Here is a 72,089-nt window from a genome sequence, read left to right as displayed (position 1 = left end):
AATTTGGTAAAAAATAAAAAAAAATGGAAGAAATAAAAGAAAAGAAACTGCTATCTAATCTCAACTATTTACTCAGAAATCTCAAGGGTCACAGTCAGGGAATGGTAGTTAGAGTAATACTTGTGAAAGACTGAGATGATGAAATCTCAACTAGAAGTACTTCTCTCTCCCAGATGTCAGTGTCAGACTCAAACTGCCCTATAGGGATCATAATCCTGGAGGAGTTTACTCTGAGCTGAAGACAAGATACTTGCCCATCCCATCTTCCTTAGGACATTTTTCTTCTTGACAAAAAGAATAAAGGCCATGGGCTCTCAGGAAACAACTGTGTCCTTTCCAACACTTTGCTTTTGGAATAATGAAATGAATGATATAAACTCTCTGATTTCCAGGAGCCATAAGAACAGGGAAGTCCAGATGCTTCTGAGAGGCTCCCAGCTCCTGATTCCCATATTTGTAAGACTCAGATCAAGGCTGTCTCTTCAAGGAACCCACTAAAAACCTACCCAGGACTAATTTAGCTCTCCAATGGACCACATATTTTTTCCTTTTTTTACACCAAGATAGAAGGGCATCTTCCTTCTCTCCATCTCTGACCTCTTCATCCTCCTTTTCTCCCTCAAAAATGGCTGTTCACTCTGAATTAAAGGCCAATTAGTAAGCCTTAGAGGTACTGAAGGAATATCTGAGAGGCAGATGCAGTTACAACAACACTTGTGACCTCACAGAAGGAGCTAGGGCTCTCCAGGATACAAGAGATTTTACAGCCAGGGCCTAATGATGATGACTGAGAAATGCCATGGCCTACCTGCTGAACAGCCTTCCTTACATTGACCAGATTCGAGAGGGCCTTTTCCAGGAGTGTCTCTTGTGACACAGTGGTAACCTTCACATACTCCATCTCTCTAAATCTAGAGAATTCTCTTTGCTTCCTTAGTGGTTACATGCTCTGAATGGACAAAGATGGTCAGGGGCTCGGCATGGGTAGAAAGATTTAGAAACATGGAGTATATGAGATTCTTCTAGATAATATTTTTCTTCCCAGGTTCATTGCTGTGACATATAGTTCAATTTTCGAGGTTTTCTCTGTTTCCCAAAAGGCAATATTTTCCTTCTAGACCATTAATTTATTGAATATTGTATTACACAAATGTGGTCATGTTCTTGTTTTCTTCTCTAGCTTAGTGCTGAAATAAGGTGATACCCAATAATGTATTAGAACAAATATTTTATAGTACACCTAAAGAAAAGAAATTATTCTCAAGGCCAACGTAACTTCAAAAGTAAGCAATTTGAATTTACAGAGAAATGGCTAAGTATTGTATTATTTATCTTTAAGAGTAGTCTTATAATAGTCTTAAAAAATAGAAATCTAAACATCTGCATAAAAATGTCATATCTGCTTTTAATGATCAGAATGCACATCTGTGGCAATCTATTAAATCAATCAGGAAGCTGAGGGTAAAACTCAATCAGAAATCAGTTATCAACAGTCCAGCCCTTGTGACAGTCACACCATTAGCCTATCCCGCCATTGTTCTTGATCCCTGACCTTAAAAGGTCCCAGTCTTTCCAAACATCAAATTGTTACATAAATTGTGTTTTACATCAGAGTCAGTAGGGACAACATCTTAACCAGCTTCACAAACTATTTACTTATCCAAATGCGTTTTAAGGTTGGTGGTCGTCGCTGACCATACTACATTTCCTCGGGCAATGATGGAAGCACTGATCTGCCCCAGAGGCAATTCCTAAAAGACCTTGACCACTGTTATTGCAAATTCCAATGGCGCTGCCCTCTGAGTGGTGGGAAACTCCATGAGGATTTTCATGCACTTCTTAGATTAAGAGAGATATGAGTACAATAACTGACCGACACTCTGCATGAAGTCCTCCTTGGGTTCCTGCCTCACCAAGGTCCAACGAGACTGTGCTGAAGAGTGTGCCATACCCCAGGAGTTCTAAAGCTCTGTGTCATTCGTCCTTCACAGGCCTTGGCCATACTCCATGTCAGAACCAAATTTGAACCATGCTTTCACCCTGGATAGTATTTCAAATACTATACAGAGTAGGGAGTGTGGGCATCCTTACATGGTCCTTGACTTTAATGGAATTGCTTTATGTTTCTTTCCATTTAAGTTGATGTTGGGTACCGGCTTGCTGTCTGTTGCCTTTATTATGTTTCTGCATAGAACTAGTATCCCTGGTCGCTCTCATTTTTTAACATGAAGGGGGTTTGGAATATTTTTGCAAGCTTTTTCAGCATCTAACGAGATTATTATGTGATTTTTTTTCTTTCAGTTTCATTATATCCTGGATTATATTGATGCATTTTCAGAAATTGAACCATCACTGCCTCCCACTAGATATTAATAATTTCACAGCATAACCTACAGAAGGGATCTCATATTCACATGAATACTCTAACATCTACCAAAAAACAAAACAAAAAACAAAAAACATGCAAACAAAAAACATGCAAACAAAAAAACCATGCACCCTACAGAACATATCTAATACTCACATACACACTCAAACATCCCAATCAAGAAAACAAAAAATAAAAAGGATGCAAGCAAAAAAACCCTGCTTCCACAACATCAAAATTGCATGAAATAAATATCACTTCTCATTAACACCTTTAAGCATTAATGGCCTCTACTCAACAGTAAAAGGACACAGGCTAACACAATAGATTTAAAAACAGGACCATCCTTCTGTTGCACTCAAGAAACACAATCCAACAACCGAGATAGACTCAACCTCAGACTAAGTAGTTGGAAAAAGTTTTCCAAGCAAATGGACATAAGAAAAAAGATGATGTAACCATTCTAACATGCAGCAAATCAGACTTTCAACCAAAAGTTATCAAAAGAGATGTGGAAGGACACTTCATATGCATCAGAGGAATAATCCACCAAAATGGCATCTCGATTTTAGACATCTATATGCCAAAGAAAAAGCAGCAATATTGGTGAGAGAAATATTGCTGAAACTTAAATATCACATCGAACCTCACATATTAATAGTGGGGAACATCAATGTCCCACTCTCACCAAGGGCAGGCCTTTGAAACAGAAATTTAAAAAAATAAATAATATAACTGACACGGGGTTCAATTAAACTGACCTCACTGATATCTACAGAATAGTTCACACGAACACAAAAGTACACACTCTCTTTTCAGTACCTCATGGAACTTTATCCTAAACTGACCTAAACTCTCCCTCGCTAAACAACCCATAACAGATACAGAAAGACTGTGCTAACCATTGGATCTTCTCAGATCACCATGGATTAAAACTGGACTTCAACAATAAGAAAAAATGTATAAACTCATTGAAATTCAATAGCTCGCAACTGAAGAATCTCCAGGTCAGAGAAGACATGAAAAACAAAAAGGGTTCCTAGAATTTAATGAAAATGAAGGCACAGCTTCTCCAAACTTAAGGGACATAAAAGCAGTGCTAAGAGGAACATGCATATGCAGCACAGGGCACTTTCATAAAGAAACCAGAGATTTGACACAAGCAACTTCTCAGCACACACTAAATCTCTAAAATAAAAGAAGCAAATACATATTAAAGAAGGAGACAGCAAGAAATGATCAGACTCGGGGTGAAAGTGATCCATCAGAAACAAAGTGAATACAAAGATCAAAAAAAATTAGAGCTTGTTCCTTGGGAACATCGACCCGGCAGACAAATCCTCAGACAGATAATGTAATAGGTGGAGAGACAGCATCCAAATAACAAAATCAGAAATGAACAGGGAGCTGTATCAATGGACACTGATGAATGTCACAGAATCATTAGGTCTCACTTCAAAAACCCTCTGTCTCCAAATTAGAAGCTCTGAATGAAGTAGATGATTGTGTAGACTGATTACACTGACCACAGGTGAATTCAGGTAAGATAAACTATGCAAATAGCTCTACAACACCTAAAGGGACACAAACATTAATTAAGTCCCCCCCCCCCAAGCAAGAGCCCCAGGTCCCGATTGCTTGAGTGCAGACTCCTACAAAATTTTCCAAGAATTCTCAACCTACTCCAAAAAAACAGAAACAGGAGGAAAATGCCAAACTGATTCCATGACACCACTGTCGCCCTGACACCTAAATCGACTCAACAAAGATAGAATTTCAGATGAATTGCCCTTATGAACATTGGTGGAAAAAATACTAGGGAAAATGCTCGAAAATGATATGCAAGGGCATATCAAAACCGCCATTTACTGCGATCATGTAAGCTTTCTCCTGAGGCTTCAGGAGTGGATCAAACTATGAAAACCCATCAAAGTGATCGAACATGTAAGCAAACCGAACTGAAAAAAAATATTCTGCCCTCAGCATTTCCCATTAATGTGTGAGGTCCACTAGGAGTTAACTTAGTGGAATTACAGATCATTCATATATATATATATATATATATATATATATATATATATATATATATATATATATATATATATATGTGTGTATATATATATATGTGTGTGTGTGTGTGTGTGTGTGTATGTACATATATAAAATATTATAATAAGTTAATATTAAATTATTATATACTAACATTATAATAATATAATTAATATTAATATACTATATTAACATATTAAATTGTTATGTATCAACATTATGATAATATAAAATAAATATTAATATATTATATTAATATATTAAATTATTATATATAAATATCATGATAAAATATAAATAACATTAATATATTAGGTTAGTATATTATATTATTGTACGGTAATAATACTACCTAACCCCACCCTCAACCCTCTAGTATCAACTTTCCCCTCTTGCCCCCGTCATAGGCTCTAGCATTTACGGAACAATTAAAATGTACAGAAGGTTCATATGTGATCTCCTTATTCCATGACAGAGGTCTAGTCAGTGGTAACATCCTTTTAGGAAGCAGATAAAAATCAGGATACAAATAACATTTGCTGTGGGAAGATCAAATCCGAATAATGACTTTGCAAATCTATCCAGTGGATTCTGAGAAAATGATGATATTCTTTCTAAAGACCCAGCTATACTACTCCTGGCCTTATATCTGAAAAGACGTCTGCCATACCGCAAGGACATGTGCTCCATAAGATTTCTAACTGCTTTCTTCATAATGAGCAGAAAATAGAAATAACCCAGAAGCACCTCAACCAAAGAATGGCTACGGAAAATGTGGTTCATTTACTCTATGGAGTACTATGAATCTTTGAAAATAAGGACATTGTGAAGATGTGGTCAAATACATGGAATTAGAAAGTATTGTTCTGAATGAGGTAACTGAGACCCAAAATAACATGTACATGCTCACTTAAAAGAGGGTATTAGCCATGAAGTACAGAATTCACACACTACAATCTATGGAACCAAAAAAGGCTAAACATGAAGAAAAAACCAAGAAAAATGCTTGAATTTCACTCAGATGGAGGAATAAAATAATGAGAGGAGGCAGATGGAAGGAAAGGATTGGGTGGATGTGGGGATGGGAAGGGAAATGGGGTTTGAGAATCATTTCTTGGGAGAGACAGGCAAGAGGGACAGAGGGCCAAGAGAATAAACTGAAATCAGTGACTGTCCAGGGTGGGTGCTATGTCTTTGATTTGCCTGCAATCTGGGATCGGTGAGGCTACCCTGGGGTCCATGAGGTTGACTTTAGCTGAGACATGTAGCAGTGGGGATACGGATACTGAAATGGTCTCTTTCCGTAGCCACGGAGGACCCAAGGTGAAAGGATAAGGACACAAACCCACCCCCAAAATTTTGACCCAAAAATTGCCCTCTCTATTATAGACACAGGGACAGAGATCGAAGAGGAAATGAGCGAATAGCCAAAGGATTAGTGGCCGGATCAGAGACTTATCCTACGGGCAAACGGGAAACACTTACATTATTAATGGTCCTTTCTTGTGTCTGCAGACGGGAAGTATCATTATTGTTCTCTGCAAGGCTCCACCGAGCAGCCGACTGACAAAGAAGCAGAGGCTCATGGACAAATATCAGATGGAGCTCAGTGAGTCTCACTGAAGAGCTGAGGGAAGGACTGAGAGAGGCAGAGGAGCACAATGGTCTTCACGTGGGTTCACTAAACCCGTCGCCTGTCTGTGGATCCTGTCCTCCTACCCGGGCTGGGTTTTCAGGACCTGGTGGGAGATGATGAACCATGTCGTGCAGAGACTTGATGTGCCAGGGGAGAGGGTGCACTGAGAGGGGTCCTCCACTCTCTCAGAGAAGAAGGGGAGAGGATAGAAAGAGGGACTGTAAATGCTGGGAGCGGGGAGGAGTGTGGTGACAGGGCAGCATTCAGAATGTTACCTGGTGAATAGATGCAACCATTCTAGCAAGGGGCACAGGCATGACATCATGGAGGTGGGGCATTACATCGTACGGGTGGGACATGACATCATGGAGAGGGGCATGACATCATGGGGGTGGGGGAATGATATCATAGGGATGGGGCATGATATCATCAAGCTTCAGGGAAAATAGATGAAACTAGAAAAAAAAAATAGCCCGAGACGGAGCTGAGACATAGAGACACAAACATGGCTGGCGTTTACCTACGGATGGTATCAGTATCAGCTGTGAGTTAAATCGTACTTTATCTACAATCCTTAAATGCAGAGAGGACATAGGAAAGGAGAAGGCCGGTGAGGGGGAAAGCATCGACCTCTCTGAAAGGAAAACTCGAACAGATTCTGTGGGTGAGTGAGGGCGTCTGAGGACAGAAGCAGAGGTTCGGTGGGGAAGATGGAGGGATAGCGCTTTGCAGAGAGAACCTGCTAAAATTAGGGGACATACGGGTTAATGCAGAAACTCGATGCACTGGTTAATTCATGGCATCTAGAAGGCCACCTTCCTGAGGATGTAATCTGATGGAGAATGCATAGTCGGAACCTGAAATCCTTTGATATCGAGAAAGCAAGACCTCAGGGGTGGGGATGGGGCACATTCAGTGGAGTCTGTGTCTGAGGAGGTCAAATGGAGATCCCTGAACAACAGACTGAGGATGGGACAGAGATTAAAAAGCTCAACCAAATGAGGCCTCCATCAATGTAAATGCACCCGAATACCCCTTCATGCTCTCAAAGGTTTGTGTAGCCCTTGTTCACCCTGAGTAAAATATATGCACACAGCGCTTCCCCGAATAACTTCTAAAAGAGCTGTGACACTGAATTCCTTGGAGGAACCCTAACTTACTTGCAGGCAGACCTAGATTCTGCTGACCGACTGGTTCCTGGGACCACTTCATCCTTTTATACATGGTGTGCACCTGGACACTCTAAGAAGCTTACATCAGAGATATGTGTGTGTGTGTATATGTGTGTTTGTGTGTGTGTGTGCATGTGTGTTTGTGTGCATGTGTGTGTGTGCATGTGTGTGTGTGCATGTGTGTGTGGGGGGGATGTGTGTGTGTGTGTGTGTGTGTGTGTGTGTGTGGTGTGTGTGTGTGTGTGTGTGTGTGTGTGTGTGTTAGTCATGCATAAGCTAACCATCCTCACACAGACTGTCTGGATTGGTTTTCCATTTGGAAGGTTGGCGAAGATTCTCTTGTCCTAAGAAAAGACCACTCTGGTTCCCAACTCTCTCTGTGAACCCGTGACAGGGTGCGTGATTTTCATGTGTGAGGAAATTTGCTTTCATGGATACAATATGCCTAGAAAAACACGGCTCAACATGATATTTCCTTAGTCCGTGATCCCTCAGGGCATTATTCCATTATTATTATTATTATTATTATTATTATTATTATTATTATTATTATTGTTACTATTATTATTATTATTATTATTATTATTATTATTATTATTATTACAGGATTATTCCTTTATATTATAATCTGCGTTGTTACCAGTGTGCTAAAGTTCACTGATGGCAGAAAGAAAGATTTTGGTTAACGGGGGTCCCATTGGATGGCCATGTTTTCTTCTTGGAACTGAAAGTTTTATTTGCATGCGCCCAAGAGCAAATACATGCAAGTACAGACAGTTTCTTGGTCTTCTACATGAGAGTGACATCCTCACGTAGTCCTCTGATTTACTTGATCTACAGAGAATTTAGATGGGCAATGAAAAGGATGGTGACCAAAGACCCACGGTAGGGAGAAATACGAAACTTTTTCACAACGTTTCAGGCTTTGGGGATTGATAGACATTATACAACCATATTTTCATTCATAGCACGAATAGTCAGAATTATTAGATAACAGAAGGGAGAAAATTTTAACAACATATTTATGCCGGCTAATTTAAATTCCTGTATTTTATCTCTGGAACATTATATATTCTCTTTAAGGTTCTTCTTGAAATTATGAAGAACTGAAAACCGGTATCTGTTTATCTGTTCACATTAATTTTTTTATCTTTATTAACTTGAGTATTTCTTATTTACATTTTGAATGTTATTCCCCTACCCGGTTTCCAGGCCAACATCCCCCTAACCCCCCTCTTCTATATGGGTGTTCCCCGCCCCATCCCCCCCAATTTCAGCTCCCGCCCCAACAATCATGTTCACTGGGGGTTCAACCTTGACAGGACCAAGCGCTTCCCCTTATACTAGTGCTCTTAATAGGATATTCATTGCTACCTATGAGGTCAGAGTCTAGGGTCAGTCCATGTATAGTCCTTAGGGGTAGTGGCTTAGTCCCTGGAAGCTCTGGTTGCTTGACATGTTCTTATGTGGTCTCGAGCCCCTTCAAGCTCTTCCAGTTCTTTCTCTGATTCCTTCATCGTGGGTCCTGATCTCAGGTCAGTGGTTTGCTGCTGGCATTCACCTCTGTATTTGCTGTATTCTGGCTCTGTCAATCAGGAGAGATCTACATCCAGCTCCTGTCGGCCTGCACTTCTTTGCTTCATCCATCTTGTCTAAATAGGTGGCTGTATATGTATGGGCCACATGTGGGGTAGGCTCTGATTGGGTGTTCCATCTGTCTCTGTTTTAATCTTAGCCTCTATTCCCTGCCAAGGGTATTCTTGTACCCAATTAAAGAAGGAGTGAAGCATTCGCATTTTGGTCATCCTTCTTGAGTTTCATGTGTTCTGTGCATCTAGTGTAATTCAAGCATTTGGGCTAATAGCCACTTATCTATGAGTTCATACCTTTTGTGTATTTCTGTGATTGGTTTACCTCACTCAGCATGATATTTTCCAGTCCATCCATTTGCTTAAGAACTTCATAAAGTCATTGCTTTTGGTAGCTGAGTAATATTCCATTGTGTAGATGTACCACATTTTCTGCATTCATTCCTCAGTTGAAGGGCATTTGGTTTTTTCAAGCTTCTGGCTATTATAAATAAGGAATTCTTCACTAAACACATCTCGACCCAGACTCTTTTCGGTTGGGAGACCTCTAATGACTGCTTGTATTTCCTTAGGAGTTATGGGGTTGTTTAAATAGTTTACCTGTTCCTGATTTAACTTTGTCAACTGGTATCTGTCTAGAAATTGTCATTTCCTGCAGATTTTTAAGTATTGTTGAATATAGACTTTTGTAGTAGGATCTGAGGGTTTTTTTGAATTTCCTCTGATTTTGTAGTTATGTCTCCATTTTCATTTCTGAGTTTGTTAATTTGGACACACTCCCTGTGTCCTCTCGTTATCCTACCCAAGGGTTTATCTATCTTGTTGATTTTTCAAAGAACCACCTTTTGGTTCTTTTGATTCTTTCTATGGTCTTCTTTGATTCTACTTGGTTGATTTCAGTTCTGAGTTTGATCATTTCTTGCCTTCTACTCTTCCTGGGTGTATTACCTTCCTTTTTGTTGTAGAACTTTTAGGTGTGCTGTCAAGCTCCTGATTTATGCTCTCTCCTGTTTCTTTCTGCAGGCACTCAGAGCTATGTGTTTTCCTCTTAGCACAGCTTTCATTGTGTCCCATAAGTTTGGGTATGTTGTAACTTCATTTTCATTAAATTCTAAGAAGTCTTTCATTTCTTTCCTTATTTCTTCCTTAACCCGGTTATCATTGAGTAAAGCATTGTTTAACTTCCACGTATATGTGGGCATTCTTTCCTTATTGTCATTAAAGACAAGCTTTAGCCAGTGGTGGACTGATATGATGCATGGAATTATTTCTACCTCTCTGATCTGTTGAGGCCTTTTATATGACCAATTATGGTCAATTTTGGAGAAAGTGCAATGAGGTGGTGAGTACCTTTTGCTTTAGGATAAAATTTTCTGTAATTATCTGTTAAGTCCATTTGATTCATGACTTCTCTTAGTTTGTCTATGTCTCTGTTTAATTTCTGTTTCCATGATCTGTCCATTGATGACAGTGGGCTGTAGAAATCTCCTACTCTTATTGTGTGAGGTGCAATGTATGCTTTGAGATTTAGTAAGGTTTCTTTTATTTATGCTGATGCCCTTTTATTTGGAGCATAGATATTTATGATTTAGAGTTCATCTTGGTGAATTATTGCTTTGATGAATATGAGGTCTCCTTCCTTATCTTTTTAGATCACTTTTGGCTGAAAGTCGATTTTATTTGATATTAGAAAGACTACTCCAGTTTGCTTCTTCACACAATTTGCTTGGAAAGTTGTTTTCCAGCTTTTCACTCTGAGGTAATGTCTGTCTTTTTCTCTGAGCAGTGTTCCCTGTAGTGCAAAATGCTGGGTCCTCATTCAATATCCAGTTTGTTATCTGTGTCCTTTTATTGGGGAATAGAGTTCCTTGATATTTAGAGTTATTTAGGAATAGTGATGGTTGCTTTCTGTTATTTTCGTAATTTGAGGTTAGTTTGTGTTTGTGTGCTTCTCTTCTCTGTTTTGGTGCGAAAAGTTTAATTTCTTTCCTTATCTATGGTTTTACTTGCCCCCATGTGTTGGACTTTGCCATTTATTATCCTTTGTAGGACTGGATATGTAGAACAATATTGTATATATTTGGTTTTGTCTTGGAATATCTTGGTTTCTCTATCTATGTTAATTGACAGTTTTTCAGGACACATTAACATGGGCTGGCATTTGTTTCTTTTAGGATATGTGTGACATCTGTCAAGGCTGTTCTAGCTTTAATAGACTCTGATGAGAAGTCTGGTGTAATTCTGATAGGTTTGCCTTTATATGTTATTTGACCTTTTCCCTTACTGCTTTTAAGATTTTTGTTTGTTTTTTGCATTTGGTTTTTTTTTTTCTCAATTATGTGAGGGGAGGATTTTATTTTCTGGTCCAATCTATTTAGAGTTCTTTAGGCTTCTTATCTGTTCATGGGCATCTCTTTCTTTAGGTTACGGAGTTTTCTACTATGATTTTGTTGAAGATATTACTGTCCCTAGATGCTAGCAGTCTTCACTCTCTTCTATACCTGTGATCCTTAGCTTTGAGCTTCTTATTGTTTCCTGGATTTCCTGTATGTTTTGGGCTAGGAGCTTTTTCTGTTTTACATTTTCTTTGACAGTTGTGTGAATGTTTTCTATGGAATCTTCTGCTCCTGAGATTCTGTCCTCTATCTCTTGTATCCTGTTTGTGATTCATGCATCTATGACTACTGGTCTCTACCCTTGGTTTTCATTCTCAGGGTTGTCTCCCTTCCTGCTTTCTTTATTGTTTCTATTTCGATTTTTACTCCTGGATGGTTTTGTTTAATTCCTTCTCCTGTTTTGTTGTTTTTCCAGTAGTTCTTTAAGGTATTTTTGTATTTCCTCTTTAAGGGATTCTAGTCGTTTACTTCTGTTGTCCTGTATTTTATTAAAGGATTTATTTATGACCTTCTTAACATCCTAAATTTTCATGATAAAATGTGATTTTAAATCTAGATCTTCATTTTCTGGTGTGTTTGAATATCCAGTGTTTGCTTTGGTGGGAGAATTGGTCTCTGATGAGCCAAAGCATTCTTCATTTCTGTTGCTTGCTTTCCTGTGCTCTCCTCTCACCATCAGGTTGTCTCTGGAGTTAGCTTGCCTAATTCTTTCTGACAGGGTCTTGACCATCCTGTAGTCTCATTTGTCACGACTGCTGTAGACTTGTTTTCCTGTTTTCTTTTAGCCAGTTACGGGAACAGAGTATTCTGCTCTCAGTCGAGTAGTTTCTCCTGTCCACTGGCTTTCAGTCCTGTGGTTAGGAACAAGCAGGACCTTCACCTATTTCTCCTAGATTCCTCTGTGGGAGTGTTGTACAGATGGCCCAAGGGGTTTTCCTGTTGAGTCAGGAATCTGGGCAGAGAATAGTCTCCTCTGGTTTACCAGGAGTGTCTGCTCCTCTGAAATTCTAGTTCCCCTACCCTCAGGATTTGGATGAAAGAGCTGTTTGAACAGTTCAGTTCAGATCCAGGCACAGTCTGTAACATGGTGGTCCTGCAGCTTTACTCCTCCTATATTCTGGTGTCCAGGTGTCCAGAGGCACTATGAAGGATCCTCTTGGGCCAGAGATGTGGGCAACGTTGGTCAAAAGTTTCAGTCTCTCCTGCCCTGTAGTATCAGTATAGCCTGCAGTCCTGGGTGATCAGCTCTCTCTCCCACAGCATCTAGGAGCAGGGAGTTCTGGGTTAGGATCAACAAGGTTCAGGTGCAAACTGGAAACTGAACTGCCTGGTCCCAATGGAAATACGGTCTTTTTGTGTCCTGAGTCCATCAGGCAGGACAGTTGGAGCACAAATGTTGGTTTCTCCTCTCGACTCAGGCCTGAAGTCACTCCTAGGGCATTTTCAGCTCTCCATGAGGGCAGCAACCATAACTGTCCTGGCCCTACTACTACTAGGTCCCTATGCACAGGAGGCCCAGATGGAGCTTGGTGGTTTTATTTCTTGAGTCAGGAATGTGAGCAGAGTTCTCAGGGGTTTATGTTCCTCTGATGGTCTAAGTATTTTCCACCCCACAGGAGATTTGGGTGTAGGATGAGGTTTGGACCAGTTCAGGTCAAAGTGCAGTTTGGACTGCAGGGCTCCTGCAGCATGACTGCTCCTATATTCATGTGTCCAAAGACACTCTGCAGTTTTCCTCTTTGGCTAGGAATGTGGGCACAATTGGGCAGAAGTGGCAGTCTCTGCTTCACTGAGGTGTCATATTGCCCACAATTCTGGGTGATCAGCTCTCTGTCCAAAAGTGTTTCCAAATGATTTTCAAATGTTCATTCCCTATCCTACAGGTCTCCAATCTTTCCAATTCTCCTCCAAAGTGTATCTTTGGAGGCCCTCCTGGTCAAGGGGAGGTACAACAGGACCCATCAGACAAAGAGGGCTGTAAAACTTCTTCTCTTAAAGGTAATCTCAGTGATTTCTCATATTCCACAAATGGAATAAGTCCTGCCCCCTCTCCATGGGAGACTTAAATACCTTCCACAGCTTCTAAAGCAGGGCAGAGAGCTATGTCCACTCATAACGACAGTCAAAGATGTCCCCCATCTTCAAGAAAGTTCTTTATGATCTGCTTCGGGTAAAGAGAGTTTGAAACCTGATCCTGCTGACAAAGGGGATTTCACTACTTCCCTATTAAACAAAGAGGATCTTTAAAATCCTCCACTATTAAAAAAATGGGCTTAAATCAGCTCTTATGTTCCAAGGGCGACAAAATGCAGTCACAATTCCCCAAGTGAACCTCATAATAAACATACCAGCCCAAGCAGAGACAAAGCATTCTGCATGTACACCATTAGATCAAGGATCATTGCCAGTTTCAGAAGGGACTTTTGAGAGTTCCACACCCACGCAAGATGTGGTAAAAAATTTTGAGTCCACCCAAGGGACTCGAATGCCTTTGGCATATAAAAAATGTGACCTAGCACCCTCACCATCACCCCCAGAACTTCCAATGTCCCTATACAACAGAGAATTATTCAAATACCGTTTACCACCCAAAACAAGCCTACTGACTTTTCATCAGGCACAAAAGAGCCAAGTTTATCACAACACACAGTCAATGAGCCATACAAACTCCATATTAATACAATGTGCAGAGGAGATAAATCATCTCCTACCTACGCAAGGTACTCTAGGTCATTCTTTCAAAAAAGGAGAGGCTCCAAAATTTTCCCGATATACATCAGAGATGCTAGAATTTCCCAAAACTGAGCAGGAGTCTCTGAGTAGTACTCTATCTCATAAAGAGTCTGTGGAATGAAAATATCTACTAAAGGAGTTCTACCCACAGCCTCATCTAGAGAAACGTCTTGTGGATGTGACACATGTACAAAAGATGTTCTAGGACATATTCCTTCTGTAGAGAAGGTTATGGATCAAGCATATGTGAACGTGGAGTAGGGGAACATGATAGGCAAACACCAGTGTCTGTACCATCCTCGACATCTGAGGAAAGTGATTCCTTGGATTCCATTTGTGTAAAAGAATGCATACAACCTCCGCAAACTTCACAGGAGGCTATGGGAACTTCCTTATCGACTCAAGATCAGCCATCTTCCCCAACTACAGAAGATGGTACACTCTTCCAAGTATGCATAAAGGGTTTCCAGTCCTACTTTATACCCACAATCAGTCCCAGGCTCTGATTTTACCTAATACCTCAAAGGCTCTGGATTTTACCTAAACTTCTAAAGGGGCCTTCGAACCTGTTTTGCCTGTCAAGGAGGCTAGGGTACCTGACACTTCTATATGAAAGTCTGTTTCTTCTTCTCCAGCAGAAGAAATTTTTTCTTGGAACTTCCTCAATTACACAACAATATCTAGAAACATCTTTATCTGTTCATGAGGCTCTCAGCCACCTCACATATGTCCATGATGCTCTAGGAGAGGTCACATCTTCAGAGGTAGCTCTAATACCTAAACCCCATTCTGACGTCAGTCAGGATTTCTAAACATATACATGGTACATTAAGACCTTCCTCACCTGAGAAGGATATCTTAGGATCTACTACATCTGAACAGCATGCTTTACAACTACCTCATGTACCCAAGTAGATTTTTTTCACATGTCCTCTCTGGAGAGAAATAGTCGACATTCTCCCTCTACAAAAATGTGCTACAGGCATCCAGTTTCTAGAAACAAAGGGTTAAGATTTGTTCCTTCTGATGGAGTCTTGAGAAATTTCTCCTCTAAGGAAGACAGTTTCAACCTTCCCCCTTCTGCCAAAAGGGATCTTGTGACTTCTCCTGCAAAAGAGACACCAAAATCTACAACTACTCCTTAGGTGAGTCCCACACCTTCTCTGTCCAAAGGGCCTTGGAATATTCAAAAAATGACGGAGGAAATGTGTAAAGTTACCAATGCTTTCAAGGGAATGCTGGACATCCCATGTCGTCCAAAGATGCTCAAAGTGATTTTTCATTGTGCAAATTAGACTTAAAAAATGCAAAACTTTTTTTTTTTATATTTCCAAAGGTCTGAGGGAAAGTCCACATCGAAAAAAAATCATTCGGACCTTATGCAATCATTAGGCCAAGTATATCAGAAAAATTCCATGTCTTCTAAAACATCTAAAAATCAATCTGGCTCTAGCACTCTTCCTGGGAAACATGTACCATAAGCCATACAATCCCCAGGACAATTGAATCTAAAAAGGGGTACCTAGAAACTTTACCATCTGCCCAAATTTCTTTAGGATTTTAAGCAACTTCTCCAAGAGCTCGGTGCACCTAGAAAACAAAAGAACTAAAGTCATCTTCCCAGGGAATTTTCCCAAGAACCACATATTTCTTCTTTTATGTTATACCAAGAAAGAGGGCCAGGTTCCTTTTCCCCATCTCTGATGTCTTCATCCTATTCTTTCTCCCTCCCAAATGGATCTTTACTCTGAAAAGAGGCCAATTAGTAAACCATAGATATAAGGAAGGAATATCTGAGAGGCAGTGGCTGTCAAGACAACACTTATGACATCACAGAAGAAGCTACGCCTCTCCAGGATACAAGAGATTTTTCAGAGAGGGCCTAATGATGATGTCACTGAGAACTGCCATGGCCTACCTGCTGAACAGATCTCCTTACAATGACAAGATTCAGGGGTGCCGTGTCCAGGAGTGTCTCCTGTGATACAGTAGAAACCTTTTTATCCTACATCTCTCTAAAGCTACAGACTTCTCTCTGCTTCATTAGTGATTACATTCTCTGAATGAACAAAGTCAGTCAGGGGCTGGGCATGGGTAGAAAAGATCTAGGAACATGGAGAGTAGGAGATCCTTTTGGAGATTAATTTTATTCCCAGGTACAATCCTCTGACATAAAGTTCAATTCCCTAAGTGTCCTCGTTTTCCAAGTTCCAGTATTTTCCCTACAGACCTTTAATTGAATGAATATTGTACTACATTTCCTGATTGTACATTCATTGATAGGGGACATTACATATGATCCTGCATGTGTACTAAAAATTTTAATTATTCCAATTCCATTTTATGCAATAAATTTGGATACACAAGGGGACCAGCTATTGAGTGAATATAATAGTGTAAATATTGTGTATGTCCTTCAAATGATGAACTCCCAAATCCTTATTTTATCCATAAATAACCAGACATTAGTTAAGCAAAGGACAACATGGACTATATAATGCGGTTTTGTAGTTCTATTAGATATCAGTTCTCTAATATCAACCTTCCTGTGTTCCCAGGGAAAGACTTGTGGTTTTTGGATGTTTTACCATGAATCTTTACCAGGATAAACATCAGTTTCTGGGTGATGGTCAGCTAGAAGAATGGCTTGAGGTCCAGTGAAACCTCAACTTCCATAGTTTATAAGAACAGGATGGAGTCTATTTGGCCTTGTCATTTGTGGATCCTATATTCTTGACCTAGTTACACAGAATCCAAGTAAATATTCCATCAAAATTCTTAGTAGTAGGAGCTTCCAAAGAATATATATATAATCAAGCACCAAAACTAGATAGGATTGTTGAAGCTAAGAAGCTCATGCTGCCAGGAACTGGACATAGATCTTTCATGAGAGCCACAGCCAGAGCATGTCAAATACAGAAGTGAATGCTAGTGGCAAACCAGGGAACTGAAAATGAACCTCATGTTTGTAGATGTTTAGAAAAGATTACAAGAGCTGAATGGACTTTCAACCCCCATACGAACAACAATTCAACTAAGCAGAGCTTTCTGGTACTAAACCAATATTCAAAGACTGTGTATGAACAGGCCTATGGCTCCAAATGCATAGGTAGAAGAGGATGGCCTTTTTGGGCCCCAATGGAAGGAGAAACCCTTGCTCCTCCTTAGGTTTGCCTCCCATTTCACGGGAATGTCAAAGGGCAGTAAGAGGGGTTATGGAAGAAGGTTAGTGGGACTGTTTAGGGATCTCATGGACAGGAACCAGGGAAATAATATTTGAAATGTAAATATAAAAATATCCAATTAGAAAAAGCAATAAACATTGCTAAAAAAATGAGAGAAAAAAAAAGTTAACTGCCTGCTAATCACACCTATTGACTCAGAAATCTATAGGTGTAATTGTCAGGGAATATTGTCTGAATAATACTAGTGGAAAGACTGAGATGATGAAGACTCAACTAGAAACAATTCTCTCTCCCAGATATCAGTGACGGACCCAAACTGCACTACAGGAATCAAAAAAAGGAGGTGTGTACTCTGAGCTGAGGACACCATACTTGTCTTTCCCTTCTTCCTTAGGACCTTGCTCTTCTCAGAAAAATTATAAAACCCATGAGCTCTCAGGAAACAACTGGGCCTTTTCCAATACCTGGCTTTTGGAATAAAGAAATTAATGATTTAAACTCTCTGAATTCAAGGAACCATAGCAAGCAGGGATGTCCAGATGCTTCTGGGAGGCTCTCAGTTCCTGATTCCCATGTGTAGAGAGCTCAGATAAAGGCTATCTTTTCAGTAAACCCACTCAACCCTAATCAGGGCTCACTCAGTTTTCCAATGGACCAAGTATTTCTATCTTTTTTATACAAATACAGAAGACCAACTTTTTTCTCCCCATCACTGTTCTTTTTACCCTCTTTCTTCTCACTCCCAAATGGCTATTTACTTTGTATTAGAGGCCAATTAGTAAACCATAGAGTTACTGAAAGAATATCTGAGAGGCAGTTGCTGTCAGGACAAAACTTGTGACATCACAGATGAGGCTAGGGCTCTCCAGGTTACAAGAGATTTTTCAGGCATGGGCTAATGATGATGTAACTGAGAGCAACCATGTCCTAACTTCTGAGCACCTTTCCTTACATTGACCAGATTCGAGAGTGCCTTTTCCAGGAGTGTCTCCTGTGATACAGTGGAAAAATTTATGTACTCCATTTCTCTAAATCTAGAGACTTCTCTCTGCTTCACTTGTGGTTACATGTTCTGAATGGAGAAATTTAGACAGGGGCTTGGCATGGGTAGTAAAGATTTAGGAACATGGAGTGTAGTAGATTCCTCTAGAGAATATTTTTATTCTCTATGTCACAGTTTTTTTCCTGTGACATACAGTTCAATTTTCTAGGTTTTCTCTGTTTCCCAAACTCTAGTATTTTCCCTACAGACCTTTAATTTAATGAATATTGTATTTCCATTTCTTATTGTAAATTCCTTGAAAAGCGACTGTAGGCAGCTGCGACGTGCCCAGCCTCAAAGTTGGCAGTTGTTTCTGCATTCCACCCTCCTAATGGTGAGCTCTCCTTTCACTAAACTATTCCTTATTTGGCTATATGCCTGCCTGGCCTGCTGGCTTCTGCATAGTGACAGCATATCTGCATGACCCACGTGGCTTATTAGGATTGGGCAGTGCTAGCTATTTAAGTGTGGTGTGTGGGTTCCCTGGGGTCAGAAGATTGTATCAAAGTTCCTAAGTAAAACTGCATGAAGAAGATCTTCACTATTTGTGTCTTCCTTGCTGGTCAAGGTTGGACATGGCAAGTGGTGGCCTGTACGGGACCTCCTGATATCAGAACTTCATGCAGTCAGGGCAGCGCTGGAAAGTTCCCAAGGTAAGATGGGACCATAACGACCCTGGGATATAAGTGGCTATAAATATTCAGTGTAGTTACAAAGAAAGTACTCGGTAGCAGCGAACCGAAATTAGGAAGACGCTTGGTGAATTTATCCATAGCAGGGTAGAAAGATTTTGTCATGAGGACCTCACAGTCTCATCCAATTTTTCTGGCTCTTCAAGAGCTGTTTGAGCATAAGAAACTAAAAATAAAAAGGAGCATTAATAGAGAGATTTTTGCGTGAATGGGATGTCATCACCCCCTGGTTCTCAGTCTCTGGTAATCTTACTATGGAAGTTGGGAAAAATTAGGGAAAGACCTTGATTTTGCATGGGAACAGGGGACGCAAAGACCTGGGGTCCATCCAGTGTGGCCCTTAGTGCGTAGTTGTCTTGAGGATCAAAAATGTTGTCAGGCAACTATGGAGAAGGGGCAAGCTGCCCAAGAAATGCATCAAAATGAGAGGACAGAAAAGCAGGGAAGCGTAAAGGAGACCGACTCAGAAAAGACAGATACAGAGGAAGAAACAAACGAAACAGATTCAGAAAAAGAGTTACAAGAGTTGAGAGATCAAATGCGGAAACAGTCTCTAAGGAATAGACAGAACAAGAAAAGGAAAAAGCCTAAAATGGTGGAGGAACTTCCTGTGTGGTTCCCCTCAGGTGCTCCTCCCTGCAATGTTGTAGAGGGAGGAAGTAGAGTTTTGCGTGCAGGGAGCCCTCCTGTGGTGAACAACAGTACTGTGCATGTGCAGGCTTTGCCCCAGGCATCAGTTGGCCAGTAATATGCTAATGAGGGAGCAGCACCATGCTAATGAGGTATTCATGCTCCGCCAATCCCCGAAGTACAATTAGCAAAGTCTCAGCTGCTGTCTATATAAGGCGAGCATTCTTGCTGCTTGAGGTCTCCCTGTCCCTGTTCAAGAGAGCTGTACAGTAAAGGCTTGTTCGCAGAAGAATCCTGTTGCCACACGTCGTTCTTGCTGGTGAGAAATTGGGCGCGTGACAAATGGGTAGTAAATTCTGCCCAGAAGAGTGGAAGCCAATCCACACAGAACTGCATCTGGTCTATCCAGTTTATGTGGATGATAATCAACAAAGGTATCATGAGCCTTTAGACTTTAAGGTGATCAAGTCCCTGTAAAATCAGTCAGGACATATCGCATTATGGCCTCATTTACCATAACTCAGGTTGAGGCCTTACACAGATTTTGCATGACTCCTAGTGATTGGAGTAAACTTCCTCTGGCCTGTCTTAGTCTGGGATAGTATTTGGACTGGAGAGCTTTTCTTATTGAGTTTGCCAATGAACAGGCTGCCGCTAACTTGGTATCGAGGGGGTGGGGGGAGGCTGCCTGGGATAGAGATATGCTGCTAGGTCAGGGACACTCTGCCAATGCTTAGACAGGGTATCCAGGACAGGTTTACCAGCAGATTAATGAGTTTTCAACAAATGCATGGAAATCCTTACCTAGAAAGGGAGAAGTGAGTAGAAACCTCATCAAGATCCTTCAAGGACCTATGGAGCCATTCTCTGACTTTGTAGCCCAATTAGTGGTAGCAGCAGGCAGAGACTTTGGCGACCCCATTATGATTATGCCCTTAATTAAACACTTGGCCTATGAGCTTTGCACAAAGGAATGTCGAGCCGCTATCACTCCTTACAAGAATAAGGGACTTGAAGCTTGGATCAAGGTCTGTAGAGATATAGGGGGATCTTTGACTAATGCTGGACTTGGAGCTGCTGTTATGCAGATGATGCAGAGAAAAGGAGGAAGCTCAGGAATGTGTGTTAAGTGTGATCAACAGGGGCACCTCAAAAGGCAATGTCCAGAAAGGAGAAGTCTTTTCAGTACAAGAAGTGGCCAATGACCAAGGCAAAAAGGTTGTGCCCCAAGTGCAAAACGGGGAACCATTGCACTCATGAGTGCCACTCGGTAAAAGACATCAATGGGCAGCCTCTTAGCTCGGGTTTTGGTGGAGCAGGTCCAAAAAATGGACAGCCACGTCCACGACCCTAAGGCCCACAAATATATGTGCCAGTCAAGAATTAGGATGTAGAACAGAGTCACGAGAGATGGCCATCCCTTCGCCATCTGAGGGGCCAAGGAGAGCCACTAAAGGCTCTGCAGGACTAGACATCTGGTCCACTGCCAGACTCGTACTAACTCCTTGGATGGGTGTACAGTTGATAGAAACTGATTTTAAACGTCCCCTTGAACTTGGCACAGTACGGTTACTTATAGGAAAATCATCTACAGCTTTAAGAGGACTACATGTCCATCCAGGAGTTATTGACCCAGATTATACTGGGGTAGTCAAGAACATGGTAGAATCACTGAAAGGGATTACTGCCATTTCCCTTGGGGACAGAATAGCCCAACTATTACTTTGCCTAGGCTTCATGGAAGATTTGCAGCCCAGTCTAGAGGGAGAGGAGAGAATGGTTTCAGCTCCAACCTTACATTTCTAGCCTTGGGTTTAAACCAACACCCAGTAATGGAGCTAAGGGTAGAAGGAAAAAGGATCCTAGGACTGTTGGATACAGTGCCCAATAAAAGTATAATAGCTAAAAAGATTGGCCCTCTGGATGGCCAGTACAGGCCTCATATCAAAATGTCTCCATTAAGCATGAGCTCCTGATATGAGTGCAAGACAATTGAGTTGGAGAGATCAGGAAGGGCATTCGGGAGTTATGCAACCCTGTATGTTGGATTTGCCCATTTCCCTTTGAGGGAGAGATTTGGTGAAATATATGGGTTTCAAATTGAACACTAAGTATTCTGAAACTTCACAAAAAATTATGAAACATATGGGTTATATTCCCAGTAAGGGAATAGGGAAATACCTGCAGGGTAGGACTAACCCTATAACTGCCCAAAAGAGAGAAAAGGATCAGGACTTGGGTTTTTCCTTGGGGCTGCTGAGTAAGGGTTCCCATTACCTGGAAAACAGAGGAGCCATTGAGGGTTCTTCAGTGACTGCTTTCTTCTGAGAAGCTTGCCACAGCTAAAGCTGACTATGAAGCATATAAAACCATCAGTATCATATTGGAATACCCCAATATATGTGATATAAGAAGTCAGGGAATGATGATGCATAATTTACAATTTAATAATCAACAGTTGCAAATCATGAGCCCAGTGCAACGTGGGCTTCCTCTTTTATCCTCTCTGCCAGCCTGTTGACCTGCTGTACTGATTGATATAAAAGATTGCTTTTTCTTCATACCTCTTTGTCCAAGGGATAGTGAAAGATTTGCTTTTACTGTTCCATCATGCAAACATGAAGAACCTGATCAAAAATATGAGTGGGTAGTTATTCTACAGGGTATGCCAAATAGCCCTTCTATATGTCAATTTTTGTTGGCAACACCATCACCCCAATAAGACAGAAGTTTCATGCACCTCATATTATGGATGATATCCTTTTAACTGCAAAGAATGAAGAGATTTTAGATTTATCATGTGGAAATTTAGTTAAATTGCTAGAAGGTAGGGGATTATTGCCCCAGAAAAGGTACAAAAGGGCAATCTTGTAAATTATTTAAGAGCAAAATTAAGTCATTTATCATTATTCCCCAGGAGGATGAATGGAGGAAAGATAATCTTAATACTTAATGATTTTAAAAAATTATTAGGAGGTATTATTTGGGTCAGATGTTATTTAAATTTACCAAATTATGAATTAAAACCATTTTATAATACTTTAGTTGGGGATTCGGCCTTGGATTCTCATAGACAATTGACAGATGAAGCAAGGAGAGCTTTAAAGAAGGTTGAAAAAGGATTACAAGGCACAATTTTACATCGATGGAAGGAGGGTGCAGACATTGTGCTATGAATTCTAGCCACCTACATGCAGCCCACAGAATTGTTGTGCCAAGATGGCCCTCTGCTTTGTTTTTATCCCAAGGCTTCTCCAGCTAGATCAGTAGAGTATTATCCTACAGGAGTTACAGAATTAGGCCTGTATGGGACCAAAAGTGCATACAATTTTTTGGTGTTTCCCTAATCTCGATCATAGTGCCCTATACAGGTCAGCAGATGAAGATCTTGTGTGGCACTGTGGGTGATTGTGCTATATTATGCTGTGGATTCCATGGAGAGATAGATAATCATTATCCAAAACATTCTTTGCTATCCTTCTTTAAAGAACATCCCATATTCTTTCTAAGGTTACTTCCAGTACTTCTATACAGGGGGCGCCAAACATTTTTACAGATGGATCCAAAAATGGCTGTGGAGCTTATATGATTAACCATCAAGAGCCAATTTTGTGTCAATATCATCCCAGCTCTCCACAAATAATTTAACTCAAGATTGTGCAGGAAGTGTATAAAAATTGTTCCTTTGCCTTTAATTTGCTCTCTGATTCATCATATTTGTTAATGCAGTTAAGATTTTAGAAGTGGTTAGCCCTATTAAAATTAGCAGCACGGTATGCCAGCTGCTGAGGGAACTTCAGGAATTGATCTGAAAAGAGGTCAAGATTTTTGTCTAACAATGAAATGATCTTGTGTATAGATGGACCCAAATGGAGTTCATCTTCTTAAGCTCATCATTGGATCAAGCTGGACAGTTTCATCAACAATTTCATGTGCCTACTAAGACCTTAGAACAGAAGTTTCATCTGTCTTGAGCAGGTGCTCGACAGATAGTTTTAGGATGTCAACAGTGTATCACTTTTCACGATTCCCCAGGTGTAGGGGTTAATCCTAGAGGCCTTTTGCCCCTAAAGATTTGGCAAATGGATGTAACTCACATATCTGGATTTGGGACTCTAAAATGCATTCATGTTTCTGTGGATACTTGTTCAGGTGTCATTCATGCTACCCCTATGAGTAGAGAAAAGCCACGCAATGTTATTGGACACTTCCTATAAGCCTGGGCTGTTTGGAAAAAGCCTTAACACTTAAAAACTGATAATGACCCAGCTTAAACTGCTCTATCTTTCAAATCCTTTTGTAAACAGATGGATATGCAGTTGACCCATGGCCTGCCTTATAATCTCCAATGTCAAGGTATTGTTGAGCAAGCATATCGTACCTTGAAGGAATGCGTGATTAAACAAATAGGGGGAATAGGCCATGGTAGAACCACCAGGGAACAGATATCCTTAGCCCCTTTTACTCTTAATTTTTTAATATTGGATTATGATGGCCTATCTGCCACTGACAGACATCAGTGTCGGGTGGGCATGTTGAAAGGTTACGTGAAATGGAAAGACGTGATCACTGGCTTATGACATTGGCCAGATCCCGTGGTGTCATGGGCAAGAGGGTCTCTTTGTGTGTTTCCTCAGGACCGGCAAGATCCGTTGTGGGTCGCTGAAAGATTGACCAGGAGGTACAACAAGAATGAAGATCCTGCTGCTGCTGACACTTCTTGGTGTGACCCAAATGGTGGTCCAAATGGAACCCCTGTGGGGGATACTATTGGTGTTCCGGAGACTCATGCCGATACGTCATGACTTTTAAATCCACTCATCTAATTTTTCTAAAAAGTTGTCAAGTTATCTTCTAGGAAATTGGACAGGAGAATTCGATTTCTTAATGGTTCAGCTATGTGCAGCCATCGTGACGGTGAACTCCACACGTGCATATGCTAGACTGGCTACGGGATTGTCATTTTGGATTGAGGCTGCTATGAATCATCTGAGGGAGTGGGAGGGTATGGGAACCCTAGTTAGATTCTTGCTGCTGGTCTGCCTAGTGTGCCTGTGTTGTCTCTGTAGAATGAGGTTTGTTCAGAGGCGGCACGCTGTTATGGCGGTACAGGTATTTGCAGCAATTGAAGCAGGACAGTCCCCTCAAGCCTGGCTTAAGGTTATTCAGAAGACCTTGTTGTACCTCAGGCATGAGTATGTGTGAGTGACCCTCCCCAGTTATGGGCAACCTCTCTTCTAGCTAAGGAACTTGGTGGGCAAAGAGGTGTCATAAGACTGGTTTAATGAAGGAATGATCCTAAGACAGTGGGGGTCACCACACTCAGTGGTGCCTTTGCCTGCTTGGTTAATTAAACAAAAAGGTGGAACTATAGGCGGCTGTGACGTGACGCGCGTCAAAGATCGTGCTGGTTCCACTTTCCACCCTCCGAACAGTGTGCGCTCCTTGTAGTAAGGACTCCTTATTTGGCTATACCTGCCTGGCTTGCTAGCTTCCGCATAGTGATAGCCTGTCTGCATGACCCAGATAGCTTGCTGGGATTAGCCAGCACTAGCTATTTAAGTGTTCTCCGGGGGTTCCCCGGGGTCAGAAGATTGTTTCAAGGTTCTTGAGTAAAACTGCTTGAAGAAGATCTTCATTGGTCATATCTTTTTTGCTGGTCGAGGTTGGGCATGACAAGGGACTTGGTAAATATTCCTCAATGTGTACTCAAAAATTTTGTTTTCCAATTCCATTCTCTGCAATGATTTTGGTCACAAAATGGGCCCAGGTATAGAGTGAGTATAAAAAGTGTAAAACTGTGTACCTACTTCAAGTGATAAATTCCTAAATTCTTATTTTATTGAAAAATTAACAGACATCAGGAAAGCAAAGGACAACATGGACTATTGATTTCGGTTTCTTGTACAATTTGATATCATAACTACACTATTGAGCTTCCAGTATTCCAATGGCCAGACGTGAGGTTTTAGGATGTTTTAACATGATTCTATCTTAAGGCCAAACATAAGATACTGGATGATGGGAAAGGAGAAGAATGGCTTGAGGACCAGTTAAACATCTACTTCATTAGGTTTATAAAAATAGGAAGGAGTATTTTTGAAATGGTCATTTGTGAGTTCTACATTCTTGACATAGTTGGGTAAAATCCATGTTATCATTCCACTTCACCACATAAGTGTAGGAGCCACCAAAAGTATATATGTATACATCAGCCATCAAAACTATATAAGATTGATGAAGGTAAGAAATGCATTTTGCCAGGAACCGGATATCAATATTACCTGAGATACTCAGATACAGCATGTCAAATACAGAAGTGAATGCTAGTAGTAAACCATTGAACTGAAAACGGACCTATTGTTCGTAAATTTTGAAAAAGGATAGAGGAGCTGAGGGTGTTTTCAAACCCATACAAACAACAATGCCAATGAAGCAGAACTTTCTCATACTATACCAACATACAAAATAGTACATGGACAGACCTATGGCTCCAAATGCATATGTGGCAGAGGATGGCCTTTTTTAGGCAACATTGGAAAGAGAGGCCTTGTCCTCCACAGTTTGTCTCTCAGTTCAAGGGAATGTCATGCAGCAGAAAGGCTGGTTAGAGAAGAAGGAAATGAAACTGGTAGGGATCTTATGGGCAGGAAACTGGGAAAGGAAATCATATTTTCAATGTATATATAGAAACATGTAGTTTGAAAAAAAAACAAATTGCTAAAAAATAAAAAAAAATGATATAAAAGAGAAGAAAGCTGCCAAGTAATCTAACATATTGACTCAGAAATCTGAAGTGGTAGTCAGGTTAATATTAGTTTAAAGACTGAGATGATGAAGTCTCAACTAGAAGCTCTTCTCTCTCCTAGATATCAGTGTCAGACACAAACTGCACTATAGGGATTCAAAGCCTTGAGGAGTTTAACTTGAGTTAGGGACACAATACTTGTTTTTCCCTTCTTCCTTAGGACCTTTTCTTCTTGACAAAAAGAGTAAAGGTCATGAGCTCTCAGGAATTCAACTGTGCCGTTCATAACACTTGGTATTGGAATAAAGAAATAAATGATATAAACCCTCTGACATCCAGGAACCATAAGAACACGGAAGTCCAGATGCTCCAGCTCTTCATTCCCATATGTGGAAGGCTCAGATCAAGTCTATTTCTTCATCAATACCACTCAACCCCTACCAAGGGCTCTCTGAGCTTTTCCAAATACCACTTATTTTTTTCTTTTTTTTAATACTAAGACAGAAGGCCAGCTTACTTCTGCCCATTTCTGATCTCTTCATCCTGTTTGTTCTCACTCCCACATGGCTGTTTACTCTGAATTAGTGGCCAATTAGTAAACCAGAGAGGTACTGAAGAAATATCGGAGAGGCAGTTCCTGTCAGGACAATACTTGTTACATCACAGAAGAAGCTAGGGATCTCCAGGATACAAAAGATTTTTCAGTGAGGCCTAATGATGATGTCACTGAGAACTGCCATGTCCTTTGCTGCTGAGCAGCGTTCCTTTCATTGACCAGATTCGAGGGTGTCCTTTCCAGGAGAGTCTCCTATTGCACAGTTGAAACCTTTACATACTCCATCTCTCTAAACCTAGAGACTTCTCTCTGCTTCACTAGTAGTTAAAAGCTCTGAATGGAGAAAGTTAGTCAGGGTCTTGGCATGGGTAGAAAACATTTAGGAACATGGAATATAGGAGATCTTCTAGATAATGCTTATATCCCCAGGTTCATACCTGTGACTCAGTTCAACATTCTAAGTATTCTGTTTCCCAAAGGCCATTATTTTCCATACAGACGTTTAATTGAATTAATATTGTATTTCAATTTCTTATTGAAAATTCGTTGATAGGGGACTTTGAAAATATTCCTCAATGTGTACTCAAAAATTCTGTTTTCCAATTCCATTTTCTGCAAAGGTTTTGGCAACGAAGGAGGCCCAACTATAGAGTAAGCATAACAGTGTAAATACTGTATACCTAATTCAAATTATAAATTCCCAAATCCTTATTTTAACAAAAAATTACCAGATATCAGAAAAGCAAAGCACAACATGGACTATTGAATTTGGTTCTCTAGTCACATTTGATATCAGTTCTGCAATATCTACCTTCCTGAGTTTCATTCCCATACTTGAGGGTTTTGAGTATTTTACCATGACTAATTATTAAGGCCAAACATAAGATATAGGATATAGGAGGTTGGGCATCTAGAGGAATGACTTGAGGACCAGTGATACCTCAATTTCAGAAGTTTCAAAAAACAGGATGGAGTCTATTTGGTGTTGTCATTTGTGGATTCTACAGTCTTGACCTAGATATGCAGAACCCATGTCAAAATTCCAGCTAAACTCAGAGCTGTAGGAGCCCCCAAAAGTACATACATATACATCAGCCACCAAAACTAGACAAGATTGATGAAGGTAAGTGCATTCTTCCAGGAATCAGATATAGATATTTCCTGAGAGACACAACTGGATTATGCCAAATACAGAAGTGAATGCTAGTGGCAAACCAGTGAACTGAAAATGGACTTCTTGTTTGTAGATTTTCAGGAAAGATTACAAGAGCTGAAGGGGCTTTAACACCATAAGAACGACAATGCTAATGAACCAGAGCTTTCTGATACTAGACCTATGTTCAAGAATGTACATGGACAGAGTTATGGCTCCAACTGCATATGTGGAAGAGGATGGACTTGGTGAGTACTAATGGAAGGAGAAGTCCTTGGTCCTCCCTAGGTTTAACTCCAAGTTCCAGGGAATGTTAAGGGGTAGTAAGAAGGGTTATAGAATACGGGCAGGGGGACCAGATAGGGATGTTATGGGCCAGAAAATTGGAAAGGACATAACAATTTAAATGTAAATAAAGGAACATCCAGTTAAAAAAAAAACAATACAATTTGCTAAAAAATGAGAGATATAAAAGAAAAAAAAACCTGCCAACTAATCATAACTATTGACTTGGAAATCTAAAATGATAGAGAGAGTAATACTAGTGGAAAGACTGAGATGATGAAGTCTGAAATAGAGCACTTCTCTCTCCAAGGTAGAAGTCTCAGACAGAGAGAAACTAGACAATAGGTATCCAAAACACTGTAGAGTTTACTCTGAGCTGAGGACACAATACTTGTCCATCCCATCTTCCTTAGTAACTTTCTCTTTTTGACAAAATGTATAAAGTCCATGATCTGTCAGGAATACAACTGTGTCCTTTACAACACATGACTTTTGGAATATAGAAATGAATGATATAAAGTCTCTGACTACCAGGAAGCAAAAGATCAGGGAAGTGCAGATGCATCTGAGAGTCTCCCAGTTCCTGTTTCCCTTATGTGGAAGGCACAGAAAAAGGCTATCTCTTCAGTGATCCCACTCAACCCCTAACAAGGACACACTAAGCTTTCCCAAGCACCTCATATTTCTTCCTTGTTTTTTATACCAAGACATAAGTCCAGCTTCCTTCTCCCCATATCATATCTCTTCATCCTCTTTGTTCTAACTCCCAAATTGTCTCTGAATTAGAGGCCAATTTGTAAACCCTAGAGTTATTGAAGGAAAATCTGAGAGGCAGTGGCAGTCATGACAACAGAAGGAGGTAGGGCTCACCAGGTTATAAGAGAGTTTTCATGGAGGTCCTAATGATGCTGTCACTGAGAACTACCGTGGTCTACTTGCTGAACACTTTTCCTTACATTGACCAGATTCGAGAGTGCCCTTACCAGTTATGTCTCATGTGGCACAGGACACCTGTATGTACTACATCACTCTAAAATAGAGACTTCTCTATGCTTCACCAGTGGTTACATGCTCATAATGCAGAAAGTTATTAAGGGGCATAGCATGGGTAAAAACGGTTTAGGAACATGGAGTGTAGGAGATTATTGCAGATATTAGTTTTATTGACAGGTAATTCCTGTGACATACAGTTCAATTTTCTGGGTTTTCTCTCTTTCCCAAAGGCCATATTTTCTCTAAAACCTTTAATTGAATGAATATTGTATTTCAATTTCTTACTGTAATTCCTTGATAGGGGATTTTGTAAATGTTCCTCAATGTGGAATCAAAAATTCCATTTGCCAATTACATTTTCTGAAATGATTTTGGTCAGAGAGGGGGCCCAGCTATAGAGTGAGTATAAGAGTGTGAATACTGTGTACCTACTTCAAATGATGAATTCCCAAATCCTTATTTTATCAAAAAATTACCAGTCATCAGGAAAGCAAAGGACAATATGAAGTTTGAATTCAGTCCTCTAGTTCCATTTGATATCAGTACAACCCTTTGTACCTTCCAGTGTTCCCATGGCCAGACTTGATTGTTCAGGACTTTTTACCATAATTCTTTCTTAAGGACAAATGTAATCTACCAGATGATGGGTGGGGAGAAGAATGTCTTGAGGACCAATGAAACATCTTCTTCAATAGGTTCATAAAAACAGGAAGGAGTCTATTTGCATTGGCATTTGTGAATTCTACATTCTTGACATAGTTGGGCAGAATCCATGTTAACTTTCCATTGAACCATTTAGGTGTAGGAGCCACCAAATGTATATATGTATACATCAGCCAACAAAACTCGATAAAATTGATGAAGGTAAGATATACATCCTGCCAGTAATTGGATATAGATATTTAGTGAGAGACACAGATACAGCATGTCGAATACAGAAGTGAGTGCTGGTAGCAAACCATTGAACTGAAAACATACCTCTTTTTGGTAAATTTAGAAAAAGGATTAGAAGATCTGAGGGTGCTTTCAACCCCATAAGTACAACTAAGCCAGTGAACCAGAGCTTTTGCTTACAAGACCAATATACAAAGAAAGTACATGGACTGACCTATGGTTCCAAATGCATACGTTGCTGAGGACGGCCTTTTTGGGCAACAATGGACATGAAGCCCTTGGTCCTCCCTAGTTTGTCTCCCAGTTCAAGGGAATGTCAACAAACAGAAAGACTGGTTAGAGAAGTAGGAAAAGAGAACAAGTGGGATCTGAAGGGCAAGAAACTTGGAAAGAAAATTATATTTTAAATATAAATATAGAAACATCCAGTTATTAAAAGCAATAAAATTTGCTAAAATGAGAAACATATCAAAGAGAAGAAAGTTGCCAAGTAATCGCACATATTGACTCAGAAATCTGAAGTGGTATTCAGAGTAATATAATTGGAGAGACTGAGATGATGAAGTCTCAACTACAAGTACTTCTCTCTCTGAGATATCAGTGTCAGACACAAACTGCAGTATAGATATGCAAAACATGGAGGAGTTTACTCGGAGCTCAGTACTCAATACTTGTTTTTCACTACTTCCTTAGGACCTTTTCTTCTGACAAAAAGAGTAAAGGTCATAACCTCTCAGGAAAACAAATATGCCCTTCACAACACTTGCCTTTTGGAATAGAGAAATGAATGATATAATCCTACTGATTTCCAGAAACCATAAGAACAGGGAAGCACAGATGTATCTGACAGGCTCCCAGCTTCTGATTCCCATATCTGAAAGGCTCAGATAAGGCTATCTCTTCAGTGATATCACTCAACACCTACCAAAGTCTCACTGGGCTTTCCTAAAAACCACATATTTCTTCCTTGTTTTTTATACCAAGACAGAAGACCAGCTTCCTTCTCTCCATTTCCAATCTCTTCATCCTCTTTGTTTTCACTCCCCTATTTGCTCTAAATTAGAGGCCAATTAGTAAACCCTAGAAATACTGAAGTATTTCTGAGAGGTAGTTGCAGTCAGGACAACAGTTGTGACATCACAGAAGAAGTTATGGCTCTCCAGGTTACAAGAGAATTTTCAGGGAGGGCCTAATGGTGATGTTAGTGAGAAATGCCATGGCCTACCTGCTAAACAATTTTCCTTACACTGACCAAATTCGAGGGTGCCCTTTCCAGGTCCATCTCCTGTAACACAGTGGTATCCTTTAGGTACTCCATCTCTCAGAAGCTCGAGACTTCTCTCTGCTTGACTAGTGGTTACATGCTCTGAATGGAGAAAGTTAGTCAGGGTATTGGCATGGGTGGAAAATATTTATGAGCATGGAGTGTAGGGGATACTTCTAGATAATATTTTTATTGACAGGTCATTCCTGTGACATACAGTTCAATTTTTTAGGTTTTCTATGTTTCCCAAAGACCAGTATTTTCACTACACACATTTAATTGAATGAATACTGTATTTCAATTTCTTATTGTAAATTCCTTGATAGCGGATTTTGTAAATATTCCTCAATGTGTACTCAATAATTCGGTTTTCCAATTCCATTTTCTGCAATGATTTTGGTCACAAACCGTGCCCAGCTTCAGAGTGAGTATAACAGTGTGAATACTGTAATCCTACTTCAAATGATAAACTCCCAAATCCTTATTTAACAAAAAATTATGAGACATCAGGAAAGCAAAAAACAACACGGACTATTGAATTAAGTTCACTAGTCCCATTTGATAACAATACACTCTATCTAACATCCAGTGTTTGCATGCCCAGACTTGAGTATAGGATAATTTACCATGATTATTCTTAAGGCCAAACATAAAATACCCGATGATCGGTAGGGCAAAAAAGGTCTTGAGGACCAGTTAAACATCTACTTCAATAGGTTCATAAAAACAGGAGAGTCTATTTGAAATAGTCATTTGTGAATTCTACATTATTGACATATTTAGGCAGAATCCATGATAACATTCCACTTAACCACTTAGGTGTAGGAGACACCAAATGTATATATGTATACATCTGTCAAAAAAACTAGATAAAATTGATGAAGGTAAGAGGTGCATTCTGCCAGGAACCAGATATAAATATTTACTGAGATACACAGATATAGCATGTCTAATACAGAAGTGAGTGCTGGTAACAAACCAGTGAACTTAAAATGGACCTCTTGTTGGTAAATTTTGAAAAAAGAATTAGAAGAGCTGTAGGTGCTAACAAACCCATAAGAACAACGTTGCCAATGAACCAGAGACTTTTTATACTAGACCAATATAAAACGAAAGTACATGGACTGACCTATGGCTCCAAATGCATATGTTGCTGAGGATAGCCTTTTTGGGCAACATTGGAAAGAGAAGTCCTTGTCTTCCCTAGTTTGTCTCCCAGTTCAAGGGAATGTCATGCGGCAGAAAGGCTGGTTAGAAAAGAAAGAAATGGAACTGGTAGGGAACTTATGGTCAGGAAACTGGGAAAGGAAATAATATTTTAAATGTATATATAAAACATCTAGTAAAATAGAAAAAAATTGCTAAAAAATAAAAAAACATGAATGATATAAAAGAGAAGAAAGCTGCCAAATATTCTAACATATTGACTCAGAAGTGGAAGTCAGGTTAATACTAGTATAAAGATTGAGATGTTGAGGTCTCAACTAGAAGCACTTCTCTCTCCCATATATCAGTGTCAGACACAAGGTGCACTATAAGTTTCCAAAGCATTGAGGAGTTTAACTTGAGTTAGGGACACAATACTTGTTTTTTTCTTCTTCCGTAGGTCCTTTTCTTCTTGACAAAAATAGTAAAGGTCATGAGCTCTCAGGAAATCTACTGTGCACTTCATAAAACTTGGTTTTGGAATAAAAAAATGAATGATATAATCCCTCTGTCATCCACGAACCATAAAAACAGGGAAGTCAAGATGTTTCTGAGAGTCTCCCAGCTCTTGATTTCCTCATGTGGAAGGCTCAGATCAAGGCTATCTCTTCAGCGATACCACTCAACCACAACCCAGAACTCACTGAGCTTTCCAAACGACCTTGTTTTTATACCAAGACAGAAGGCCAGTTTCCTTTCCCCTATTTCCAATCTCATCATCCACTTTGTTATCACTCTCCAATTTTCTCTGAAATAGGGGCCAATTATTATACCCTAGAGTTACTGAACATATCTGAGAAGCAGTTGCAGTTATGAGAACAGTTGTGAAATCAGAGAAGAAGGTATGACTCTCCAGGTTACAAGAGTGTTTTAAGGGAAGGCCTAATGGTGATGTCACTGAGAACTGCCATAGCCTACATCCTGAACAACTTTCCTTACATTGACAGGATCGAGGGTGCCCTTTCCAGGTCCATCTCCATTGATGCAGAGGAAACCTTTACGTACACCATCTCTCTAAAGCTAGAGATTTCTGTCTACTTCAATAGAGGTTACATGTTCTGTATGGAGAAAGTTAGTCAGGGTCTTGGCATGGGTAGAAAGATTTAGGAACATGGAGTGTCGGAGATTCTTCTAGATAGTACTTATATTCCCAGGTTCATTCCTGTGACTCACTTCAATATTCTAGGTATTCTCTGTTTCCCAAAGGCCAGTATTTTCCCTACAGACGTTTAATTGAATGAATGTTGTATTTCAATTTCTTATTGAAAATTCGTTGATAGGGGACTTTGTAAATATTCCTCAATGTGTACTCAAAAATTCTGTTTTCCAATTCCATTTTCTGCAATGATTTTGGTCACAAAGGGGGCCCAACTAAAGGGTGAATATAAAAGTGTAAATACTGTGTACCTACTTCAAATGGTAAACTCCCAAATTTTTATTTTCTTGAAAAATTACCAGACATCAGGAAAGCAAAGGACAACATGGACTATTAAGTTTCTTGTCCCATTTGATATCAGTACTACACTCTCTAGCTTCCTGTGTTGTGAAGGCCAAAAGTAAGATACCGGATGATGTGCAGGGAGAAGAATGGTTTGAGGACCTGTTAAAGGTCTACTTCAATAGATTATAAAAACAGGAGGGATTCTTTTAAAAATTGTCATTTGTGAATTCTCCATTCTTGAAATAGTTGTGCAGAATCCATGTTAACATTCCTCTTAACTACATAGGTGTAGGATCCACCAAAAGTATATATGTTTACATCAGCCAACAAAACTAGATTAGATTGATGAAGGTAAGAAGTGCGTTCTTCCATGAACTGGATATAGATATTTCCTGAGAGACAGAGATACAGCAAGTCAAGTACAGAAGTGAATGCTAGTAGCAAACTAGTGAACTGAAAACGGACCACTTGTAAGTAATTTTTGAAAAAAAAAAAAAAGATTAGAAGAGCTGAAGGTGCTTTCAACCCCATTGGAACAACAATGCCAATGAACCACCACTTTCTCATACTAGACCAATATACAAAGAACGTACATTGAACCTATGGCTCCAAATGCATATGTGGCAGAAGATGAGATTTTGAGCAACTTTGGAAAGGAAGCACTTGTCTTCCCTAGCTTGTCTCCCAGTTTAAGGGAATGTCATGCAGCAGAAAGGCTGGTTAGGGAAGAAAGAAATGGAATGGTTAGGGATTTTATGGGCAGAAAACTGGGATAGGAAAGAATATTTTAAATGTAAATATAGAGAATTCCAATTAAAAAAATCAATAAATTTCTCTAAAAAATAAAAAAAATGAATGATATAAAGGAAAAGAAACCTGCCAAGTAATCACACATATTAACTCAGAAATCCGAAGTGTAATAGTAAAGTAAAATAGTGAAGTAATTAAATAGTGAAGTAGTCAGAGTAGTACTCGTGGAAAGTCTGGGATGATGAAATCTCAACTAGTAGCACTTCTTTCTTCCAAATATCAGTGTCAGACAGAAACTGCACTATAGATATCCAAAGCATGGAGGAGTTTACTCAGACCTATGGACACAATACTTGTTTTTCACTTCTTCCTTATGACCTTCTCTTCTTGACAAATTGAGTAAAGGCCATGAGCTCTTAGGAAAACAACTGTGCCCTTCACAACACTTGGCTTTTGGAAGTAAGAAATGAAGGATATAAACTCTCCAGGAACCATAAGAACAGGGAAGTCCAGATTCTTCTGAGGGTCTCCCAGCTCCTGATTCCCTCATGTGGGAGACACAGATCAAGGCTATCTCTTCACCCATTACACTCAACCCCTATATAGGTCTCACTGAGCTTTCCGTAGGACCATATATTTGTTCCTTGTATTTTGTACCAAGACAGAGGACCAGCTTCTTTCTCCCTATTTCTGATCTCTTCATCCTCTTTGTTATCACTCCCCAATTTGCTCTGAATTTAGAGGCCAATTAGTAAAACCTAGAGTTACTGAAGGAATATCTGAGAGACAGTTGCAGTCACGACAACTCATGTGATATCACAGAAGAAGCTAATGCTCTCCAGGATACAAAAGATTTTGCATGAATGAACTAACTATGATGTCTCTAAGACCTACCATGGCCTATCTGCTAAAGAGCTTTCCTTAAATTGACCAGATTTGAGGGTGCCCTTTCCACATATATCTCCTATTACACAGTGGAAATGTTTACGTACTCCATCTCTCTAAAGCTAGTGACTTCTCTTTGCTTCATTAGTGGTTACATGCTCTGAATGGACAAAGGTAGTCAGGGTCTTGGCATGAGTCGATAAGATTTAGGAATTTGAGTTTAGAAGATTCTTCTAGATAATATTTTCTTTCCCAGGTTCATTCCTGTGACACACAGTTCAATTTTCTTCATTTTCTCTGTTCCCAAAGGCCAGTATTTTCCCTACAAACCTTTAATTGAATGCATTTGTATTTCAATTTTTATTGAATATTCCTTGATAGGTGACTTTATATATATTCCTGAATTTGTACTCAAAAATTTGCTTTTCCACTTCCATTTTCTGCAATGATTTTAGCAACAAAGGCGCCCAGCTATAGAGTGATTATAACAGTGTAAATAGGGTGTACCTACTTCAAATGGCATTCTCCAAATACCTATTTCATCAAAAAATTTCCAGATATCAATAAACCATAGGACCACATGGAGTATAGAATTTGGTTCTCAGGTCCCTTTTGATCTCGGTTCTTCAATATCTCTTTTCCAGTGTCTCAGGGTTAGATTTGAGGTTTTTGGATATTTTACCATGATTCTTTCTTGAGGCCAAACATAAGATAGAGAAGTATGGGAAGTGATAAGAATGGCTTCAGGACCAGGGAAACCTCAACTTCAATAGTTTCATAAGAACAGGAGGGAATCTATTTGCCAATTCTATTTGTGGATTCTACATTCTTGACCCAGTTGCACTGAATCCATGATAAAATTCCCCCTAACTTCATACAGTAGGAGCCACCAAAAGTAATATATATGTGTATATATATATATATATATATATATATATATATATATATATCAGCCACCAAAACTAGATAAGATTTAGGAAGCTAAGTGCATTCTACCAGGAACTGGATATAGGTCTTGCCTGAGAGAGAGCTGGAGCATATCAAATACAGGAGTGAATGTTAGTGGCAAACCAGTGAACTGAAAACAGACCTCTTGTTGGTAGGTTTTGAGAAAGTATTACAAGAGTTGAAGGTGCTGTTAACCCCAAAAGAAAAACAATGTCAATGAAACAGAGCTTTCTGGAAATAGACCAATATTCAAAGAATGAACACGGACAGACCTATGGCTCCAAATGTATATTTGGCAGAGGATGGCTTTGCTGGCACCAATGGAAGGAGAAGTCCTTGGTCTTATGTTGGTTTGTCACCCAGTTCAAGGAAATGTCAAGGGGTAGAAGTATGGTTAGATAAGAAAGGATTGTGAACAGGTAGTGATCTTATGGGCAGGAAACTAAGAAAGGAAATAATATTTTAAATGTAAATATAGACTCATCCACTTTAAAAACACTAAAATTTTATAAAAAATAAGAAAGAAAGATATAAAAATAAAGAAAACTGCCAACTAATCACAGTTATTCACTCAGAAATCTATAGTGGTATTCAGAGTAATACTAGTGGAAAGACAAAGATGATGGAAGTCTCAATTAGAAGAACTTCTCTCTCCCAGATATCAATGTCAGACACAAACTGCACTATAGGTATCCAAATCTTGGAGGAGTTTCCTCTGAGCTGTGGACATAATACATGTCCATCCTTCTTCTTTAGGACCTTTTTCTTAGGACAAAAATAATAAAGGCCATAGCTCCCAGAGAAACAACTGTGCCATCTCAAACTCTTGGCTTTGCAATAAAGAAATGAATGATATAAATCCTCTGACATCCAGGAACCATTAGAACAGGGAAGTCCAGATGCTTCACTGAAGCTTCCAGATCTTGATTCCCATATGAGTAAGGCTCAGATCAAGTCTATCTCTTCAGTGATACCACTCAACCCCTACCAAGGGCTCTCTGAACTTTCCAGTACCACTTATATCTTCACTTTTTTTAATACTAAGACAGAAGGCAAGCTTCCTTCTCCTCTTCTCTGATCTCTTCATCCTGTTTGTACTCCCTCCCAAATGGCTGTTTTCTCTGAATAAGTGGCCTATTAGTAAACTGGAGAGGTACTGAAGGAATATCTGAGAGGCAGTTCCTGTCAGGACAATACTTGTTACATCACAGAAGAAGCTAGGGCTCTCCAGTTACAACAGATTTTTCAGGTGGTGCCTATTTATTATGTCACTGATAACTGGCAGGGCCTACCTACTGAACAGCTTTCCTTACATTGACCAGATTCGAGGGTGTCCTTTCTAGGTCTGTCTCCTTTGGCACAGTGGAAACCTTTACGTACTCCATCTCTCTAAAGCTACAGAATTCTCTCTGCATCACTAGTGGTTACATGCTCTTATGGAGAAAGTTAGTCAAGGCCTTGGCATGTGTCCCAAAGATCTAAGAATATGGAGTGCAGGAGATTCTACTGGATAATAATTTTATCCCTAGTTCCATTCCTCTGGCTTATAGTACAATTTCCTCAGATATCTCTCTTTTCTAAAGGCCAGTATTTTCCCTACAGACCTTTTGTTTAGTGAATATTTTATTAAATTTTTTTGTACATTTCTTGATAGTGGAATATATATATATATATATATGTATATATATATATATATATATATATATATATACACATATATATATATATATATATATATATATATATATATTGCTGAATGTGTACTCAAATGTTCTATTCTCCTATTCCATTTTTTTGCTATGATTTTGAAACAAAGGGGGCCCAGCTCTATAGTTCTAAATATCTTGTATTTACTTAAATGATAAACTCCCAAATCCTTATTTTATCCAAAAATTACCAGATATTAGTAAAACAAAGGACAGCATAGACTATATGATACATTTCTGTAGTCGCATTAGATAGCAGTTCTCTAATATCTATCTTCCTGTGTTTCAAGGGCCAGACTTGAGGGTTTTGGATGTTTTACCATGATTCTTTCTGAAGTCCAAACATAAGGTTCATGTCATGGGCTGAGGGATGAGGGGCTTGAGGTGCAGTGAATCTTCTACTTCAATAGGTTCATAAGAATAGGATGGAGTCTCTTTGGCTTAGTCATTTGTGGATTCTAAATTCTTGACCTAGTTTCACAGAATCCTTGTTAAAAATCAACAAAACACCCTAGCTGTATGAGGCACCAAATAAATCTTAGCCATTCTGATTGGTGTGCTGTGGAACCTCAGGATTTTTTTTTTTATTTCCATTTACCTAATGGCTAAGGATGTTGATATTCCTCAGTTGAGAATTCATTGTTCAGCTCTACACACACACACACACACACACACACACACACACACACACACACAGACACACACACACACACTCAGCAACCAAATGTAGATAAGATTGATGAAGCTAAGTAGTCTATGCTGCCAGTGAACTGAAAACGGACATCTTTTTGGTAGAGTTTGAGAAAGGATTAAAAGAGCTAAAGGTGCTTTCAACCCTATAAGAACAACAATGATAATGAACCAGAGATTTCTGGTACTAAACCAATATTCAAAGACTATACATGGATAGAACTATGGCTCCAACGGCATAAGTGGCAAAGGATAGGGTTGTTGGTCACCAATGGAAGGAGAAGTCCAATGGAAGGAGAAGTCCTTGGTACTGCCTGGGTTTGACTCCAAGTTCAAGGCAAAGTCAGCGGGCAGTAAGGTGGGTTATATAAGAAGGTTAGCGGATTTAGATATGGCAATTGTGGAAAAGAAACTGGGAAAGGAAATAACATTTGAAATGCAAATGTAGAAATATCCAAATAAAAAAGCAATAAAATTGTATTAAAAAATAAAAAAATTGAAAGAAAGAAAAGAAACCTGCCAGATAATCAAACCTATTGACAGAGAAATCTAAACAGTCACTGTCTGGAAATGGTATTCAGTGTAATACTAATGGAAAGACTGAGATGATGAAGTCTCAACTAGATCCCTTCCAGATATCAGTGTCAGACACAAATTGCACTACAGGTATACAAAGCTTGGAGGCATTTACACTGAGTTGAGGACACAATACTTGTCTTTTCTTTGTTTCTTTGGACCTTTTCTTCAGGGCAGAAAGAGTAAAAGCCATGAGCTCTGAGGAGAACAACTGTGCCCTTCCCAACAACTAGTTTTGGAATGAAGAAATTGATTATATAAACTCTCTGATTTACAGGAACCATAAGAACAGAGAAGTCCAAATGCTTCTGAGAGGGTCCCAGCTCCTGATTTGCATATGTGGAAGGCTCAGATCAAGGCTATCTGTTCAGCAATACCAGTCAACCCCTACCAAGGAGGCACTGAGTTTTCCCAAGCACACATATTACTTACCTTTTTTAGACAAAGACAGAATGGCAGTTTCCTTCTACCCATTTCTGATCTTTTCATCCTCTTTGTTCTTACTCCCAAATGGATGTTTATTCTGAATTAGATGCCTATTACTGAACCCTAGAGGTACTGAAGGAATACCTGAGATGCAGATGAAGTCATGACAACAATTGTGACATCACAGAAGAAAAATCTCTCCAGGTTACAAGAGATTTTTCAGGCAAGGCCTAATGATGATATCACTGAGAACTGCCATGGCCTACGTGCTGAACAGCTTTCCTTACATTGACCATATTTGAGGGTGTCCTTTCCTGATATGTCTCCTGTGAAACAGTGGAAACCTTTATATCCTCCATCTGTGTAAAACTATAGATTTCACTTTGCTTTATATGAGATTACATGCTCTGAACAGAAAAAGTTAGTCAAGGGCTTGGAATGGGTAGAAAAGGTCTTTTAACATAGAATGGATGGGATTCTTTTGGATATTAATGTTATTCCCAGGTACATTTCGTGAAATACAGTTCAATTTTGTTTCTCTTCTCTGCTTCCCAAAGGCCAGTATTTTCACTACGGACCTTCAATTGAATTAATATTGTGTTTCACTTTCTTACTGTACATTCCTCGATATGGGACTTTATAAATATTTCTGAATGTGTACTCAAAAATTCCGTATTCCAATTCCTTTTTCTGCAATGATTTTGTAAACAAATGTGGCCTAGCTCTAGAATGAGTATAACAGTGTACATATTGTGTACCTACTTGAAATGATAAACTCACAAATCCTAATTTTATCCCAAAATTACCAGACATCAGTAAAGCAAAAAACAACATGGACTGTAGAATTCGGTTCTCTAGTCCCATTTGATACCAGTTCTGCATTATCTACCTTACTGTGTTCCCGTGGCAAGACTAGAGTGTTGTGGATGCTTGACTATGATTCTTTCTTCAGGCCAAACATAAGATTCACGAGGTTTGGCAGGGTGAGGAATGGCGAGAGAGAGAGAGAGAGAGAGAGAGAGAGAGAGAGAGAGAGATGTAGACGGAGATGCAGGTGTAGATGTAGATATAGATATAGATATACAGATATATATATGTATATATATGTATATATATATATATATATATATGTGTGTGTGTGTGTGTGTGTGTGTGTGTGTGTGTGTGTGTGTATCAGCCACCAAAACTAAATACGATTGATGAAACTTAGAATTGCATGATCAGAAGATATGGATATAGGAGACACAGCTGGAACATGTCAAATACAAAACTGAATGGTAGTAACAAAAAAGTGAACTGAAAGCACATCTCTTGTTGGTAGATTTTTGAGGAAGGATTACACGAGCTGAAGGAGCTTTCAGTCCAATAAAAAAGACGATGCCAATGAACCGGAGTTTTCTTGTACTATATGAATATTCAAATATAGTACATGGATAGACCTATGGCTCCAACTTCATATGTAGCAGAGAATGTCCTTGCTGGGCACCAATAGAAGGAGATGCCCTTGGTCTAAACTGGGTTTTATTACCAATTCAAGGGAATGTCAAAGGGCATAAAGGGAAATTATATAAGAAGTGTGGGGGGACGGGGAGGGATCTTATGGACAGGAAACTGGGAAAGGCAAAAATACTTGAAATGTAAATATGGAAAAATCAAATTAAAAAGCAAAAAAATTGCTAAAAAATAAAAAGAATTAAATATGTTAAAGATATGAAAACTGCCATCTAATCATACATATTGACTGAGAAATCTGAAGGGTCACAACCAGGCAATGGGAGACAGAGTAATATTAGTGGAAAAATGATATGATGAACTATAAACATGTCTCTCTCCCAAATACCAGTAACAGAGACAAACTGCACTATAGGTATCCAAATAATCGAGGAGTTTACTCTGAGCTGAAGACACAATACTTGTCTTTCACTTCTTCCTTAGGACCTTTTTCTTCTGGGCAAAAAATAAAATAAAAGCCATCAGCTCTAAGGAAAAGAACAGTGCCCTTCGCAACGCCTGGTTTTTGGGATAAAGATATTAATGATATAAACTCTCTAACAGGAACCACTTGAAGCAGGGAAGTCCAGATGCTTCTGACACGCTCCGAGCTCCGAGCTCCTGATCCCATGTGTGGAAGGCTCAGATCAATTCTATCTCTTCAAGGTAACTACTCAACTCCTACCAAGGACTCAGTGAGATTTCTCTGGGTGGACATATTTCTTCCTTTTTTTTTATACCAAGACAGAAGTCCATCTTCATTCTCCCCATCTCTGAGCTTTTCATCCTCTTTGTTCTCACTCCCAAATTGATGTTTCCTCTGAAATAGAGGCCAATTAGTAAAACCTATAGGTGCTGAAGGAATATACGAGAGGCATTGCAGACATGACAACATGATATCACAGGAGAAACTAGGGATCTCCAGGATACAAGAGATTTTTTCATGGAGGGCCTAATGATGATGTAACTGAGAATTTCCATGGCCTACCTCTAAACAGCTTTCTTTACATTGAGCAGTTTCGAGAGTGCCGTTTCCAGGTATGTGCCCTGTAACACAGGGGAATCCTTTATGTACTCCATCTCTCTAAAGCTAGAGACTTCTCTTTGCTTCATTACTGTTTACATGTACTGAATGGACAAAGTTAGTCTTGGCAGGGGTAGAAATGATTTAGACACACAGAGTAGAGGAGATACTTCTGGATAATAATTTTATTCCCAGATCAATTCCTGTGACATACAGTGCAATTTCCTAGGTTTTCTGTTTCCTAAAGGACAGAATTTGCCCTACAGTATTTTGACTGAATATTGTATTACATTTTCTTATTGTACTTCTTTTATTGGAGACTTTGTATATATTCCTTTGTATATATATTTGTGTACTCAAAAACTGTATTTTCCAATTCATTTTTTGCACTGATTTTGGCAACAAAGAGGGTCGAGCTATAGAGTAAATCTAAGACTTTAAATATAGTGTACCTAATTCAAATGATAAACTCCCAAATCCTTATTTTATCCCAATATTACCAGACATCAGTAAAGCAAAGGACAAAATGAACTACAAATTATGTTTCTTGTAGTCCCATTAGATATCAGTACTCTAATATCTGAATTCCTGAGTTCTCAGGGACAGACTTGAGGGTTTTAAATAAATTACCCCGATTCTTTCTTCTGGTAAAACATGAGATTCAGGAGGATGGGCAGGGAGAAAAATCACTTGAGGTCAAGATAAACCTCAACTTCAATAGTTTCTTAAGAACAGGAGGGAGTCTATTTGACATTGTCATTTGGGGATTCTACATTCATGACCTAGTTTCCCAGAAACCATGTTAAAATTCCACCTAACATCCTAGCTGTAGGAGCCACCAAAATATGTGTGTGTGTGTGTGTGTGCATACATTTTCTATATATTTTATATATATATATATATATTTCAGACACCAAAATTAGATAAGATTGATGATGCTAAGAAGTGCATGCTGTCTGGAAAACAAGGGCACTGGAGAAAACTTCCTGAAGAAACCATGGCCTATGATCTAAGATCAAGAATCAACAAATGGGATCTCATAAAACTGAAAAGCTTTTGAAGGCAAAGGATACTGTGGTTAGGAAAAAACAGCAACCAACATATTGGGAAAAGATTTTGACCGATCCTACAACAGATAGAGGATATATATATATATATATATATATATATATATATATATATCCAAATTATACAAAGAACTCAAGAAGTTAGACCGCCGCAGGGAGTCAAATATCCTGTTAAAAAATGGGGTTCAGATCTAAACAAAGAATTCACAGCTGATGAACACGGAATGGCAGAGAAACACCGAAAGAAATGTTCAACATCTTTAGTCATAAGGGAAATAAAAATCAAAGCAACCCTGAGATTTCACCTCACACCAGTGAGAATGGCTAAGATCAAAATCTCAGGGGACAGCAAGTGCTGGCAAGGATGTGGAGAAAGAAGAACACTCCTCCATTGTTGGTGGGATTGCAGACTTGTACAACCCTTCTGGAAATCAGTCTGGAGGTTCCTCAGAAAATTGGACATTGAACTACCTGAGGATCCAGCTATACCTCTCTTGGGGATATACTCAAAAGATGCCCAAACATATAAAAAGACACGTGTTCTACTATTTTCATAGCAGCCTTATTTATACTTTCCAGAAGCTGGAAAGAACCCAGATGCCCTTTAACAGAGGAATGGATACAGAAAATGTGGTACATCTACACAATGGAATATTACACAGCTATCAAAAACAATGCCTTCATGAAATTCATAGGCAAATTGATCGAACTGCAAAATATCATCCTGAGTGACGTAACCCAATCACAGAAAAACACACATGGTATGCACTCATTGATAAGTGTCTATTAACCCAAATGCATGAAATATCCTAGATGCACAGAACACGTGATACTCAAGATGGATGATCAAAATGCGAATGCTTCACTCCTTCTTTAAAAGTGGAACCAGAATACACTTGGCATGGAATAGGAAGGCAAAGATCAAATGAGTGGCAGAAGGAACACCCATTCAGAGCCTGCCCCACATGGGGCCTATACATATACAGTCACCCAATTAGAAAAGATCGATGAAGCAAAGAAATGCAGACTGACAGTTACCACTTGTAAATCTCTCCTGAGAGTCACAGTCAGAATACAGCAAATACATAGGTGAATGCCAGCAGCAAACCAATGATCTGAGAAAGGGAACTGCGTTGTAAGAATCAAAAAAAGGACTGGATGACCTTGAAGGGGCTCGAGACCCCATATGAACAACAATACCAACCAACCAGAGCTTCCAGGGAGTAAGCCACTACCCAAAGACTATACATGGACTGACCCTGGACTCTGACCTCATAGGCATCTATGAATATCCTAGTAAGAGCACCAGTGGAAGGGGAAGCCCTTTGTCCTTCTAAGACTGAATCCCCAGTGAACGTGATTTTTGGGGGGCTGGAGGTAATGGGGGGAGGATGGGAAGGGGATCACCCATATAGAATTGGTTATACAATGGACACCTTTACATACTACATCTCCCTAAAGTTAGAAACTACTTCTTGCTTCATTAGTGTATACATGCTGTAAATGTAGAAGGTCAGGCACTGGACATACAGAGAAAAGATCTAGGAACATGGGGTGAAGTAGATTCTTCTGGACAATCATTTTATTCCCAATTCCATTCCTCTGACATACAATTCAATTTCCTAGGTTTTCTATGTTTTCCACAAGCCAATATTTTTTCTACAGACCTTAATTGAATGAATTTCACATTACATTTTCTTATTTTACATTCCTTGATAGGGGACTTTATAAATATATTCCTGAATGTGTACTCAAAACTTCTGTTTTCCAATTCCAATTTTTTAAATGATTTTTTCAACAAAGGGGACTCAGCTATAGAGTATAATAATTTATTTTTTTTTTTGGTTCTTTTTTTTTTTTCGGAGCTGGGGACCGAACCCAGGGCCTTGCGCTTCCTAGGTAAGCGCTCTACCACTGAGCTAAATCCCCAGCCTGAGTATAATAATTTAAATATTATGTACCTACTTCAAAGAATAAACTCCCTAAACCTTATTTTATCGAAAAATTACCAGAAATCAGTAATGCAAAAAACACCATGGAGTATAGAATGCAGTTCTCTAGTCCCATTAGATATCAGTTCTCACATATCTACCTTCCTGTGTTCCCAGTCCCTGACTTGAGGGTTATGGATGTTCTACCATGATTATTTCTACAGGCCAAACAATATTCAGAAGGATCGGCAGTGAGAGGAATGGCTTTAGGTCCACTAAAACCTCAATACCAATATGTTCATATGAAAAGGAGGGAGTCTATTGGTCATATTCATTTGTGGATTATAAAATCTTGACCTAGTTGTGCAGAATCCATTTTAAAATTGCACCTAACCAGCTGTACGAGCCAACAAATGTATATTTACTAGCCACGAAAACTAGATAATGTTGATAAAGCTAAGCAATGCATTCTGCAAGGAAGCTGATATAGATCTTCCCTGAGAGACACAGGAAGAACCTGTCAAGCAGAGAAGTGAATGCAAGTGGCAAACCAGTGAACTGAAAACAGACCTCTTGTTGGTATATTTTGAGAAAGAATTAAAGGAGCTGAAGTGGTTTTCAACCCCATAAGAACAACAATGCCAATGAACCAGAGCTTTCTGGGTCTTAACCAATATTCAAAGACTAAATGGACAGACCTATGGCTCCAACTGGATATGTAGCAAAGGATGGCTTTTTTGTGCATCAACAGGAGAAGCCCTTCATCCTCCCTGGGTTTGACTCCCAGTTCAAGTGAATGTCAAGGAGCAGTAAGGGACATTGTAGAAATGGGGAGAGGGACAGTTTAGGGATCTTATGGGCCGGAAATTGGGGAGGAAATAACATTTGAATTGTAAATATAGAATTATCCAATTGAAAAAAGGAATAAAATTTGCTAAAAAAAATAAAAGAAATTAAAGTAAAGAAATCTGCCACCTAATCACACCTACTGATTCAGAAATCTAAAAGGTCACTGTCAAGGAATGGAACTCAGATTATTACTAGTGAAAAGACTGAGATGATGAAGTCTCAACTAGAAACAATTCTATCTCCCAGATATCAGTGTCAGACACAAACTGCAAAATAAGACCAATTTTTCCCTAAGTTTCAAACCACAGATGAAAATCACCACGTGATTCAGGTAGTCTCTTTACTCTCCTTAAAACAAACTTAAGCACCTTCTATTGTTGTTGTAAAAATTAATAAAAATAAAAAATAAAAATGAAACAGTAAATGTTTTTCTCTGGTTGGTTTACCCTGCTTGGGCTCCACACCTCAGTGCCCCAGATATCTGCTGGATATCTTGGCAGAAACACAGCCCAGCCACACACTTTCTTACAGTGAGACTCTTACATATAAAAACACACCACACAATAATCTTATTTCCAACTGGTAAGATATAATTGCCCACTTAAACATACAAAGCCCGGTACCATCTATCCCTTGCACCTTATATTTACCAAGTCTCCAGCTTCTCCCACAACAACTCCTTGCTTCTCCTCTCTCTCTCTCTTTCTTTACTCACTCTCCCAAATATATCAACCCTTTCATGCTTTAGTTTCTCTTTCTCTTACAAAGACTCCTAGCTTCTCCCCTCTCTCCATCTCCTGTCAATTCTAACTCTTCTCAGTTCCCCATCCTGTCTCTAAACCGTTCCCTTCTCCTCCTAGCTTCCTTCTCCTCCCCTATCTCCATCTCCGGTCTCTTCTAACACTTCTCAGTTCCCCATCCTATCTCTAAACCATTCCCTTCTCCTCCTTGCTTCCTTCTCCTCCCTTCACACTCCCAACTGTGCCATCCTCTCCCCCTCCTGCTCAGGTTCCACTGGCTCAACTGTCAGCAACTGTTCTCTCTAACCCTATTCTCTGAATCTAATCCCCCTCTTGCTCCTGACATTTCCCTCTGTCCAAATCTCACGCTCTTGCCTTTATTTAACAAATTCAGAGAAAATTTCAAGGCAAACCACAACATTCTATCAATTCTAAAATCAATATGCAACTTAAAACTCAGGGCTTTAGCCCAAAATATATCCATCACTTAAGCTCTCTACCCGGAGCCACAGATTTTTCTTTAACCTTAATAACTTCTACAATATATGTCTGCATTCACTCTGCCTGCTGTTACAGACATTTTTCCTTATCTAAGTTCTGAAGCTTTTATGAAAATCCCCCCTGTTTCAGGAAATGTCCCTACACTCTTCTTTCTAAAACCAAATTTTATCACTTTTTAATAATACCTTTAATAATGAAGTACCTTGTGTAGCTAGGATTTAATCCCAAAATTCACTTGGAGCCCACCTTAAAAAGAATATGAGTATCCTGAAAAACTTTCTAAACAACTTTCTTTAAAAAGCAGCTTTAATCTCTTAACTCTCTGAGCTGCCCTTACTTATCACAGAGCAGCGGACCTACAGCCTGTCAGTACAGGCTGCTTCGCTTTTTCATTATTTGAATTCCTGGCCTTAAGTTATCACATGCCTTAACATAGAGCCTGTGTCCTCTTACTTAGAAAATAAAACTTTTCAGTAAACTCTAAGGAATGCTATTGGATTCTTGATCATCACCTTGGTTCATGATCTGTTGTAAAAAGAGAAAAGAAAAAAGTAATGTTGCCTTTTACACCGCTAGCACTGGCACCATATTGTCCCATGATATCTGGTAGATATCTTTGGGAAAACACATCCCCACTCCTTGGCTGCCCAGTGTCTCTTGCGGCTACACACTTTCCTATCCTCAAACCCTCATGTAAAAGAACACACAACACAATAATTTTGACCCAATTAATAAGATATAATTGCCCACTTAAACAAACAAAGCACTTCACCATCTATCCCTTAGGAACATTAATACCAACCTGTAAATACAGAGAGCAGAATCTTGACTTCACCTTCAATGGCTTCTCACCCTCTCCTCTTCCTGTCTCTCCCTTTTCCTCTAGTCTCCTCCTCTCCTTTCAAACATCTCTCCCGCCCATCCATCCTTCTCCTCCAATGACAGGATTCCTTCTATCCTGTTCCTGCCCCTCACATGTACTTTACAAATTCAATGGGAGGTGGTTCTTGTGAAGTCACCTGAGTTCTGAGTACAAGACTAGGCAACTATCCTTGGGCCAGTGGATTTAGCATCAAAATACAGATAACTTCAGGGCAAACCACAACAAGTAGCTTTGATATCCTAGTGAAATCTTTCAAGCCGTTAAAAATTGCAAATGTGAACATGTACTAATTTTCTTCTCCTGCTTGATGGTGAAAAAAGTGGTACCCAACACTGTATGAGACCTAGTATTACATAATACATGTAGAGAAAACAAATTACTCCCAAGGCCAACGTAACTTCATAAGTAAGCAATTTGTTATAAAGTAACAAAGAACAAAGTACTTTTTTCAGTTGGTTTCCCTTCACTGTAGGCAGCAATTTGAATTTCTAGAGCAATGGTTAAGTATTGTATTATTTATCATTAAAAGTACCCTCATAAGAATCTTAAAAAAAAAAGAAATCTAAACATCTGTATAAAAACGTCATATCTGCTTTAAATGATCAGAATATATGTCTGTGATTGGAAATCCTTATTAAATCTTATCAGGAAGCTGAGGGTAAAACTGGTCAGAAATGAGTCATCAACAGTCCAGCTTCTGTGACAGTCACACCATTACCTGTACCACCATTGTTCTTGATCCCTGACCTTAAAAGGTCCCAGCCTTTCCGAACTTCAAATTGTTCCATATATATATATATATATATATATATATATATATATATATATATATATATATATATTTATATATATATATATATATATTTTACATCAGAGACAGTAGTGAAAACATCTTAGCCAGCTTCACGAACAATTTTATTTTCCCAAAAGCTTTTTAAGGGTTGTGGTCGTCTCTGACCATTGTACATTTCTTCAGGCAATGATGGAAGCACTGATCTGCCCCAGAGGCAATCCCTAAATGACCTTGACCACTGTTATTGCCAATACCAATGGTGCTGCCTTTTGAGTGGTGGGAATCTCCATGAGGATTTTCATGCACTTCTTAGATTAAGAGAGATATGAGTGGTATAACTGACCAACACTCTGCATGAAGTCCTCGTTGGGTTCATGACTCACCAATGCCCAATGAGACTGTGCTGAAGAGTGGGCCATAACCCAGGAGTTCTAAATCTCTATGCCATTTCTCCTTCTCAGGCCTTGGCCATACTCCATGTCAGAACCAAATTTGAACCATTCTTTTACCATGGATAGAATTTCAAATACTCTACTGATAGTGGGCATCCTTACATTGTCCTTGACTTTAATGGAATTGCTTTATGTTTCTCTCCATTTAGGTTGATGTTGGGTACCGACTTGCAGCTCATTGCTTCTATTATGTTTCTGCATAGGACTGGTATCCCTGCTCGCTCTTATCCTTTTAACATGAAAAGGGTTTCGAATATTTTTGCAAGCCTTTTCAGCATCTAATCAGATTATCATGTGATTTTTTCTTTTATTTTCATTAGGTAGTGCATTATATTGATGGATTTTCAGAAATTGAACCATCCCTGCCTCCCACTAGAAATTAATAATTGCACAGCATAACCTACAGAAGTGTTCTCATATTCACACACATACTCTAACAGCTCCTCCAAAAAACAAAAACGAAACATATTAACAAAAAAAGCCATGCACCCTACAGAACATATCTAATACTCACATACACACTCAAACATCCCAATCGAAAAAACAAAAAACAAAAAACATGCAATCAAAAAAAAATAACCATGCTTCGACAGCATCAAAATAGAATGAACTAAATATCACTTATCATTAATGCCTTTAAGCATTAATGGCCTCTACTCAATAGTAAAAGAACACAGGCTATCACAATGGATTTAAAAACAGGATCTATCCTTCTGTTGCACTCAAGAAACACAATCCAGCAACTGAGATAGACACAACCTCATACAAAGGTGTTTGAAAAGCTTTTCCAAGCAAATAGACACAAGAAACAAATGGCGTAGATATTCTAACATCCAGCAAATCAGACATGCAACCAAAAGTAATCAATAGAGTTGGGGAAGGACAATTCATATGCATCAGAAGAAAAATCCACCAAAATGCCATCTTGATTCTAGATGTCTATATGCCAAAGACAAAGGCAGCAATATTGCTGAAGCTTAAATATCAAATCGAACCTCACAAATGAGTAGTAGGGAATATCAATGTCCTACTCTTACCAAGGGCAGGCCATTGAGACAGAAATTAAAAAAAATGATGTAACTAACACGGGGTTCAATTAAGTTGACCTCACTGATATCTACATAATAATTCACCTGAATACAAAAGTAAACACTCTCCTTTCAGTACCTCATGGAACCTTATCCTAAACTGACTATGTTCTCACACTCTAAAAAAGCCACAAGGGATACAGAAAGACTGTGCTAACCATTGTATTTTCTCAGTTGACAATGGATTAAAACTGGACTTCAACAATAAGAAAAAGTGTATAAACTCATTGAAATTCAATAACTCGCAACTGAAGAACCATCCGTTCAGAGAAGACATATAAAAAAGCATTCCTAGAATTCAAAGAAAATGAAGGCACAGCTTCTCCAAACTTAAGGGAAATAAGGAAAGCATTGCTAAGAGGAACATGCATATGCAGCACAAGGCGCTTTCATAAAGAAACCAGAGAGAACCAACACTAGCAACTTCCCAGCACACCCTAAGTCTCTAAAATAAAAAGAAGCAAATACATATTAAAGGAGGAGACAGCAAGAAATAATCAGACTCGGGGTGAAAGTGGTACATCAGAAACAAAGAATACAAAGATTAACAAAAAAAAAATAGCTGGTTCCTTGGGAACATCAACAAGACAGACAAACCCTAAGACAGATAATGTACTAGGAGGAGAAATAGCATCCAAATCAGAAATGATCAGGGAGCCACATCGATGGACACTGATGAAAGTCACAAAATCCTTAGGTCTCACTTCAGAAACCTGGTGGTTACACAATTTGAAGCTCTGAATGAAATTGATGATTTTGTAGATGGATAACACTGACCACATGTAAACTGAGGTAAGATAAACTATGTAAATAGCTCTACAACACCTAAAGAGACAAAAGAGTAATTAAAAGTTTCCCCACTGAAAGAGCCACAAGGCCAGATTGTTTGAGCACAGAGTCCTACCAGATTTTCAAAGAATTCTCAACATACTCCAAAAAACAGAAAGAGGAGGAAAATTGCCATACTTATTCCTTGACAGCACAGTCACCCTGACACCTAAATCACAAAAGGACTTAACACAGCAAGAATTTCAGACGAACTTCCCTTAAGAACATAGGTGGAAAAAATACTAGGTAAAATTATAGAAAACAAAATCCAAGGACACATGAATATTCCATCCAGTGCCATCTAGTAGGCTTCCTCCTGTAGCTGCAGGAGTGGTTCAGTCTATGAAAATCGATCAAAGTGATTCACCATATAAGCAAACTGAAGTGTAAAAAATTCTGCCCTCAGCATTTCACATTAACTTGTGAGCTACACATGGAGTTAAACTTTGTTTAAGTTGCATATAAACCAATATATATATATATATATATATATATATATATATATATATATATACCTAGCTATACTACTCCTGGCCTTATAACTGAAAAGACCTCTGCCATACCTCAAGGACATGTGCTCCATAAGTTTCCTTACTGCTTTCTTCATAATAAGAAGGAAATAGAAATAACCCAGATGCCCTCAACCAAATAATGGCTACAGAAAATGTGGTTCATTTATAGTATGGAATACTATGCAGCTATGAAAATAAGTACATTGTGAGGATGTAGTCAAGTAGATGGAATGAGAAAGTATTGTTCTGAATGAGGTAATTGAGACACAAAATAACATGTACATATTCACTTAAAAGAAGGTATTAGCCATAAAGTACAGAATTCACAAGCTATGATCTACGGAACCAAAGAAGCTAAACAAGAAGAAAGGCCTAAGAAAATGCTTAAATTTCACTCAGAAAGATGAATAAAATAATGAGAGTAGGCAGATGGAAGGAAAGGATTGGGTGGTGAGAGGATGGGAAGGGAAATGGGGTTTGAGAATCATTTCTTGGGAGAGACGGGCAAGAGGGACAGAGGGCCAAGAGAATAAACTGAAATCAGTGACTGTCCAGGGTGGGTGATATCTGTATTATTTGCCTGCAATCTGGGATGTGTGAGGCTACCCCAGCATCCATGAGGGTGACTTTAGCTGAGATTCGTAGCAGTGGGGATATGGGTACTGAAATGGTCACTTTCCATAGCCACAGAGGACCCAAGGTGGAAGGATAATAACCCAAACACACTCCCAAAATTTTGACCCAGAATTTGTCCTCTCTATAAGAAACACAAGTACAGAGATGGAAGAGGAAATGAGGGAATGGCGACAAGGTAAGTGGCCGGATGTGAGACTTATCCTATGGGCAAACGGCAAACCCTGACATTATTAATGGTCCTTTCTTATGTTTGCAGACAGGAGGGTAGCATTATTGTCCTCTGCAAGACTCAACAGAGCAGCCGACTGACACACGTGCACAGACATACGGCCAAATATCGAATGGAGCTCAGTGAGTCTCACTGAAGGGCTGAGGGAAGTGCAGACAGAGACAGAGGAGCACAATGGTCCTCACGTGGGGTCACTAAACCAGTCGCTTGTCTGTGGATCCTGTTCTCCTACCCGGGCTGCGTTTTCAGGACCTGGTGGGAGACGATGAATCTAGTTGAGTAGAGACTTGATGTGCCAAGGGAGAGGGTGAACCCAGAGGGGTCCTCCACTCTCTCAGATAAGAAGGGGAGAGGATAGAAGGAGGGCGTATAAATGGTAGGAGCCTGGAGGAGTGTGGTTCCAGGGCAGCATTCAGAATGCTACCTGGTGAATAGATGCAACCATTCTAGAAAGGGACTCAGGCATGACATCACTGGGAAGGGGGCGGGACATCATGGGTGTGGGACATGACATCATGGTGGTGGGGCATGACATCACGATTATCCATCAGAAGTAATTATCTGGCTAAACATTCATCACGAGTGTCAGCTCCACAGGCTCACTGAAGATCCTAAACCATAGTTGTTAGTGAAGTTATATATAGAAAAACCCAGTCAATATCTTATCTTGTGTCCTTTCACCTGTACCAAATCGTTTGATCAATTTGTTTGACTCTTGATAACTGTTTTGGAACCTCTTGGAATGTGTTCTGAGTAGGATTAAGTCTGTTTACTCTCTCAGAACAATTAAATGGTGACACCTGGGAGACTGGCAGAGTTGTCACTGGAATTTTGACTAATAGAAAGAGACTTATAGCAGTCCCACTATAAAAGAGCTTAATAACCATTGATATAATTTTAAGAATTATTGTAGCATCGTTATTAAGACTAAAGAATTCATCTACTTGTCTGTATACTAACACTACGGGACAGTACAACTTCATAGGCCTGCAGAGATGTGCTCCAAAGGTGCTATAACTCAATTATTGTTATATATGTCTAATAATAACAACAGGAATAGCATTTTAATAGCAGGAAACTTTCCCAAAATGAATCCATTACAGCCTTGCTTAATAAGGGTGTACCAGTTGTGGATTATAAAGTAATCCGATGCTGTTCATCTGAGGATGATCACCTGCCAGTTATTAGCTTGTCCAGTCATGGCTCCTGACACTTTCTTCTCAGTCCCACATAGTACCTTCTCCAAAACTGACAATATGATCCATCACAAAACAGGCCTCAACAAATACAAGAAGACTGAATTAATCCTTTGCATCCTATGAGATCACTAAACACTAAGAATGGTCTTCAATAACAACAAGAACAACCAAAGACCCACATATACATGGTAGCTCAGGAATGATTTACTCGAGGAGAACTTGTTCAAGGAAGAAATAAAGAAAAAATTAAAGACACTTTTGAATTTAATGAAAATGAAGGCATAACTTGGGAACACAAAAAAGAAATGCTAAGAGGAAAACTCATAGCTCTGAGAGCCTCCACAAAGAAACAATTGCTATGATCCACTAGCAGTTTGACAGAAAACCTGAAATCTCAGAACCAATACAAATCCAAATACACCAAGAGGACTAAACAGCAGGAAATAATCAAACTCCAGACTGAAATCAACCAAGTAGAAACAAAAGGAATTATATAAAGAATCAACAAAACCAGGAGCTGGTTCTTTGAAAAATCCAGAAATAGGAAAATCCTTAGTATTCAAATTAAAAATAACAAAATCAGAATTGAAATAGAGATATAACCATAGAAAATGAGAAAACTCGAAAAATTATCAGATCCTACTATAAAAGCCTATGCTTAAAAAAACGGGAAAGTAAGGAATAAATGGATAATTTTCTATTCAGATACAAGTTACCAAAGTTGAATCAGGATCAGATAAACCATCTAAATACTCCCATAACTCATAAAGTAGTAGAAGCAGTCATTAAATATCTCCCAACCAAAGATCCCAGGACTGGAAAGGTTTAGTACAGAATTCTCTCAGATCTTCACAGAATACCTAATACCAATATTCTCCAAACTATTCAACAATCTAGAAATAGAAGAAACACTACACAATTCTTTCTCTGATGCCATAGTTATGCTTATAACTAAAGCAAACAAAGACCCATCAAAAAAAGAGAATTTCAGACCAATTTATTCATGAATATCCCTGCAAATATTCTCAGTAAATTTCTTTCAAACCAAATCCAAGAACACATCAAAACAATCATCCATCATGATCAAGTAGGCTTCATCCTGGAGATACTGGGATTGTTTAATATACAGAACCTGATCACTAATCAAACTAATCCCACTATAAAAACAAATTCAAAGAAAAGAAAACAATTAATTATCTCATTAGATGCTGAGAAAGCATTTTACAGTTAAAAGTCTTGGAAATATCTTAAATTCAAGGACCATACTGAAGCACAGTAAAAGCAATATACAGCAAACCATTAGCCAGCATCAAACTAAATGGAGAGAAATTTAATGCAATCCCACTAAAATCAGGAACTAGACAAGGACACCACTCTTTCCCTACCTTTTCAATATAGTATTCGAAGTCCTAGCCAGAGTAATTAGACAACAAATGACCCATAGCTTTCTGGTACTAAACCAATATTCAAAGACTTTACATGGACAGAACTATGGCTTCAAATGTATATGTAGTAGAGGATGGCTTTGTTGGATATCAATGGAAGGAGAGGCTCTTAGGCCTACCAAAGCTGGAACCCCCAGTGTAGGGGAATGTCACGGGTGCTGGGAAAGTGAGTGGTTGGTGAGGGGAACACCTTTATAGAAGAACTGGTTTGGGAAAGGATAGGAGTCTTATGACTGGAAAACTAGAAAGGTGAATAATATTTGAAATTAAACAAAATATTCCATTTTTATAAAAGGAAAAATAAAATTTTAACCAACTGAACAGCCAAAGAGGAATCTCAATCCCACTTGAACGGGAGAAGAAATGAACCTCAGGAGGGAAGAGTGAGGGGCCTGTGTGAGAAAGGAGTCAGTAAGGGAGAGGGGAACATGTTCAAGTGTTGGTAGGGAATTTGACTGAAGTCTTGAGTGCCAGCAGAATGAATGAAAAGAGTCAACCTCATGAACTAAAAGTTTGGAGGTGGGGGTGGCTCTAGAATATTCCAGAGACCTGAGATGTAAGAGACTATCAGGACTCAGTGAAATGTCCAGGAGTAGGTAGAGGGAACTTGTAGAGGCTAACTCCATGACGAAGAGAGAGCATCAAGTGAGGGATAAGGTTGCCATCCACAAATCAAAACTATGACCCATATTTGTTGCTGTCTGAAAGAATTTAAGGGACAAAACCAGAGAGGAGCCTCAGTAAAAGGAATTCCAGTGTCCCGCGATATCTGGGAACCAGATTAAGTAGAGGCCCCCAAGGCCTGACACTATTACTCATGCTTTGTCATGTTCACAAAACGGACCTGACATGACTGCATTAGCAAAGAAAAAACAAGCAGCTGAAATAGTCAGATGCAGACATTTACACTCAGCCAATGAACAGAAGCTGCTAAGCCCTGTGGTTGAATTGGGGAAAAGCTGAGGAAGCTGAGTAGGGGAGCAACGCAGTCGGAGGACCAGCAGTGTTAACTAACCTGGACCTCAGTGATTTTTCAGACACTGAGCCATCAATGCGGCATCATGCACCAGCTAATATGAGGCCTCTAAGATTGGAGTGCTGGTTCTGGACACAACAAGAGAAGATGCACTTAACCCTCAAGACACTTGAGTTCCCAGGTAGTGGAGAGGTCTGGTAGACTGAGGGTGGAGTGGGAGACAGCTTCATTCAGTTGGGAATGTGGGGAGAAGGTATGGGATGTAGAACAGAATATGGGCTTTGAGAGGAAGGAAATCTGAACTCTAAAATTTTATTAAGTAAAATTTTAAAAGAGAAAATATAAACTATAATAAACACTTTCTTCCCCAACTTGCTTTTTTTCCTCCTTGGTCATGGTATTTCATAAAAGTAATGGAAACTCTGGCTAAGACACAGTATTATGGGCAAAATTGTGCAAATGCTAGTTAGAGAAGTATGACATCTCTGTGGAGTCAAGTTAGTTTATCTGATTCAAACTTCCTTATTCAGAGATAGCAACTAACAGAGAATTTCTAAGACTAAGTTTATTATCATGCCGTAGTGAACATTTTTAACCAAACCATGATGGGATCTGTGATATCCAAAAAGAAATCAAGAGACTAGGAATACTAAAAGGAATGAATCTTGTTTAAACATTCTTGGAAGAAATGAAATTCATATCTATTAGATTACCATAAAGGGATTGATGCTTTGGATTGTGGCCTGCTACCAAACACAATCCATATTCTCTTTTATTACTTTCAAAGTAATAATAGTTTAATTAATAAGATGTGAACTTAACTCCAAAGATATTACTGTATGTATGGGTGTATTTTGTTTACTACATTTATTATAAAAATAATTTGTGTAAGAATGTCAATTGGAATTGCTTGGAAAAGTTCCTTGAGTTTACAGATATGGTTTTACTTAAATGAGATTTTCTCTAGCAGTGAATTCCATTTGTTTATATCATGGTTCCTTCTACATATACTGATGGAAATGACAATAGTTAGATTATTTCAGAAACACCTGGATAAAATTTCACTTACCTAAGGAAATGATTATTGAAGAAGTGCAGCAATTTTCTTTCTCACTACTGATGTACTTTCTTCATGTACATTGCTATTGGCTTCTGGAAAAAGAAAGCAAAATTCATTTTTTAATGTCTCAAGTTACCAAAGTAATTTAGAAAAAAGTCTATCTTGTCTTATAAAGGAGATATTTATCTAATGCTAAATAAGAGTAAAAAGAATAGCTTTTGGGTTCTTTTTTAACTGTCCTACAAGAAATAAAATAAAATGCTTTTAATATACCATTTTTTATATTGCTCAGCATCTCTGGTGTGTGTCTCTCACTCCCTCTCTTATCCAGATCTCTTTTAGTTTATGGAGCTGAGATGCCATGCATAGTAAACATCTTCATTCTCTCTCCCCCCAGGCTCCAAACCTCCTGCTTATTACCAGTGTTGAAAAAAAACTTTATATTCACTGATATATGCAGGACCAGAAAATACCTGTCTTTTTGCGGTTAACTTGGCATTCTCAGGGTCCTTCCATGCAGGATACACCAAATGCTTGAGTGATATTACACCCCAAGGAGAGCCCACAGCTGATATCTCTTCAAACTAAAACTTTGTTTTTTCCAAATATCTATATTTGCTGATGCCTCTTAAAAGCTTTAACATCCTTTGTAGCCCTCCTTCCACCCAAGGTAAAAAAAAGAAGGATGGAAGCATTGGGTTTAGTGGTGGTGGCCCTGTTTAAATAGGTTCATTGGAGCAACTCCCATCTGTGTTGTCTGGATAGCAGAATTACATTACACAGTTTAGCAGTGGCAGCTTGTTCCATTAGCAAACATTTCATGAATACACTAGTAGTTCAATTTTGCAGAGTTGTCATAACAAACAGGAAACAGCAGCAGTGGCAGAACCTAGTAGAACAGCCAGGCTTCTGTACGTAGCCTGGACAGAGAGAAGTTCTATGCTGTGATTCTCTCAGGGAATTGAAATCAGCAGAGACTCAAGATCCACAAACATTGTTGCTGCTGCTTCATTTGTTTGCCATAGTCTGTGTAGCCAACTTTCCCTTGGAAAAAATAGCATATGTTTGAAATGTTTGCTGCTGCTACAAATACATTACTGTAGCTGAGTAATCCTGTACATTATTTTCTCTTCAGAGTGATTGACACTATCCAAATCCTTTACAGTTATTGCTGCTAATTTTGAAACGGGTAATCCAATATGTGATCAGTTGAGAAAATTCAAAACAGTGTACCTGCTTTGACCATGTTTCCAATATAAAAATTTAAAAACACTTACAACCTATGAGCTGTAATGGTACTGGAAACCCTTAACAACCATCTCAATAGCAGTTACATATTCTTACTCTTGTATAAAAAATAGAATTAATTGGCAAAAGGTGATAACAATTTGTTTTTGAATGGGCTAGCCTGTCGGTGATTTTGGTCAAGATGATAATTATCAAAAGCATGATTTCAAGCAAGTTTATAAAATAATGTGTTTAAGATATGGAGCTCATTTGCAAATTTTCCTATCCTGTTTGGCCAAATGCACATGCCATCTAGTTGTAAGGATTAATCTGGTTTATATTGTAGAAACTCAACCTAAATATACATGTTTTTTCATGCATCTACCAGCAGGGTCACAAACCCACAGTTTTATTTCAATTGTCATCTATAAAATTCCATCTGTTACAAACAACTGTCCCATGGTTGTTGGGAATAGGTGGTAGAGTTTTTATTTTTTTTTCTAGTTCTATGTTAAATGTAAAGATATGAAAGGTAATAAGTGTGTGGAAAAACAATTTGGAATTGTATCTTAATAATATATTTCCCTTGGATTTTACTTTGTTTTATGTTTTATTAAGAAAATTATTGAACTTGGTGACTCAAGACAGCAAGTATAATACATTTTTTTTCTATTTTCTTTTTTTCGGAGCTGGGGACCGAACCAAGGGCCTTCCGCTTGCTAGGCAAGTGCTCTACTACTGAGCTAAATCCCCAACCCCATATAATACATTTTTAAAAATGATTTTAAGCAATATATTATGTGAACTTGAATTTTAACTCCAGTACTCCTGATTCTCAAGGGGACTTTTTCACACTTTTCTTTCTTGAATTTGAAAAATGAAGTGTACTTATACCTAAATCGAGTTTTAGAAGAGCAAAATGATATAATTTGAAGGAAATACTTAGAGTAGATTATAGGATTAATAAATAATGATATTTGACTATATCCTCCCTAGATGGTGAAGCACTTGAAGGAAAGCAGAAACTTCATTTTTTTATAAACCTATTTTCTAGACATGTACTGGAAACATAATAAGTAATCACTTATTTTTGGAGTAAGAGTTTGAATGAGTTAGAGTAGTACATATAATCTCCAATTACCAAAAGTCAGATTTGTAGAACCATCATCATGTTAAAAAAGAAGAAATGAATACTCAAACAGAGTCATTTGACAATAACATCATTTTTCTCTTATTTGACTAAACCATATACATTATGCCTAGGCAATTTCTTTCAAAAGCAAAGTTTTTGGTTAGTAAAAAATGTATGTATGTATATATGTATATGTGTATACATTTGTATATGTGTATGTGTACATAGGGACACACACACACACACACACACACACACACACACATATATATATATATATACATATATATATATATATAATTGTGTATGTGTACTTAAGGGCATATGTATATATGTTTATATGTATATATGTATATACGTGTAGGTGGACTCATTTATATATATATATATATATATATATATATATATATATATATATTTGTTTGTATGTGTATATGTGTTTATATATATATTTATGTAACAAAATGCACTCTACTTTCTAACTTTATGAAACTTTTCACAGCTATACATTAGTACTCAAGATTTTTAAAAGCTGTTTCATAAATTTTGATTCATTGTAAAGTTACAGTTCAGAAAAGAGATTCAAGGTAGCTAATTAATTTTTATAATATCAAATTTCCTCATCTATTTCATAAAACACAAAGATTTAGTTTGGTAATGTGACTGTATATGGGTTTTAGCATGAGACATATCTAATTAACTTTTCCATCATGTGATGTAATTTCAGGATACTAAAGGACCTATGTGAGTTAGAAAATATAACAAATGGACTGCTATATGTGATAGATCAGAATGATAGAAAGATACATACATACATACATATTTACATACATGAAAGATCACAGATAATAAGTAGATTAATATCACATACTCAGAATCATCAATCATGAAATAATTATTAAATGTGAAATATCTTCTTATATGAAGCACAATTTTAAATGTGAATTATGTTCATATCTTAATACCTAAAGGAACATTTATCAGCCGTAATTTTAAAATAAAATGTCTATTTAACACTTCCACTCAGGTAATTAACAGAGATGAAATACTTAGATTCCTTTACATTAATCTATCAAATTCTCCCATCATCTCGTCTTTGTTACTTAAAGGCATAACATCATACTTTGTCTCTATTTGCAAATCTTCAGCTACTTTCCACCCTGCTCTGCATTCTACCTCAAATCTTATCACTATATTTAAGTCTCTAAGAGATCCTCATGTGCTATCATGAAATTTAATCATGATCCATCATTTTTTATCTTTACTAACATTGCTCTCATATGGGTAATTATTATTTCTCTGTCACAAATGAGATCACTACCGCTTCCGTGATTTCAGTACTATTTTCAACATCAACCATTTTATAATTGCTCTTTAAATGAGATAATAAAATGATCTATTTTCCCCCAATAAATTTTCCACCAACAGTTTGTTCCATTGAATCTTTAGACAAGAAAAACAAAGTTGTTACAAAGTTCTAGTTCTACTCAGATTTAAAACAGAAAGCTGGCTATGTGACAAGAATCATAGGAAGAATACTTCTGGAAGAGAAAGCAGAGCTTGGAGAAGACCTCATGCAGAGAAGTGGTTCATGCAATTTTAAACAAAAAGTGTGAAAGACCTGAACTTGCATATTGAATATTATTTGTTGAATAATATTTACAAGTGATTCTGAGTGGACTACATAAGCATGTTTATTTATAAATCCATGGTAAATGCTAAAAAAAAATGACATCGACGTGTAATAGAACAGAAAAGGAAATAAAGTGGAAATTTGGTACAGGTTACATTATGGATGTTATCAGTTTAAACATGCTGATTTCATGTGATGAATATCACAGATATACTAACAGTATTGCATGACTCTATAGTGAAATTACACAGAGTGAGAACACTAACAATAACCTGTGACAAAAATGGCTATATTCTTTAATATTTCTTTTTGAAAACATTCATTTCAATTAAGAAAATTCAATAAAGGAACCAAAGATAACTCTTTTCATCTTTTGCATATCCAATCTTTAAACAGACAGGAGTATACTGGATGAATTTTCTTCAAGCATTTTGCTACTCCATTTACTATTAATTTAAAACAATATGCAGATCAGGGTGTCATACTTGTGGGTATTGGTTACTGAGACCCAATAATCTCCTCAGAAGGACATCCATATAAACGAATCTAAAATAATTTCCATTTAAATATTAAAAATCTTAAATATGAAGACTGCTTATCATTTTCACAATACATACACCATTTGTAATTACTTCATTTTTACGTATCAGTATCAATCACTCTACCTCTCTTATTTTGATATATGACAAGCTTAACAAAGAGCAGACCCTATGTTTCTCAGCATGCCTCACATTTCACCCATTTTCCACTGCATCTGGGCCATATTACAATCAATATAATTAATATTTTCAAGTAAATGATAATGGGATACAAATGCATATTTTGATATTTCCTACAGTAAAACAAGTAAAAAGATCCAATAAAAGAATAGGTACAGAATTTGTTTATATGAAAACAGTAGGTTAATAATACCTTATAATATCCACCCTAATTCATATTGAGTCAGTGCTGAAGTATATGTGTCAATGTTTATGAAAAGATTAAATATCTTTTATGTATCTTTCTAAAAACAATTGGACATAGTCAATAAAAAAGTGTCAGGCTCAGATAAGGTTTAGAAATAATTAAAATAAGTTCCAAAAAATATTCTAAAAGACAGTTATACAACATATAAGTTTAATTCTCAGGCTCCATAACTAGATAATATAGTACTGAGCAATTGTATTCAATTTGCACATACAATTTTAATTTACATAGGAAATAAATGTTTAAAATCTCAAAAGCTATATTTATTCAACAGTAAGATTTCAGAAGTGTAAGTTTATTCTTTTTTTTCATTTTCATTAAATAGGGTATTTCTCATTTGTATTTCAAATGTTTTTATCTTTCCTGGGTTCCTCTTCATCACCCCTAGTCTCTCCCACTCCCTCATTTTAGTGATTGTCTCCTCCACATGGACACTCCCTTCCTTACTGTCCCAGACAACCAAATATCCAAACTTTTAAAATGGGTTAGAGAGCTAAACCAAGAATCCTTAACTGATGTAACTCAATATCTGAGAAACATATCAAGAAATGTTCAACATCCAGAGTTATGAGAAAAAAGGAAATCAAAATGAACCAGAGATTCTACATTACACCAATCAGAATGACTAAGATAAAAAACTGATGCAGTAGCAGAATGGTCTAGGATGTAGACAAAGTGGAACACTACTCCACTGCTGGTGGGATTAGTAGCTCTATAGCCACTTTGGATATCAAGGTGGAGGGTCAGAGAAAATTGCAAATAGCTTTACTGAAGATCCAGCTTTACCACTCACTTCAACACATATACCCACACTTGATCCACATATAACAAGGACATGTGCTTGAACATGTTCAAAGCAGTCTTACTCATATTAGTCAAATGCTGGAACCAATCGTGAAATATGTCATTCCCACTGAGGAATAAATAGAGAACGTGTGCTATAATAAAACAAAGGAACACGACTCAGGTATTAAAAATGAGGACACCAAGAACACTGTACACAAAGGGAAGAAACTGGAAAATAGTGAAGTAACAGAGTACAAAAAGGTCATATCATGGAATGTACTTAGGGACAATTGGATGTTAGCCACAAAGTTAAGAATACCCAGTATTCAAATCCTTTATCACATGGAGGGTAACATGAAAGAAATCCAATTATGGATGCTTGCAACAAACTTAGAAGGCAGAGGGATGAAGGGACCTAGGTAGAGGTAGAGAAGGATAGACAAAGTGGGGAGGGGGATAGCAACAATGAAAAGAGACAAGAGAGAAATCCAGAAGAAAAGTGGAATAAATAACAATAATCATCAATGGTGGGTGGTGAACTTGGGTATCCCCAGGAAAGTCCCAGATTTCAAAAATGCAAAAGGCTCCTATACACCTACTGGGATGATAGTAGTTTAAATACTAAGCAGCAAAGAGATAGAACAACTAGAGACTGCCTCTTGTAGCTACACATGACCCAAGTGAAGGGATGGTGCTACCCATGCAGCTCAAAATTTTTAACCTATAAATATGCAAGGCCTAAAAAAAAGTAAAAGAAAAGAGCAGAGAATGAAGAAAGCCCCTTCAGAGACTACCTCACCATAAGAATCATTTCATCCACAGACCTTAAATCCTCTAACTATTCCTGATGTCAAGATGTGCTTGCAGATAAGACCCTAATATGTCTGTCCTCTGAGGGGCTCTGCCATCATCTGACTGAGACAGATGCTGATACAGCTAAACATTTGACAGAAAACTGACAGCCACATAAGATGAATTAGTCTAATGCCTAAAGGATCTTAAGGGGATTGGAAACAAATATGAAACACAAGAGTATCAATTAAGTTTATCCTTCAGAGTCTCAGGAAATTTACCAACGAGAGTATACTTGGCCAGTACATGGTTACTGCTATATAGATAGCAAAGCATATGGAGAAGACAACTGTCCAATCTTTAATCTCTGGAAAGGAAGGCAATTGGTCTTGTGGAAATGTCATATCCCAGAGAAGGGGGATGTTAGATGGCTAAAGTGAAGTGGGCATGTAGATGGAGGAGCACCATCATAGAAACAAACAGCATCGGAAAGGCTTGGGGGATTCAAGAAAGAAAGAAGAGTTTGGGAAATGACTTTGAAATGTAAACAAATACATAGATTATTTTGCACTTCCATTGTTTATAATATAAGATATGTATGTTTCCAACAGAGATGTTCACATCTCTCTCCTTAATGAATATACAGTCAGTATTTGTAACATAGGTTTACTGAAAGTTGAAATCCAAAATTGTTGTGACTTACTTATTATTCAAATTTCACATAGATAAACCCATTCAATATTTTATCTTCTGCCCTTGTAACTATAGCAAATATTTAGTTACTTGATAGAAAATTAAAAAAAATTGTCTTTCTACTTCATTAGTTTTCCATTCAATGCCTCAAATGTCTCTCAATTTAACTGTATGTACTACATTCCCTTCATTGTTGCTCTTTTCCCTGTCTCTTCACAGTTGATATTCCTGTTCCTGACTGTGTCCTTCAGCAATACATAAGTACACTTGCATTTCTCAAAATATATACAGTCTGTTTCACTAGACTCTTACACAAAATGATCATACAGATACACAGTTTAGAGAATTAACATTCAGATTAAAGTGAATATGTAACTCATTTTTTACTTTTTGATCTGGATTAACTCATCTAGGATGGCATTCACAAGAGGAATTCTGATTTATTTTCATTGATATTGGGTTTAAAATACTTGTGCATTATATACTTCCTACCTTGGATTAGTCCGGCATACCACACACAGAACAGAACAAATCAATTAATTGTAGGATATGTGCATGTATGTGTCTAGGTCATTCCACAGTAACTCATGCTAAATGTTTGAGAAGCAAATCTGTTCAAAGATAGAATGACCTCCGTTTTTTGCATGTTTCTTAAACATACCAAATCACCTCACATTGCACCAATTATTTATACCTCTGGGCTACAGATTAAATTCATTATATCTACCATTAATCTCTCCATAGGGATTAAGAGCTTATTGATAAATAATTTTGTAGTCTTTAGATTAGAATTTTGTCCCAAAACTCATTAAGTATTTATTGTTCTGTAAATTCAAACCTAAGTGGTATTTCGGAAATTTGAGTTTCATGGTCAGACTTCGTCAGCTAAATGCACTCTGTCCATTGTTGGCAAGTTCAAGCTATGCTTCCTGAATGTCATGTTTGCTGTGACTACCTAGTTGTACAGTCATGGGATACGCAAGTGAGTTCTTATATAGTTTTCTCAATACTAAATTGATCTGATCAGAATCTGTGAAGTGACGAATCAATCTCTTTGTGCTGAATGTAGGTTGCCAAACTCCCTCTGGATAATTTTTGAATAGCATCTTGTACTTATGCATATGCTTTTTAGGTGGTTTCTCATTATCTATTAACACTCCACATAGATCTGGAGCATTATATTATTGTAAGTTTCCAAGCCAAGTGATTACCTGTCCTGGATTAGAATCGTCTGTGAGTTTCTAGATCAATGTGTGTAATCCTAAGGGATTCTTCTTGATATATTATCATCTATGGATGGTGTAATATCTACAACGTTTGATACACAGCCTTTGATACACCTTCCTTCTGCTGTGTAAAATAAAATTATTTACAGCAATGGGATCCTGTAATATTTAGGCTACTACATGAATCCTTTAGTAAAATATATCTATGCATGCTTATTCATGCCCAAAAAGATCCATGGGGAGACCAACCTGGCTAAAAATGTCAATTGCTACTCAGATGTCCACTATATATACAGTCTGAGGAAGAGTCAGTTCAGTTCAGGTGTGGAACTGAAGAATACTCAGCCATTTTCCAAACGAAAAAAAAAATCAAGTGACTAAGATAAGGATTGTGGGAATGCTTTCATCTATGTAGAACATTAATTTTAGACTCACATACAAATGTGTGATGTGCAGTATTATCAACACTTTATTTCAGTAGGAATTATATACTTTTGGGTATGGTCTCTCTGGACTATTGTATGATATCAATATGGTCTGCTGTGACAGATTTTCAAGTAAATATGAAATATGAGGACTCCAGCAGAGTAACTCTTGCTCAAGTAATACCCTTCATGTTATTTGTGACCCTCACTGGGAACACTTACTGCTATGTATCAGAGTTCTGATTCAATTTTAAGTCTTTTTTTTTTGTTCTCATGCTAACTTTTGATGTTTCCTTTCTCCAATAGAATAGTTAGTCAATGAGCCTGTATACCAGACATCAGATGCAATATCAAGCATTGGTTGCAGCTTGCCCCTCTGCTGAATTCACAGCTATGAGGAAGTGTTTCTTATGAGAAGTAATTGATCTCTACAATGTAGATTATTGTTGTCTGTGTTTTTCTCTGACTTCCTCAGTACTCTTAAGGGTCATATGAGGGAAGAAATCACAATGAGAGTGAGAAGCGATCTTTCTGGATCCCAGGATAGACAAAATACACCAAAGTTTCCTTGCAAGATATAAGAACATAGTGGACAGGGTTTGTATTCAAATTAGTCAATGAAATGCTCTCCCTTTATACCCTGTATATGTACAAACATTTACACAATTGGATTGGCTTGTTAGCTATGCCTACTTACCCAGCCTGCCCAGTTTTCAGGCTGTGAAGAGGAGACTTTGTTCTCAGCAAGGGATCAGGTGGTGGACAAACATCTTACTCTTGCTCACTGTTTCCCTGTTCCTCCAAGTTAAGCAGCTTCTTTCAAATGGATCTCCATTGTCCATAATATCACTGACTTCAGGTCTGAAGCTATGAGCCCAGTCAACAAGAAAATCTCCATAGCTAAGAAAAAGTAAAATTTTTCATTTTTTAATGCTGAGGTCGAGGGGCAGATATTATGGTGACTTTCTTTATTCTAAGATTTTCTTCAAACAGAGAAGGGGGAAGAGCATTGGAGGAGGGTAAGTTTTGATCTATCTAGGGTTGCTTAACAATAATAGTAATAATAATAATAATAATAATAATAATAAGTAGTTGTAGTAGTAGTAGTAGTAGTAGTAGTAGTAGTAGTAGTAGTAGTAGTAGTTTAGACTAGGAAGTTTATTCAGCATTTAAGAACACTGCCTGTCTTTCCAAATGTCATGAGTTCAATTCCAAGTGTACTCATCGTGGCATCCAACCATTCATAATGACAGGTGAGTCTGGTGAGTCTGACAGGAACAGTATACTCATAAAAATCAAATAAAATAAATCTTTAAAATAAATAAAAAACAAAAGTTTACTTATCTAAGTTTAAGTTACTGTGCTTCTGTAGCTGACCAACTTTCTGTGTTCCTCTGAGGACAGAAAATGCATCTCTCTCTATTAAAATCCAGGATGAGAGCTCACACACTGCTTGCCATATCTCGTCTGTTATTCAAACACAGCTTCTGCTTTTCTGAGAAATGAAATAGCTTCCATTACACTCCTATCCTACCTTCAAGTTCTACTTTTGAGAGGCACATCAGAAAAGTGTGTTTGTGCATGAGGACGTTGGAGTTGCAGTTTCTTCTGATGTGAGAATACTGGGTTTAACACAGAGGGGTCAAGACGATCAAGGAATGACTGGGTGTAATAACTAACTTTTGTTCAAATTCTGCTGATGTCATGGGTCAGTATTCCTGGAAGTTTACCCAACTCACAGGTTTTCTTCTTGAGCTCAATAGTCAGTTTCTCCTACTTCTTAATCTGCTGAACTTGCTCATTGATGGTGGAAGGTTGGCATGATGCCTTCCCAGCAGACCCTGTAGATAAACACAAGGGAACATGCATATTAATGGCCCAGTCACAGGAGAGACCATTCTGAGTCCCCCAACAAAGCATGAGGAAAGGGGAAATCTACAGACACTTTGAAGCACTGAGAGAGTAAGAAAGCTCTTTTCAAGTTGGACCTATTAGCTACTCTCCTGCCTCCAACAATGATTGCTAGACATATGCAGGTAAGTTCTGTAGTCCATAGTTCTTAGGACAACCAAGCCCTAATCATGTATGTTCAAAAAAAAATGAGTCTGAAATCTTGATACATTTCCAGGGGAGTATCCCTCTCTCTCTCTCCTTGTCACAACATGTCAATGACTTGTACAATAATCGTCTGTAGATGAAGTCCTATACTCTACCCTGAGAGTAGAAGATTTATCTGTGTGGCTCCTATTGGATATCTTTCTCATTCAGAGTGAAATTAAGGAACTCATAGCAAACTAACTGCATGCTTGTCAATTTCTGGCTGTCTGCCAAATATTCATCAGATATTCTTGACGCTTGGTCCCTTCTTTAAAAGTCCAGATGTTTCAGACCATAAGTCCTGCTCCTAGAAGGTCTGACCCAAGCACAGCTTCTCCAGGAAGTTCCCCAGTACTGGCTCAGGGCTTACTCTCTCTGCTTTACACCAGATTATTTATTTTGCATATTTATAACAAGAAAGAAGTCCTAATATCATTTTTTTTTCTCTCTCATCTCTCCATGCACTCTGTTTTTCCTGTAAATAACTCGATAATCCTAGAAAACATGTCTGTGTCTAAAACAATAAGCATTAACAAAATACCACAAGGGCAGCTTCTGTTTCCATAACACTAGTGACATCACAAAGAATACCATGGAATTCCAGGCATGCAATAGTGTACCAGAGGAGTGTCCCCTTCAACAGTACATAACTATCCATTAACCAGATATTCTCCAAATCAACAAGCCAAGTTGGCCTTTCCAGTACCTTTGCTGAGACACAAGGGAAGACTTTCCATCACTCTACCTTCTAAAAATGGAGATATGACTGATTAATTGAATTTTTTCCTACCTTCATGTACAGATACTGAAGCCTAAACTTGCAAACAAAGCTCAGAAATTTTTCATCCCGACCTTACTATGCACACTGAAAATGACAATGAAGAAAGGAAGTTGAGAACTTAGGTCAGTATGATTGTCATTTATGCAACGATTCTAAACAGTTAATCACTCTAAGCGGACATCTTCTTTAGCTAAATGATCATTTTATCAAATTTCCTCACCCATTGCTCCTCCTAACTAATGCTGGAGAGTTGGGATTATGCCTTCCTTGTAGAGCTGGTTCATAGATAAATACAAGTAAGCAAAGACTTTGGAAAGATCCACAGAGAAGTACAGTTTAGTTGAGGGAGTAAAAAAATTGGAATAATTATGTAAATTCAGGCAAAAACATTGTTCAGAGCCTCAAAAATAACATGTTTAGTCATGGGGTTCTTTATGATGTGAGCAGCAGTTCACAGATCAGGCTACAGGTGCATTGCTTAACATAGGTGCAATTTGAGACCTCAAAAACAGAGGAAGCATGATGAGTCAACCTTGGAATGCAATTAAGAAGTCATGCTGTACTATGGAGAGGTATCCTGCGGAGGAAAGAGACAGACAGAGACAAAGACAGACAGACAGACAGACAGACAGACACAGACACAGACACAGACACACACACACACTCACACACACACACACACACCAAAACAAAGCATCAGTCATGGGGACAAGTATGTTGTAGATCAATCATAAGGAGCTTCACCCATAGAATAAAAGTCAAATTCTTCTGTTGGGTGCCACATGTGACAACGTCTATACTCTTGAAAGGGTGTCACTACTACATTTCTGGAAAGCATCTATTAGAAACATACAGACAGGGAATGGTAAAGTAGGGTAGAGTCTAGGTATTATTAAACTATACATGTTTATTAAAGCCCCATGTAACCTTTGTCATGATGCTGGCAGTCTCAGCAAAGAGAAGCCAACCTATGGTCAGCCTGACATGCATTTCTTGAATATCTAAAAATTTTCTTTTTATACATGCGTATTTGACTCTATGCTTGTTGGGGGTTGTTGAATATTCTGCATCTTCACAGTTGTTCTTGTCTAGTAGATTTGGATGTCAACTCTATTTCTAATTGTGGTTCTCCAGAGGACTCCATGTTCAGATTACCCTGGGGTTTATGAGATAAGGAAGGGTATAAACTGGAAAGAAATACATTAACATTAGTAAAGACTGTTGTAGGATAGAGGAAAAAAATATGACAGAGAGGCAGAGAGAGAGACACATAGAGAGAATGAAAGAATATGCCTTAAGTACATGAAGCCAGAAAAGAATTTGTGAATCTAGAAAACAAGGTATGATAGACTGCCTGTAAATCCCAGTAACTAAGAAAGGACCTTGGATCCAGTTTTGATATTGAGGCTTCATACAGCTTGGCCTTTGCCAATGTGAGACACACGATTTCAATGAGCAAATCCATAGACTGGAAAATGTAGTTATGGTGGTCCAGAAAAAAAAAAAAACACAGAATTGTCCCCTCTGTCTGCTTCTCATTACTCTGGTCTCCCGTGTCACAGGATGCTGAATGGTCTTCCACATACCCTCAGATGCTGCTCACAAGGAAGAGCAAATTTCTTCAACAGTACTTCATCTGAGCTTACCCTTTGCTTGTGGATGGTACTCAGGAAGTGAACTGATAGGTTATACTTTTCCTAGCTGGGTGTTAAAGTTCAGACTTGAGCATCCCACTCTGTGATTTTTCAACAGTTACATGTATCCATTGGGATGGCAGTGTCACAATGACTGCAACTGTCTTGTCACGCCTTTCACATGCTTCATGTGACTGAGTTGAAAGTCTGTCTTAGCTTATTTACAGATCCACGGGATGCAGCTCTGCTTCAAAGGCCACAAGTGTGACCACAGAAAACAAGAAAACAATGACACAGTACACAGTTATAATGTAGACATGTCGGGGTATTTCCTCCAAATTTTGTTTAAAAGCAGATTTTTTTTCTTTATTATCTTGAGTATTTCTTATTTACATTTCAATTGTTATTCCCTTTCCCGGTTTACTGGCCAACATTCCCCTAACCCTGCTTTCTTACCCCTAAACCCCTTTGTATATGGGTGTTTCCATCCCTATCCTCCCCCCATTACCGCACTCCCCCCAACAATCACGTTCACTGGGGTTTCAGTGTTAGTAGGACCAAGGGTTTGCCCTTCCACTGGTGCTCATACAAGGTTATTCATTGCTCCCTATGAGGTGGGAGCCCAGGATCAGTCCACGTATAGTCTTTAGGTAGTGGCTTAGTACCTGGAAGCTCTGGTTCCTTGGCATTGTTGTTCATATGGGGTCTCAAGCCCCTTCAAGCCTTTCCAATCCTGTCTCTCATTCCTTCAACGGGATTCTCGTTCTCAGTTTAGTGGTTTGCTGCTGGCATTTGCCTGTGTATTTGCTGTATTTCGCCTGTGTCTCTCAGGAGAGATCTACATCAAGTTCCTGTCAGTCTGCACTTCTTTGTCAAGCATATTCTTTTACTGAAGATTATGCTACTCTTTCTAGAAGGCCACTTTATGGCAGAACATTTGGATTATGCCCCATCCACACTTTATAGATTTCTTACATAGA

The 72,089-nt window shown here is 38.4% G+C and overlaps 2 long non-coding RNA genes across 2 annotated transcripts; one reads left to right on the top strand and one right to left on the bottom strand.

Moving 5' to 3' along the window:
• The first annotated feature begins 27,780 nt into the window (after positions 1-27,780).
• Positions 27,781-53,327, top strand: LOC134484547 (uncharacterized). The gene is made up of 3 exons (XR_010061988.1): positions 27,781-28,197; positions 42,069-42,170; positions 53,065-53,327. It is a non-coding gene; the product is annotated as an uncharacterized LOC134484547 (long non-coding RNA).
• A 14,629-nt stretch (positions 53,328-67,956) lies between these two features.
• On the bottom strand, positions 67,957-69,488 carry LOC134484556 (uncharacterized). Its single transcript, XR_010062004.1, has 3 exons — positions 68,897-69,488; positions 68,337-68,438; positions 67,957-68,092 (listed from the first exon to the last, which is right to left on the bottom strand). It is a non-coding gene; the product is annotated as an uncharacterized LOC134484556 (long non-coding RNA).
• Between the last annotated feature and the right edge of the window lie 2,601 nt (positions 69,489-72,089).

This window comes from Rattus norvegicus (assembly GCF_036323735.1).
Source record: "Rattus norvegicus strain BN/NHsdMcwi chromosome Y unlocalized genomic scaffold, GRCr8 chrY_unlocalized_1, whole genome shotgun sequence".
Lineage (NCBI taxonomy): Eukaryota > Metazoa > Chordata > Mammalia > Rodentia > Muridae > Rattus > Rattus norvegicus.
This window is presented reverse-complemented; position numbering and strand designations above follow the sequence as displayed.